Here is a 72,089-nt window from a genome sequence, read left to right as displayed (position 1 = left end):
ATGCTATTGTTACTTCTGACTGAAATCAACAACCCATTGTTTCAAAACTGGTGAAGAATTGAGAGCGGTAAATCTGCCACTGTTTGTACTGTGTACTATTCCTTGTAGTTAAAGGAAGATTGGGATTTTTTTCTTTGGCTTGTAGAAATTTGTAATATGGTATATTGATTCCTGCAGTATTTCTGGCAGGAAAGCAAGGACTAGTTGAAGATTCTTGGCATGTCTCTCCTACACGAGCCTTCCTCTGGAACCTGCTATTTTCACAGATGTGAAAATATCATTTAGCCAGAACACCCATGCTGGAAAATGCACTGTTTATGGGTAAATTTAATAAATCAGTGATAGACTGGATGATATCCTCATTAAATGTTGGCAGCAGCTTAAAAAAATCCCTGAAACTAATGAGTACACAAAACTACACACAGACATGCCCACTCCATAGACTTAGATGTGTACATCATGACAGCTACCCAAAAGTGAAGCTGAAACATCTTGATGGCTGACAGGTGGGTGGCTGCAGTACAGGTCATAAATCCCACCCCCTCCATGTCGGCAGATGGGACATGAGCCGAAATAAAAAATCAAAATACTGATGACATAGGAAATCTCATGACCTTTCTAATACCCACTGGTTGCGGACATTTCTGGACATTTCTTACATGGAACTATCCTCAGCAAGAATAAATAATGCTCAGCCACACACTGTATTGCAATGGGAGAATGTAATATCCAAATTGAAGGACCTATTGTTGACATAGATCTGATCTGTCAATCTTTTCCAATGCCATGAGGGTGGTGGTGTGTAGGGGGAGTACTGGGAGGGGGATGGAGGGGTGGAGGGGTGGAGGTGAGGGGCTAGGGGTACATACATAAACAGTGTGGTTATGTTTGTCTATGTTTCTGGCACATCAATAAAAAATTAATGAGAAAAAAAAAAAACTTTCCCAAAGATGGTTTCTGTCATTTTAGGTCATTATTTTTGTCTCATTTTTTTCTTAAGTTTGTTTTTAATTAGTTATATGAAGATTAAAAAAAAAATAAATAAAATAAAAAAAAAGGTGGTGTGACATCATGATTGACAGCTGTGACAGTCGTTCTCAAACCTCTGTCAGAGGTTGTCCAACTCACATGTGCAGACTCTGGCTCCAAGTGACATCACACAAGCAAAACGGCAGTTCCAAGCAAGGAAATATTTTGGCTTTACTTTTGCATAGTGGCATGAAGTGGCGACACATTGTCCATATAAATATACAGTCAATGGTCCACTGACAAAGATACACACAAGCTCCTGGGTCGAAGATGTTAATATACTTCTAAATGTATTATATGCTGCCAACACACACACATACACACACACACACACACACACACACACACACACACACACACACACACACACACACACACATACACACACACACGCACACACACACACGTACCCATTATCTCACAGTTAAAAATGGAAAGATAGGTGGGCTTTCATTAGCATCAGTTTCATCTCCTACCTTTAATCACATAATTTTAAGAAGTTACCAGATAATCCCTTTACCACTTCATAGTCAAACATGGATGCAGCAGAGATTTATTGTTTCAGACACTTAAAAGCAGTCTGAGGAAATGTCATGTGGTAATTTAGTCCCTATATTCACTATTTCCATCGTTCTCTTTCTCCCTCCCTGCTTCCTCTATCCATCTGTCAGAGAAGCCCTTGACTCTGGTCATATTTGTGTGTGTGTGTGTGTGTGTGTGTGTGTGTGTGTGTGTGTGTGTGTGTGTGTGTGTGTGTGTGTGTGTGTGTGTGTGTTTGTGTGTGTGTGTGTGTGTGTGTGTGTGTGTGTGTGTGTGTGTGTGTGTGTGTGTGTGTGTGTGTGTGTGTGTGTTTGTGTAGGTATGGCTGGTGACGCAAAATAAGGCTTTATTTCACTTTCTCTGCCCTCGACATTTTAACCCTGTGTTGTATAGCTGCTGTCCCAGAGAGAGAGACAGGTGTTGACAGCCATGAGGGCCTGCTTCTCTGTCCCTTGTGTGTGCATGTGTGTGTGTTTCACATATGTACAGCGTGCTTAGTTTGTGTGTGTGTGCGGGTGCGTGTGTGTGTGTGTGTACGCACGGATATTAGTTGAAGGCAGTTCATCTCTCTCTTGAGCCAGGTCCTGCAGAGCTAGCATGCTGCGTTCACAGTCAGCCAGCATTTTACCAGCAGTCTCCATTTACACCGTCTGCCACTCGACTGTCCATGACTGAAACATATACAGACTCTGTGCCTTATAACAGGTGAAGATGAGAGCAGCACACTGCAAGATATATGCAATGTAGTATGTTTAATGTCCAGTCTTCTTACACACAGTGATCAATAGGACATTGACCGGTTGATCCGTGAATGTTTGCAGAATAGGTTGAGTAAACAACTGATCCCCATATAATTCATACTTCATTGTAGTACACAAGGCTCTGACCTTTGTTATACAAGCAACCCAACTTGTAGATAATATAAACAGTTGAAGGAGTAGACTGAGAGTGAGTGCATGAGACTAGGGACTGGTGTTCCAAAACTTTAATTAAGTCTCTAATTCATAGGGTCAGCTAACCGACTGGTACATTTTAATTCAAAGAAAAGGAACCAACATTTATCTCAACAGCCAGTTTTTCTCCAGAGTTACTCAACATTGATAATGCAGCAAAAGAATAGAAAACTTTGGCTAGTGGCAAATAAATATTGCATTAACAGGAGCTCTATGACAACGCCCTATGACTTTCAGATTAGATATTGCACCCTCTCCTATTAAAACTTACAGTTACATTTTGTGCACTTTCAAAGAATGACATAAATTGGTCAAAACTCAACTTAACATCACTCCCCACTGCACCAGTGTATACTGTATATATAGTCATGAATGTGCTGTATACAAAACATAAAATGAAATGATTAGAAATAGAAATTAAAACAGTTATATTAGAAGAGAATATAAATATTCTTTTTTTATGACTGGCCAGCTCAAAACATAAATTAGGTCTTCAGTTACCAATTTTCTGCCATTATTATTGGGTCTTTGGTTGTCGGAAAGCTAAAAAGCGATTTGAAATACAACTGCTGAATAAGAACTGGGTCAACAGAGAAAAAAGATATCAAAGGCAAACTTGACATAAGGGTCAAGTAATTATATTTTATGAAATCCTTTTATAGAGGAAACTGCTGCTGATCCCAATGAAACACCAGGAGGTAGTGCAGGAGAAAGAGAGACTAATCTTCCTAAAAAAATAACTGTTTTAAAATGTTCTCTAAGCTTGTTTCTAAAGTAGTATTTTTTACACTAGACCCTATATCACTTTAAAGTTGGCCATTAACCACTGAGAATATGCTTCAATCAAATAGTAAAGGATCTTGTGACACTGTCAAAAAATACACAAAATTCAAGAGGATACAAAATAATGAATACTGGTCGTATATAATTTAGATATTTTTGAGTATTTGTATTAATCTTGTGTGGGTTAAAGTCTAATAAAAAATACCTTTGTCTAGGACTGACACTGTATCCCTGTAGATAGGGGTTACTCCATCATGGCAAAATCATAAATCATGATTGTTGTGGTCAATATTGAGATCGTGATTGGTTAATAAATAAAAATGAATTAGACCAAAATAAATAGTGTACTTCCACAACCTACTGAAAACTCCTAATGTTTGATAACATTAAAAGTAAAGTTAGACTTTCTTGTTGGCTTCCTGATTTGTTTTAAAAAGGGCAAGAGAAAAAGAGAGAAAGACGATGCAAACAGAGCGGAAAGATAGACAGGGGGAGCAGCAGTGGTCGAGCGAGCTAGAGAGTAAATGACGTAAGGGAGCAGCGGCAAGAACAAAGCCAGTAAATGAGGGTGATAAAACATTATATTCTGATTGTTTTGTGGCAAACAAAGAGAAATTCCCTCGTCCTAAACTCCTAAGTCGATACTAAAGCACTCCCTTGCTTTGTGAATGAAGCAGATACACAAGACAAAACAAGAGCATGATTACAAAGCAGAATGAGTCACAATAATCATTTTATCTTTATTATTTTGTTTTCATAATCACTAGAAACCAATCACCAGAATCAAAAACAATAATAAAATTTGATTAACACGCCAGGCCTACCTTTAGACTTTTACTTTATTTGGAACCAGATTGCAGACTCATTAAAGTTCTAAAGATGAGCAAGAGCATAGACTTGGCATCCACAGAAAGATTTCGATTTTCAGCTTAATCTTGTGTGTGACTTTTCAGCCCTGAAGATGGCTTGAGCTGACTGTTTTCCAGCTCTCTGTCTCTCCCTCTTTCTCTATCTCTCTTTTTACTCCATCCAATCGCTCAGAGCACATAGGAAGTTCAAAGGACGAATACAAAAACAGACGGTAGTCCTCAAACAGTTTCTGATCTGCTGCCAAGCAACAGGGTTCTCATCTCACACTGACGTAGGGCAGCTAGTGGAAGTCCTAAAATTACTCAAATCTCTCTGTGTTCAGGTTAGAGAGCTCTTTAATGTTGTCCAACTTATGAAAAGAGATACAAACTTAATATTTGTTTTGCAGTGTCTTACAATGTTTTTTGTTTTGTTTTGTTTTTTGTCATTGCATAACTAATAAAATGTGATGAATTCCAAATGTGTGCCCATAGAAGTGAGCAATAAGATGAGTGTGTTTAAACATTTTTGAATATCACTCTCCAGGGAGATTCACCATCTCGATCAAATCCATGCAACATTTCTTAAAACACAATGTCATGGAAAAGAACAAAAAAAGACAGTATCAGTCCAATCTCATTGAAAACAGCTGTTTACTCAAAGACAAAAAATGCTGAACACAGGAACAAAATCTTGCTCCTTGATTTCATCTTGTGACAATCTATTAATCACCAATTTATTTTCATGTCATGAACTAACAAATGTTGAAGGGCAGCTCTTTTAAAGATGTCTCAACATGCTGGTTGCAAAATTATATAACTGAAAAAGCTGTTCTTTGAATATCAGAGGGTTTCAAAAGGATTATTTTCAAATTTAAAATGAATACATGGACATGATGTTGGCACATGTTTTGTAGTCATGTATACTCACACCTCTCTCTCTGCATTAGACACACACATCTTCCAGTATTGCAGTGACCACAATTAATCCAGTTGCTGGAACTGCAGCCAGCCACTGAGTCATTAGCATAATTATAACATGTTGAGATTTTTGGGAATGAGCGTGTGATTCTTTCCGAAAGCATTGTCACAATGCCTCAGTTGTGGGATTCATCATCAGTCACACTCAAGTTGCCTCCCATCTGCTCTCTGAATAATACAAAATGTATAAGAAGGATAAATTCTCATCATCATCTTGATGAAATGCCTCAACAGATTTCTTAAGAGCTCTCGTCTTTGTTGGCCTTTTCAACAGCCAGTTTGTTATAGTTTCTACAACACACTTACATAATAGTAGGAACAATTCACATCCTGCGGTCAGAGCTGTTTCAAAATGTACCTGGGCATAGTGACCTTCAGGTCCTGGAGTAATTGGATTTCATGGGTTAGAACTGAAAACAAGGGATTGTTTGATCTAGAGCCGATTACTTCCACAAGTTTGGCTCTCATCCCTGCATTTCTGAATGAGTCCACAATAGATAGGTGGTATTACAACACTATACAATAATAAGTTGTTATGTCTCATGCAGTGTTCATATGTGGTAGGAAGTATTGAGTGAAAAGACTATTTAATGAATGACTTGTGACATAGAACTAGTTAGTTATGGCAGCTATTAGTTACGAACAAACATGAACAAGCACATATTAGGAGTATCTGAACATTTCAAGGTATGATTATATGTGTAAATATGCATATATATGCTTCATTTTCTCTGAAGAAGTTTGTGCAAATACCTCTTCAACAGTTTTTTTTTTTACAATTTCATTGTTTTTATGTTGTTATGTTAAATACTCAATGGCAACCCCGTACTGATTGCATTTTTGCCACTCACAGGAGTAGTGACATCACATGTGGAACACAAATGTATGTAATGATGGATGTAGTGAGGTGTGATGTCACTGAATAGACGAAGAGTTGCTGCTTATAAGTTAAAAGTCTTCAAATCTTATTAACAGAGCAATAATTTCTAAAATGACCACAAGCAAATTTATTAGAGGGCCCGACTTTAGCAATCTAGACCATAATGATGTAAAGTTGATGCTTTTTGAATGGGAGTCAATTTGAGCCAGGGATTTCTTGATCCTGAGGGTACTTCCACAATGGCTTCAGCATCAAGCCAAGGTAGTTGCCACTTTAATATTTGAGAACAAAACCAATGCAACATGCACATACCACAATGTCCATTAAAAAAAGTAATGGATTAAAATGAGATATGACAGTTCAAAAGCAGTGCAGTAAAAATATTGCTTTTTCTTCCAAAATATACTCAGTTTCTGTGAAAATGTTGCATGGTACCACTCCCACAAGTACAGTTTATTCCAAAAGTTAATGGTGTAGATGTAACCACCTCGCAAGCTGAACAGAACCCCCTACTTTAATGTCACAGTGGCCCTTCTACAAAAGTCATGGACAGACCATAATGGCCTTCAAGGGCTCTCGATAATGGATGTTTCTCTACTTTAGATAGCACCAGGATGGGTATGACTGCATAGGTGTATGCAGTTAGTTGTGAGGTGTGGGAGGCCTACAGCTATGCATCTTTTGTAATGCATGTGAATTCAGAAGACCAACAATGTGAAAACAAGGATATCTTGCAAAAGTGCTTGCTAAATAAATGTTTGCTTCAATTATAAACTGCACTTTTCCTGCTATGAGACATCTGCTTAGTAAAAAAAAAAACAATTTTAAAAAGAAGGGGAAAAATTGTTAATCATCAATGCACTCAGTTTAGCTGCAACATATGAATGATCTAATCTAATGTAATTGTTTCTCAATTGAGGCCAATTTCCATCAGGATTTAAAGTCCACGCATTCCATCAGTGAGAGAGATTTTCCCCAGCCAGTGAACAGACATTTATAATGCATTCCCTAAATGAAGAGCCCAATCAGCAGATCCCCCCAGCCTGATGCCTCAATCTCATTTCTAATTTATCTCTCTCTGCCCCAACAAACCCGATGCCGTGAAGTGCAGTTTGACATTAGTCCTTTGAATCTGCTGTGGGCGATGAAGCAGGGGAAGAGTGGTTTGGCATGAATCCCATTCCCAATTCAATCCCCAAAACTCCATAAAGTGCCCTTCATTTGTCTTCGATTCAAGTTCATCTGCACTTTATGAATGAGCTTAAAAATGCGTGAGTTTCTGATCTCCAGGGAAATGTAAGAAATCTTAATGCGTTCCTGCTGTAGCCTTGGCTGTACATGGAGAAAGTTAGGGAGAATCAGCTTCAGCCATTATCATTCACAATTTCTATCCAATGCATTTGCAGTTGTTGGATGTCTTACTTTAATACCTCTTTATCTTCTGTGTCCAATTAATGTTGTCCATATTGATAATGATTACTAAAAGACGGTTTTGGATTATGTTCTTGTTCTTGTCATTTGGAGTCTTATGAATAACACTTTGAAGCCACTATGAGATGACATTTAACACTGTTAAGAGGTGTATGCATGTGTTTGTGTGTCTGTGCAATTTTTCTTGACATTTTGTAGCAAAAGGTCACAGCACTTTTGTGTTTTGTGTTTGTTGATTCTGTTTGAAAAATCAAAGCACACTGTTGTGGTGAAACTGTTTTTACAAATTTTACAATAGCTCTGGATGTTCAGATCAGAGAGGTGTGTCTAAGGCAGATGACATTTGGTATTGCTACTGTTGAAGCTGGCTGAAGGGCATCATTCTGCAGCATCCTGTTATGAAAGCCAACCAAAGTGACAAATTCAACCAGTTTCAAGCCATCACTGTCAACTGGTTTCATTTAAGGTCAATGCAGCATTGATATTTGACAATCTCTCAGTCAGTACAGTGTGATGTCATCCATTGGTTGCTGCTCATGGTCTGGGCAATCTTTTCTGTTCAGTGCCAGGACCTTCCAAATAAGGAGTGCGGGGTGTGGCCTTTCACACTCTGGAAATACACCCTGCTACTACAATCTTCCTCAACCAAGTAGGTTTAGTTGCTAACCAACTATCCCCATAGAGTTGGTTAAGAAGGCACTGACAAACAATGTCAACGATAGTGACCCCAGATCAGATATGAGGAACCACATATTTTGTCATTTCATTAAAACTTGTTGGAATTTTCCAAGCAATTTTGAAACACAAGTAGCAAGAACGTTGTAATAATATTCTAACCAGATATTTATTTTATTTCAATACTCTGAGCTACTGATCATTCAAAATTCATTCTTGGAAAAATTTGACCATGAAAATTTTACTGTACTATGAATATTGCTTTTTCAGCAGACAAATGCCCAAAATATCAAAGAGAGTATCCAACAATTTTCACACTGTGAGTTGGATATATGTCATAGATTTATGGCATAATATATGGAACACAGCAGCATTTGAATATTAACATCAAGGTAATACCTCTCTGCATATATTTGAGTGCTTGCGGGACTGATGAACAAAGGCGTGTTCTCACTGAATTGCAGAAGAAAAGAGGAATCTATAATGTAAAATAAGATAGCGTGGAAGCAGTTTGATGTGTGACCTCAGAGAGTCATTCTCCCACAGATTTTAGACAGCACCTGTCAGAGGAGCTTGAACTTCTCTGACTGTGAAGATAAGATCTTAAGAATCGAGAGACAGCTTCTTTAATGTGTCTGATGGAGCTGTAATGTACACTTAACACAGGTAACACAGATAAATCTGAGAAACTCAAACACACATACACGGATACCCATAGACACACTAACGCACTTACACAATCTTGTGTCCAAGCACTGATCAAATTGTCCTTTGTTGACTCTGTGGTATTATCATCAGGACACATGGCGAGTGTATGACTGTTTGCTGAGGCCCAGGGTGACTGGAATCCTGATCCAACATTGTCATAGCTTCTGTAGCCCTGCAGGTGTTATAAAAGCAACTAGAATATGGATGAGTGGGAGACTGCTGTGATTGAAATGTGCTAAAGCAAGCCGGTGCCTTTGACCTATCCTCCAAGGTGTAGGAAAGGAGACGGAAGAGAGAAAGTAGGGCATAGAAGAGTAAAGTAGACAGCAAGGTGGAGCTGCTTGCTGATACTTTGCTGGCCTGAGCCTGCACACAAGTTGCCCTCAAGCACTGGCTCTCAATCAGATTATTTTAGCCCAATTCGCAATGCTGCATGGCAAAGCCTTATCCCCAGCTCTGTGTGTGACTGTGTATGTGTTCGTGTTTGTCCATGTGGATGTGTGTCCGTAGCAAAATATGTTCAGGTTTTCTTGTTGGTTAACAAGTAAAGCATTGACACGGTTGTACGGTTTCATAAAACATAAACACTGACACAGTTTTCACCATATCTTTTTCAGGAAACTTCCTTCTGCCCAGATTGAGGCTTCTGAGAAATGAGCTGCCAATGTAAGTCCTTTGCTTGACCTCAGCACTAAAACTTGTAATGTTTTTAAATTAATTAAACTGACTGAGAGGTATAATTGAGTACACAAACACTCATGCACGTGCAAAGCAGTAGCCTTGAACCCCTAACCTTTAACTCCCCTCTCCTCACTAACCATCAGGGATGGGATCCACCACTGACCACCATTTATTTGTAGCTAATTGCCATTCCCTGCAAACACACTGATGGGACTTCAAAGGAGGGTTCACTGCGGAACAAGTCAGTGAAATTCAGCGTTCAAACACATCCCTTCCCTCAGTGTTCTGCTACAGAGTTGCATCTTCAGGTTTTAGTTCGTCATCTCAAGCACAAGGAAGGCTTAAGGCACTATCAATAATGAATGATGATGTGAGACTTTGCAGCCAGTTTTCCAGAAGCTTCAGTACTCACTCTCTGTACACCTGGAATCCGGTGTGTTAGCTTTCAAGCACTTCTTGAGACATGTAGTCATGCAGTCAGTGCTGCTTACAGCAACGAGAAGAAAATCACGTTGGATAAGAATGTGACATGTTAGGTATATATAAATGTTTTTGTTCACTCAATAGTAGATAAATGTAAATTGTTAGCTCCAACCCAGATTAAGGGGTTTCTTTCTATCATTTTATAGTCTTTTTTCCTGTTTAAAGTTGATTCCTTAGAGTCTTCTTTTTGTAAAACCTCACCACTTGAATATTTTCTCAAATCAGTTACATTTTCTTGATTCGGGTATATCAACCTATCGTATTCTTTCTTGTTTCAAGTTATACTAATTTATAGATACATAATTGTTTTTTTGTTTTTTTTAATTTGGAAAATGTTGCAATATATGAATAATATGTAAACAAGATTTATAGGCCTCAATTATAGACAGACAGGTCTTTTTCAGTCCTGCTGTAGAGTAGTCATATTTTGTAATAGTATGATTACAGTGTTAAAACAGGAGAAGCACAAATGTAATATTTCACACATCATTGCACATCACGTCTGCTAGATTGTGTTGGTTAGGTTATGAACCTTAGCTAAATTGCAAAATATCAGTGAGCACAAGTTGTACAAATAACAGCCATAAACATGTGGATCTGCCTCTTGAAAGTAGCTTTTGAAGGCTTTCATACGGCTTGTTCTCCTGGTGCCATGCAGCACATTCAATTTTTTCCTACAAACATGACCTCTTCTCATATTTTGCCACATCAATGTCAAGCCACTGCTCTTCATTATTTCACAGTCATCCATGTGCACACGTGAAAGATTCTGTCTTTGTAGTTGCTCTCTAATATTTTCACCCACTCTTCCTATATCACACACACACACACACATGCACTCACAGAGACATGCATTTGCATACAAATATGGTTCTTGACATTCACACACACATTGGCACACATGCACATGCAGACACCTCTGCAGACCTTCACATGTGCACACAGATTGCCAGTTTCCTGTAGAAACAGGGATCCTGCCAGCTGTGTTGCTGTGGTGAGGAGATAAAAGGAGGCTCCAATCACAGGTCTCTTTTCAATCCTTCCCATAAGGCCCCTGAAGGGAGCCTCCCCGGGGTTGGAGGATGAGAGGGTGTAACTGACATCACACTCACAATAGGCCATGCAAGAGGTGTTAGAATTGGATCTAGAGGTTTCATGAGACACTGCTTTTGTACAGTAACCGCTCATGAAAGGTTGCTCTGCCTTATGATATGACTTTCACTGTGGCAGATTAATTCATGCTTTCCATTTTGGGTCTAAGTGAGACATGCAGCATTTGCCAGGCAATAATCAGATCAGTGATAGCTTCACAGAAGAAAGGCAGAAAGGATACAACCACAATATTGAAACATTATGATCAAAGTGGTGTGCACCCTGTGAATAAGAATGAATGGATGAGAGCAGGGCTGTAAAGGACAGCTGTGATTGATGCATTACTCTCTCCTAGCTGTCTGCACACAAAGAGAGGGAGACTGTTGCAATTTCCCTGATTTACAAGGCATAACTTCTTCTGTCCCTCTTCTCTCCTCTCTTTGCACACTTGCATTATAAAGTGCTCATCCTGTGGTATTAAAAAGCCTCTTATATATTCACTGAGTTGGTCTGACTTTGACAATGCATAAAGTTCTCTTGCTGTCCTTAACTGAGAATGTCAACTTGGTATCATTTCTATACAATATGACATTATTTCATCCCATTGACTGCTGCCCAAGACTTTTTTTAAAAAATTGAACACAAACAGATTGAAAATGTGACATAAACCAAACTATTTTTCTTGTTGTTGCCTGAAAAGCAAAGAAGAAGCGTTGATATCCCCCCAGAGATGAAATGCGCCGCAACCTCTGAAAACCTGTGTATTTTTAGATGAGTCACGAGCCAGATAAAACATTTGTTAAATTGATATGTTTAATATACCAGATCGAACTCACTCGCAAACACACAGCCCACTCACGCAGTGAATACAAAATGTAGAAAAATTAATTAATGTCACTCCGTGTCAAGTCTGCCAAGGTCAACATCCTCTGTGACTCAGAAATCATATCACCAAAGATCCACATTACCTGCTTCACTGCAGTTGAACAAGGTAATGAGTCCCAGCGGTAATACTCATACCGCAGTGGGAAGGAACCTCATGAGAGCCTGTAGAATAAGAAGATTGCAGTCAAAAAATGCCTGTAAATCACACATTGGAACAACACAAAAGAACAATGGAACATCATTTTTTATTGCTTACAACTTTTAAATGTATTAATCCAATTATCAACTTTGGTTGCAATTTAAATATTGTTGAGCATCTTTGTCATCTTACTGTTTTCAACTGTCTCTTTACATTAAAGGCCTCAGAGGGAGTGTGTTAACAAGTAATCTTGAAGCCCATTTAATGCCATCTTAGAAGTGAAGTACATTGTGAGGTCAGAAGATTGTCTGAACATTAAGATGTAATGTAGGTGTACAACGCAAGGACAAAAGTGTAAATTTAAAGTTACAAATATTCATGTCTCCCTCAGCGTTAATTGTAGTAACTTTGGTCCTCTCCCTCTCACACTCTTCCTAGATGGTCAGTTTTCTTCACCAGCCACTAGATTACTTTGTCTCTCTGCACCTTCATGTTGGACAAGTAGAATATGTTCCACTTGTCTAGGCACATTTTCTGGTGCAAGTCAAAGGACTCCCAACATGTGTGGCCAGAAAATCTAATTAAAAATAGCTGTTAATGGAGTTTAAATAAAGTATTATGTATGATTTGCTAATCCATGTTGTATAAATACAGTCTGTACAAATATATATATGTGAAGTCACATGTGGTATAATACATCCATGTGACTTTTGGCAACAGCTATACAAGCTGAAGGCAATAGCTCATGTCTCCTAAATGTCAGACCTCTGTGTCATATAAAACCATACGAACCAACTCTGCCTGTCCTGCTGGCTTTATGACTGTTGTCATGGTAACAGCTCATCCCTGCCCTGACGATGGGTTGATAGGTTGACAGACGGCCATTAGGGTATTATTGTGACGTCACGTGGGGATTGTGAGGCATAACACAAGGTTGACCCACTTGGCGTCAAGAGAGGACCCCTGTCCTCCGTCTACTGTCACATGGTCACCCTTCACATCTAGACAGGAAGTGACTTTACACCCTTTGTTTTCACAGCAGGGAATCTCATTGCACTGCTGCTTCCTCTGATGGGGGGTCCAGGCTGTATGGATCTGTTAGACTGAACTATGGCTTCTAGTGTGTCAGGCCAAGGGCATTTTGAAGTGGGTGAGGTTTAAGGCTTATCCTGGTGGGATTTATGGTGGTGCTGTGGCTGTTCATAACAGGCTGCGGGTGACTGCTCGTAGCTCATACACATGCGATGCCGTTTCTCACAGACCGCAGTGGACCTCACCAGGCTGAAGCTCTGGAATAAGATTTGAAAGCTTTCATTAGAGCTTTCAGATCTTACAACATTCAACTATGCTTTGCAGTTTGGAGGTCAAACTCAGTTTTAAGTTGGACTCCATGAAAACATAAAAGACTGGTTGAATACTGAACAAAACTGCAAGTTCTTAGTGCTTTGTTGTTTTCCATAGAATATCATTAGAGAGAGACTTGACTGTGCTAGTTTGATGTGATAGTTTGATATCAAAGAACAGCTGTGGTTTATAGTTTTAAGGCATGTAATGCCTTCAGTATAATGGATAATGCCTGGATCTTTTTGCCTTTGAAGCTGATCCTCACTGTCTGTGGAAGATGGTGTGTGAGAGAGAGCTTTTTTTTAAGTCTGTGTCTAAATGGTGTCTTCGCATTCAAGCATTGTAATATATGTGCATTCATAAAAATATGCTAGTGTCTGTGTGTTTGTGCATGCGTGCATGCATATGTGCACATTTTCATGTCTGCTTGCATTAGTCCTTCTGATTTGCCCTGGATCTAGAGATGGAGGCCACAGCTGTAACCCACAACCTTCGCCTCCCTCTGTGCTTCGCCGTGTGTAACACCCAGCAAGAGACGCCCATGTCTGTGTTATTCCCAAATATAAAAATGCACTCTCAAATACTGTAGCACTTGGTCAAGTCTGGTCACCATGTCTTCGTCTTAGAATTAGGTTCAGATTGGTTAGTCCTTTTGAATGTGAGGTTAATTCAAGAAGCTAAATTTAAGAAACTACCTGCTCCCTGCTTTTTGTAGGATATTAGAATAGAATTGTCCCCTAGGGGAAATTTGTCATGGACTCAAAGTGCGTAGTGAATAGTAGTAGCTGCTCTTACAGACGATAAATACACATAAAATACATATAACAGCTAAAGACGTACACATAGGCTACATACACACTCATGACACATCCAATGAAAGATTAAAGCAAATTAAAAACAAAACAAACAGAAAACCAAGTTCTGCACACTTCCCAGGCCTCAGTGTACAGATCTATTTAACATTTGTTAGCATTAGTCATGTTAATGTAGATTTAATACAACAGAAAAGGTTCAGGAACAATTTTTCATGTCTGTCCTTGGCAATACTCTCATGTCCATATGTGCACTAAATGAGTTATTAGTCACTGTAATCCTGGTCATACTGGCTGTGAAGAAATCCCCTCCAAGAACTACTCCAATGTAAAAGAAGGGGGGCCAGATTCCACAGTCAGTTTCGTGTAGTCTAACTTTGCCAAATCAAGTGGATATCTTCCAAAATTTGGTACAAAACTCTATCTTTGTGTTACTACCCCTACACTGCTGTCCAATTAGAAGTTAACAAGGTCTGACAAAACCCCAAGAGCTAACTTTGGAAGACTCTTAAATGCAATTTTGCACGGAACAAGAATTATGCACTTTGTCCCCATCACTCACACAGGGAGAACGCTAGAAGAGCTAACGTTATTGCCAGAATGGACAGCAGGAACAATTAATGAGAATAAATCTTTGAATACACATATGGGCATCTAAGTACTCAATTAGTTAGACTTCATTCGAGTCCAAAAAATTCTTAAATTATCTTTAAATGTTATATCACATCTCTTTTGAAAGAAAGGAATCTCTGTCTGTCTGTCTGTCTGTCTGTCTGTCTGTCTGTCTGTCTGTCTGTCTGTCTGTCTGTCTGTCTGTCTGCCTGCCTGCCTGCCTGTCTGTCTGCCTGCCTGCCTGCCTGTCTGTCTGCCTGCCTGCCTGCCTGCCTGTACATATGTATTTATGTATGTCTGTATGACATACATACATACTTTGGTCTCCCAAGTTTTTGAAGTGCTCAGCTCTGAATACTCAATAACTGTAGTTACATGCATAAAACGAAGGAAATACTTCCACGGGCAGATCAAAACTGTTCAAAATTGTCTCATATGCTCCAAGACTGTGGTGATTATGAAGCAACACAACACACAAAGCACACATCTTTAGAGCAAACAGACTCACTCAAATCCAAGCTGAAGGCACAGAAAATAGGAACAATCTAAGAACCCAATATGATTGAGCAACTTTATTTATGCACTTTATTTTATTTTTAAATGCAGCCCTTATTGTACTTGAAATGAGAAAAGAAAATGTATTTTCCATTAGACGGCATATTTATAACATCTGTCTTATAATCAGCCCATTCCCGACAGAAAAGTTTTGAACAGGTACTGCAATAGTTGTTATGAAACTGCCATGACTAAACAGTTACGGATAAAGTTGTTCATGGGCATTATATACACTAGTCCACACATGAATTGTTGTTTGAATCTCTGCCTGCTGATTTGCTCAGTGGAGTTTCCATGCAGTTGCCTTCACACCTACAGGTAGGCTGTCCCAACATCCCTGCAAAGCGAAATCAGCAAGGTCAAATGGGTGGGAGTGGATGGTTTATGTTGGAACTTGGCCAAGATAACTGCTGCCACACAGATGAGAGGTCAAAGTAAACATTTAAAAAAAAAAAAAAAAAAAAAAGTTCCATATTTTATATCATCACACAATTTGATGGTTTAATATTTTCACTTTCCCTTGTTTTACTTTCAAATTTGCAGTATTTTTGGTTTACACAGACATATTTTGTGCTGATTTGCAGTCAGAATTGGCTTTGGACTTAAACCAGAGTGCATACATTTAGAAAGCATTTCTGCATTTGTTTGAATTATAGAAAAGATAAGAAATAACTTTTTTTAAATATAATAAATAATTTTTAGTCTACCTATGCAAAATATGAGTGGTTAACATGTTGTAGCTGTTAGACTCAAGGAAAAAAAGGAAGATCTATTTTAATAAATGTAAAGCATTCACAACACTCTTGAGATCTCTACATGGCATGTTCAGCTCCATTGAATTCACTGTATTTTTTTATTATTATTGTAAGATTTCCTCATCCTGAAAAATAAATATGGTCACAACACCACATCATACACTTTGAGTGCACTAACTTCAAAAACAGAAACAGTTTTTAGGGCATGGAAAGTTCCATCGCCATCATAAGTAGTGAAGTGGTGCCACTGTCTTTTACTGGCTTCCTTTCTGGCTCACAGTCTTCAGAGATAGGCTAAAATGAGTGGGTCATCTATCACAACAGAGGGGAGAGTGGTAAATTTATAGCTGTGAAAATAGGCCAGAGCACAGCACTGATGGAACAGATAGAGTGTAATTAGGACAAGGTCAGGCTGCTTAACACACACACACACACACATGCCGACATACACACTATTTATTATTAATCACGCACATACATGCAAGTGACAGTTTGTGCACTCACTCACAAACACATGGTAACTCAGAGGCATTCAGTGACTAACAAATTATTCTGTTACTTCTCACTTGAACGCATGAAGCCTCATAACTTAGCAAAAAGCTACGAAAATTCAAATTTCTCAAGCAGTCATAGGCAATTATTGTCTTGCGCAAACATATGCTGCACATATTCACACTAATTTACACCCTCACACCTTTTTCTGGGATAAACGCATGCATCAAACATTCTGCTAACTGACACACATCTCCTCCTCCGGTATCATCGGGTTTCTTCTCCTCAACTAAAAACTTGGGCTTTTCCGATTAACGTATGCAAAAATTCAACTTATAACTCTTCTGACACCAACCTTTCTCTTTCTTCCTCATCCTTGCTATCTTCCTTCCCACATGCTGCTTTCTGTCTCTCATCTCCCCCTGCTTCTTGATATTTCTTCACCTTTCCCCGGTGAACAGTTGACAACACATTTACTCATTTTCACACCTTCTCATTCCCTTTAGATTGCTTTCATTTTCACTGCCGTCAAAACCCACACCTTTCTCCCCACAGCTTTTCCCTCACCTCCTTCTGTCCCTTCCTCCTCACCAGCAGTCTGTAAGCATTTGCCTCCCTTGTCACATGTAACTCACATTGCCTTTCCGCACAGCACACAAACACACACACAGAGCTGCCCCCTGTGTTCCAGGGCAGTGCTGTAAGCCTATGGAGCAGATGGGCTCAGGGCTGACTAACTGAGCTCTGCTCTGACAAACTACCTCTCTGTACAGTGTTGATGTCCTTTGCACAGCCTCTCATTTAAATCTGGCTGCCTACAGACTTGCCAATCCAGAAACTGGCAACTGGTCTAAAAGGCTACAAAACAGACAGCCCAGAGGCTTTTTGATCTTGAATATAGCAATCAGTTTCAATATTTCCATGATGGTAAAGGTTTGTGAATGAAGAAGCTGGAAATGAGCATTCTCACTTTATCTTAACTGAGGACACCATTTGGATTTGGAAATATTCACAAATATATGAATTCAGTGCTAATCAGGAAGGATTAAATCTTCATATAGTAATTTATCATGTCAAATATTGACAGGAGTTTTATTTAAAGCAAATATTATTTTACAAATAAGTATTTTACATCTTTATCAGTCGTTTTTATTCATTTTCATCCCAAAACAAATTAGCATCAACTTTTCAGAAATTTAGGCTGAATACTGTCACTCCCTGACAATATAGACACAGAAAGTATCAGTTGCCTCAGAGACAATGTTGCTCTATGAGTTTTTGCTTTTCATCATTTTTGTGTAAACTGATTTGTTCCAAGATGAAAAAGGATCTGTATCAGTGACACCCACACACAGCTTTTCATAAGCATCTCTAATGCTCTCTGTCAGTTCCTGTGACTGACATATGATTTTCTTCACTCTGACTTGAACAAGAAAATCCCCATAAGGAGTACACCCAAATGTGTGTGTATGAGAGAGAGAGAGAACTTGCCTACACACTGTATAAAAACATCAGACAGTGATGGAACTTGGCAGACCCACAGTCCAGCTTGTATTGAGTGTGATCGCCCTCTTCTGGTAAGTCATGTGAACTGCCTGCAGCTTTGAGGATGTGGTGGCTGAGAGAATGAGTCAGGTCATGAATTGGACATGATGCCAAATGCCCCTTTTCCCCCCTGAAGGAACAGATTGTAGCTCCCCAGTGCACAAGGCAGGGAGATGCTGCCACCAGACGCTCCAAGCAGGGTGTAAAAACACACACAAACACAGACACATTAACATTGTTGTCCACACGCATTTGTGAGCACACTATTCTCTGTAAGCACTGGACACTCACATACACACAAACCTAGATACACACACACTCATCTGTCCAGCACCAAGCTAATGAATTAAGGAGCTTGACATGAACTCTTTTATTTCTCTTGTCTAAGGGTCAGAAATGTCACTTGACTTCTTTTATTCGTTGATAGTGTAGCAGAGTTTTGTCATTTCTAGTCAGCAGTTGCACATGATGCATAAATATTAGCTGCCAGGCTGGAATTTTCATACAGCTCAATTTGCCTTGCTTAATAAAAACCAGACTAACCTGCAAGACCTCCAAGCACTTTGAGTCATTCTGGTGAGCTTAAGCCACCATATTTTTCAGCATTTTTATTGAGAGGCCAAAGGATCGAAAAGATCCCAAAACTTGAGAGTTAAATAGATGCTGTTGCTTATTTGGCAGACATGCACTGTCAGGAAAAATGTTATTAACGAACCCTATGTTTTGACATTCTGATTAATCTCAAACATTGTTCTGTATGTTCTATAAACGTTTTTATAAACGTTTTTTTAAAGTAGCACATACTCTACAAGTAACATGATTTGTGTTTTTTTTTTTTTTATTAATAATGGCATACATTTATCACTTTACTCTACTCCACCAATAAACTGTAGCCTAAATGTTTGTACATAAAGATATCCCACTTTGATTTCCCCTGATTTTCTACCACATTATTGTTGATGTTGAGTTTCAAAACATCCACAGAAATTAAGTGGACTTAGGAGCATGTGTGGGCACTCTAACAACATCAGGGAGTATATCGTTAACAGCCCTACAGTCCCATTATGCATCCACATAGATGTTTTTCAAGATACAAGTTTATTTTATTTATATAGCAAACAGATTTGTTTCTTTACAAGTGCTTTACAAAGGCAGGTATATGTAGGTACATACAAACATACAATATTTTACATATTTTGCCTCATTAAACTTTGTTTGAGGGCTGTGTGGTACAGACTGTTCTTCCAGTTCCATCCAGTTAGCATTGTTGCACCTGTTTGGGGGTGTTACACAATTTCAGCTGGTGTGTTGGAATGGTCACCCACTTAAAACATATCGAAAATGTCAATTAGATCTATAAACAATTTTACAGTGTGTTTTCTGTTAGAACTCCTTAATTGGAGAGAATAATAAAAGTCACTCACATCAGTGTTTTCATTTGTGTCTGTACCTGAAGACTGTTTTCTCAGTTTGCAGTATAATTATCTACAACTACTGAGCATTGACAAAAAAGCTAAAATGTTCCAAATGTGCTCAAAACTTTTGACTGGCAGTGTACAGTTTACAATCCTGCCTCCATTAATAATGCGACTATCACTGTCATTTCAAGCCATACTGGTTGACACATTGAGGAGGGTATGCTAAGCTTAGCTGAGTTGCGTGTCACAACGGGATATGAGGCAGTTAGCTAATGTGGTGTAAAAGGATTTAGAGGATTTGACCCTATCAGCGGAGATGGCTCTCAGAGAGGCTCTTGTAATGACACTAAATGAGTCTGTGCCTGCAGCATGCTAATAATGGTGGCATGAAAGCTGGGTCTATAATTTATATGGAGATTATTTTTGCAAACAGCTAATTGCCAGGTGTGTGTAAAGGAAATGTTGTGTGTGCACACACTTTATGTAAAGACTTTTACCACACCTGCGATGCAAACATTTCAGTATCTTAACAGTGAATGACAATCCATTCACATTACACCATGAATTAAGTGTAATCTTGCCAGTGAGCTGCTCTCTCATGTCCCATTACTTATTGTCTGTCTAGCAGTACACTGCAACATGCAATTATCTCATTTTTTCCAGGTTTTTTTTCTCTAAAGGTGAGTGCAGTGCTTTACTGCAAAGTAGTCACTCTGCTTCGTAGATTCAAATTGCCCTTTGACAGGAGTACAAGCATGTGTTTCCTCAATGTTTTTTGCTCCTGTCTGCTGTTTCCTGCAGATATGACTAGTCTGAGATATTAATTAATTTTCATCTTTTAAGAATGGTCTTCAGTGGCCTGAAGTCTTAAAAAACACATCAATTGACTTCAAATAACCTGCCTCAATAAGGAATATGTGAGTGGGGAAAATGTCAGTAACAGTTCCTGTTGTTTTGTTGCACTTTTACTGCAGGAATACATGCAACAACTGACTTCCTTAGCATACATTAAGAATACATTTACCATTTAAAACTGTAAATTTTGTAGTAAAACTGGTGAACACAAGTTTTCTTCAGATCTGCTGGAACATTATTTATATTATTCATCTTGTGTAACTCCCATTTAACTCAACTACTTTTTGCCTTCATACATTACACCTACTCTCTCTGATAGAAAAGTGTAGTATAACTATATTGAATATCAACCAAAACACATGAATAATAATCGTAATAGTAGTCATTTTTAATTAATGACATTGATGTGAAATGTGTAATGTCAGCACTAGTATCCAACAGCAAATGATGAATGATGAATGCAGGAAACAAAACATTAGCAATAGCCACCCCAAAATTACATTCCTCACAATGTCTCCCTTTGTCAAGGACGAGTGCAGACCAGGTAGTGCTGGTTGAATTGTAGATCCCCAGCACTTTTTCACAAACAAATTAGATTTTATGTTGATGATTATTACATATCTACACCGGTTAATTAGCCATTTATACCATTATTACATGCCTACACTGGTTTATTAGCCACATAAACCAGTTAGTGCATAGATATCAGAAGTCTCTGTCACCTTCACTTTGCTTTTACATAATATCACTCATCCATTACCATCCATCATTTTCCATGACAAGAAGTACCATATCTGCAGCCTTGCCAGGAAGGGCATTTGCGCAGCTTGACTAGGAGGACAAGGCAGTGTAGCTGCCAGCTCCTGCTGCCCACCACCCGCTGGTCAATTCCTCTTTACTGGTTTCACTATAACAGTCTGACCGCCATCCTTGGCTCATCATGCAAAAATAGGACAGGAGCTTGGTGACCACTGCCAGGGATACAGACTGGAGATGGAAAGAGGGGAGAAAAGGAACAGTGGAGGAAGGGGAAAAAGGGAAACAGATGGAATAATGGGCAGACAGAGAGTGCTACAGGCTGAAAGAAAGGGCTCTCCTAGAGATTTGGCTGTTGTGTATCAAAACTAACCTGTAGTACACAGAGAGGCAGCAGGTAGTGCCATCAGTGTTGTTATTTAGGTGTTTTCATCTGTAATTACATTTTGTTTGTTTTTAATGAAGGGGAACATGATTCAATATCCAATGCTACCCCACTGATGCAGAGTTTGATTTGTTGATTGTGATTAGACAGAAAAGAGGCAGTGTTTGTTTACTAGTCGCTGATGTGTATTGTACATAGCTGATGGGTGCCAGCAACTGTACTTTTTTTTTTTTTTTTTAATCATTTATGCTGTGACCCACCAGCTACAGCTAGTCATTGTTCCACATATTGTTGATCCATCCACTTCCAGCATTTTAACACAGATGTTCACTGTGGGAGGCAGTGGAAAACTGGCTCATTCACCACACAGTCCCCTTGCAGCCCTACAGCTGCTTGTTTGTTGTCGGGTTTGGCTCATGAGTGGGCTTGTTTGTGTGGCTGAGCTGATAGGCGCTTCTTGAGTTTGAATGTGTATGACTGTGTCTCTGTGTTTTGTACAGTACTATATTAACCAATTCTAAACTTCTTTCTTCTTTCTTGTGCTGTGTTTTTTTTTCCTTTTTGTCTTTTTTCTAGGAGTCACCATCAAGATCATCAGTCATCTTACCTTGGCCTGGGGGTCTTCTAGAGGGTTGGGCCTCCCTGCTATCATGAAAGGGTTGGGGACCAACCATAATAGACACCTGTCTGACTCCTGTGACCCATCTTCAGGCCATCCAGAGGCCCTCTACCCTCAGAAGACCAGCACCCTGCCACGCAGTCCTTACCTGCTGAACCCCACAATGGAGCACTATGGCACCATGGACCCCCACCTCTACCCCTCAGCCAACCCAGGATCCCTTCCACCAGAATACATGCTGCCCCTCAACAACCAGCTGACAAACAGCAGCACCTTCCCCAGGATTCACTACAACTCCTATGACCAATCTGATTTCTCTCCACCCGGGGACAGCATTGGTGGAATAAGTACAGGGACCATGGGTACATCCATGTCTGTGGGCATGGGAACAGGCATGGGAACAGGCATGGGCATGGCAGGGCTGAGTGGACGAACACCTATGATTACAAGTGGCTCAGCAACTATATCACATCATATGACCAAGAACCAGGCACCACCCAATCTTCTGGAACAGTTTGAGAAACAGCTACCTGGTGGCCGGGATGGATTCAGCACATTACAGTTCCATCGAACGTCTGCAGTAGCTGCTGCCAAGCAGCGCACAGACAGTCCTGGTCGCATTCGTTATATGCTGCACTCAGTGCAGAAGCTCTTTGCGAAATCCCAGTCACTGGAGAGCCAGAACATGAAAGGTAATATCAATGGACGCTCCACTGGCAGTGGTGGAGGCTCATCTAGTACCGAAGATGGAGGGAAGCAAAATCGCAGATCCAAAAGTAAGGATCGTGGTACAAAATCAGAGGCAACTTCCAAACGACGACCACGCTCTAACATGTCAGGTTACTGGAGCTCAGATGACTTAGACAGCAGTGATTTGAGCAGTTACCATAATACCATGGCCATGATGACTCTGGGGCGTCCAACTGGCCATGACAGTCAAGGGGGCCAGAGCAGATACATCCACAGTGGCTACAACACTATCAGCTCCTCCAAAAGCAGCAATGACATGAAGTATCAGACCCTCGCCGGGCCTGGGGGCGGAGGTGGACTTGGGGGACTTGGAGGAGCAGGAAGTATGTTAATGAATGACAGTGACTATATGAAAGGAGGGTCCTGGTCCACATTGACCATGGGCCAACCGAGACAGGTGATCCAGAAGGGCTCAGCCACTCTGGACAGGTCCATGCTCAAGTCCAAATCTTGCCAACAGGAGCTAACCTGCAACTACCTGCAGGTTGGAAGACGGGTGAGTAGGCCTGAGTTGAATGTAGGGCTCGATAAAAGTCATGTACATTTGCAGAGTATTTACTGTATATTTACAGACCCTTAAATATCTGTGTAGATAAATAAAATTATCAGTGTCTTTAGCAACTTACTAGGAAGCCTTAGCAACAGGATCATCAGTGCATTGATACAGGAATGGCATATGTAGATATTTAAAAAACTAAAGACTAATTTTGCCATTTAATGCTGCCTGTAGGGGGATTGGAGTAGCACATTAGGCCGCAGCGGGGGTGCCAATGAAATCCCATGTCGACGGATGCGCAGTGGTAGCTATGTGAAGGCCATGGGAGACATGGAAGACAGCGACGACTCGGAGGGGAGCCCCAAACCTTCACCAAAAACCGCTGCTCGTCGCCAGAGCTACCTCAGGGCTACACAGCAGTCTCTGAGCGACCAGCTACCCCCACGCAAGTAAGAGAACAGACTGAGACACAAAGCTTCATTATGCAGGCCTTATTTCCAGTCATGATCCCTTTAGGAATACTCAAATTCTTTATTTTTTATGAGTAACTTAACAGAGTTGTGAAGTGGGAGGAACTATTTAAGCTATTCTGCATAGCATTGGTGGCTACGGTTCTTGGTATATGATCATTTTATTATGTGGGAGAGTGCCGTGTTTCTGTATTATATAAGTTTCATTTAGGATATAGTTTAAAGAGTTTAAAATGGGAATACAGAATGGGATAAAACATTTCGTAAACAAGCACACCACCAACTTGCAACTCTATACCCTGTATGTGAACATACTTGGATGAAAAGTTACTGATTGGGCCTTGAAAATGTGTGGCTATATGAAGTGTTCATTTTCAGAGAACCCCCATACACTCATATAAGAGCACACAATCACAAACACTGATTGGTGCAAGCTCTCAACAGTCTTTCTGGGTGTACAGGAATGAAACCATCATGTCCAGCCTAACCATGCCAGTATGCACAAAAATACAAATGTATACAACATGCAGACACACATACACACACACACACAGTGAGACACTGTCCACGCTGCGCTTACTCACGCATATAATTAAGTGGTGTGAGACTCCCTGTTGTCGTCCACATGCCAGCCTTACTGCTATACCTCAGCTGTGATTGACCTTCTTTTTGTTAGGCCTACAAAGCATCAGTCTAGCTAAGATGATGCAGACAGCATTAGTGTAGTTTACACAACTTGACATTTACTTTTGTTATCACCCAGTAAATAACCACAAATCAGCTTCATCTCTCTGATTGACTGGCTTTGCACCTTACTTGTCTATAAAGGAGACCAGTGTGTAAGATATTTGGGAATCTGCTGGCAGAAATGGAATATAATATTCATAAGTATGTTTCATTAGTGTATAATCACCTTAAACTAAGAATCGTGTTTTCGTTAGCATTAGAATGAGCCTTTGACATATACAGAGGGAGTGGGTCCTCTTCCGCAGAGTCATGTTGCACTACCATGTTTCTACTGTAGCCCAGAATGGAAAAACCAAACAATGGATCTAGAGAGGACCTGTCACTTTTTTTGTGACACATTGCATTACATATAACAGTCTTTGGCAGCAGTTACATCTGCTGTTTAAGATCAAATAGTTTCCATGTGCTATGTAAGTATACTTTGTGAAAATGCTTTGTGAAATTACAAATTTGGTGTAGTTAAATGGGTTTGTATTTCAAAACAATACATTTGACCTTGAAAATGTTTTACCTCATTTGGTTTGCTGTGTCTAGAATGAACTCACTGAATGTGGATGACGCTTGTATAAACAAACCGCATCAAGAGAAAAACAAGTGAAGTGATGGCTTGAAGAATGTGAAGATGGACTTAGCCCCTGCTGTGTGTTAGAATTGTCCTCAAGTTTTGGAGGTCTCAGTGTCAAAATGCTAGTGTGACACTATGTGCAGACAGTGGGTGAAAGAAGGAGCATTATTTTGAAAAAACATATACACAGGCCTACCAGATATAAATACCTGCACATATCGCAAGAAGAAAAGATTTAATTCCTTTTAAGTCTTTGTTTAGAACTTTAAGAATCTATTCTTCCCTTAAGCGTGTTTGAATGACTAACCCTACTCACCCTGCCAATCCCTAATCATTCAACACAACTCTCTTCTGGTCTGCTCCACCTTGATTGGCGTGAGCAGCAGAACCCTGGATTACACCTTGTTGCAAGGGGAGCTGGATGCCCTGTGGTCTCCACTCCACAGTGTGTCCTCTCTGCACCAGCTGGGCAGGTCAATGAGCAGGTCAGTGATAGGTCTGTAAGCCACGTCTCAGGGGTGTGGTGCAAAACACTTATGTTTGATTGGGTGATCTACAATCAACGACTGTGCACTGCCCCCCTCAGACATTTGTAAAGTCAGTGGCAACTCCAAATGCCAAATTCATACCGGGCTGTCAACAACTGCCAACCTCCCTTAAGCTTGTAAATACCATCTGCCCAGTGCTTTTGGGTGAAAAGTAGCTGATTTTGACACTTAAATAGGGGAATGGGGAAACATCTGTGTCCATAGACTATGGCATGGCAGCTTACTGTCATGTTACTATCACTGTGTGCCAACAAAGAATGTGTAAAAACATGGTTAGCGTGTTCCTTGAATAAATCTAAACCTGTTCTTTGGCTTTGGCACCATGATGGCACAGAGACATGCGTCACCTGACATCACCGGCTTTGCATGCTCAGAAATTGTAATAATTGATGGGAAAATTAGTTAAAATCAGAACAGAGGCTAGATTTTGATTCATAATGACTCATCAATGAACATGGAAATGAAAGGAAAGACTTGAATAAAAACCTTATCTATCCTCTGTTTATCTCTCTTTCAATTCCCGTTTTGCTGATTGCTCATTTTCTCTCCCAATTCATGTTTATTTCTGCCTCCCTGTCATCATATGTTAACATCAACGGTTTTCCATATTTTCCCTGAATATTACCTCTTGTACTCCTGACATTGCCTTAAACTTTCCTATATTCTCAATGCATCTCTTTTATTTTGTCTTTCCTGTCAACTTACTCCCCTTTCCAGCTGTCTTCCGTCTCTCAGAGAGCTCTCCAATAACCGCAGCCTGGACAACCTAGACTGTATTGGGGGTCCTGGCTCATCTTTGCCACAGTGGGATGATGATGACTTCAGCCAAGCCTGCAGCACCTTGGGCAGACGTAGCTGCATGGGACAGGTCAGTGCTTGTGTGGATAAGACAGACAGGGATTGACTTAAATGTGGTGTTTGTGAACTGTGTTAGCCCAAATGTTGCATTCCCATGTCTGTTTCTATTTCTCTATTTTTTTCGCTCCTTAGCTTGGAAGATATTTTTGTAATGATTTAAGAAACGAACATTTTCATTACTTAGCTTCAAGCAAACTTTCCTCTCCTAAATCACCAGTTATTTTCAAAGACCCCTTTGTCTGCTTTGAGCCACTAACACTAATTTCTGTCGTATAATTTGCATTTTCACAGATACAGCTTGAATGACATTAATGAAATGACATTAAAATGAACAAAGAATCCCCATTTTTCAACCGTATCTCACATTAATTGTTACGAACCTCAAAGCCAAATGAGTGACATTGGTACTTTTAAGTCTAATTCATCTACTTACATAAGAGCTATTAACTTCTCAGTGACAAGGTCACTGAGATGATGAACAACTACACGAATTGACTCTGATCTTTTTCAATGAACTAGTTAAATGAGGCAGTGCAAGCTATTAGTACAGGATTTACACCCAATCTCTGACAAGTAACTGCATGACAACAAATTTGTCCATGTATAAATGTATTGCTTTCATTAAAATGTATACTGTAGCAGCATACAAAATGTGATAGTTATTAGAATTTAAACTAATTTCAGCTCTTTCCTACGTAAAATGAATGCAAAGTGGGACAAGTGAAAATCACATATACCCAAAACTTCACCATGGCTACAAAATGTGTACAGTATGCTTCATTTTCTTTTCTGGTATCTCTCCTGCACTTGCCTTGTTACTTCCCTCTATTACCACTCAGTGAACCATCAAAATAACTTCTCTAAAAACACATTTATAACTCCTACTGGCTCTTTCTGTCAGCCACCAGAATATGAAATCCATCATCTGCGAGGCTGCTTCTTACTCTTCAAAGGAAATCTCCCCAACAACTGACTTTTCTAGCATGCAGTTGTCGTATAAATCACAGTAAAAACTTTTGAGAGTGATTCCTCTTTCTTTGATGTTTCCTTTGTTTTTTGTAAGTTGACGAGTCTTATATAGTAGGCCATGTAAGAAATGTCAAAAAATTAAAGAGCATTTTACAGATGAAATGACAGCCTATCCAGGCACTCTGCTCAAAGGGAAATAAGAGGGGCAGCACTACTTCTACTGAGGTAATGATATTTTTAGTGAATCCTACCAAATGTGTCTCAGAGTTGAAGAGTGCCATACAGACAGAGTCAGCAGGGCAGTTAGTGGTCACCTCCAGTGCTCGAATGTGAATGGTCAAAAAAATGTTCTCCAATCTTTCTTTTTCCTCCGTCCAGCTACGGGACCTGGATATGAGTCATCATTATGAGGACCGCAGCTCCGAGTCCACATACAGAGGTTCCCGTTCCCATTCTCAGGACAACTCAGAGCCTCCAGACTTGCCCATGCCTACATGCTTCCGATCCCGCAGCCACAGCTACCTAAGAGCAATCCAGGCTGGCTGTTCCCAAGATGACGACACAGCATCCATAGACTCAGGCTCACCTCCTCCAATTGACACCACTGTTCACACCTACAGCACCAGCACTGGTGAGTCACTGGCCACAATGCAATGCAATGCATCTTGGCTGAAAAACAGATTATAAATTTGCTGCAAATGAATTAATTTAACCTGATAACCCAAATAAATAGGGTAAATGAAGAGTTCAATTCATTCACAATAGTGTTTTAATATCAATAAAACAAAATAATATTCATATAAACAGTGTGAGTACTAACTTTTTTTAAGACAAACGTCACACATTAAACCTTGGTAACTATTTTCTAATCACAATTTTAATCTAAAGTTACTCTGACGCAGAGAGCAAATTCTTGTTTTGATTTATATTTTCTAAAACTTTTTTTTTGATGTCATAACTTTGACATAATACCAGTCCTAGTGCGGGATACTAGTCCTCTGACATGCACGCACCAGAATTTTTAGCTCAAATGCAGCCTCTTTTGCCCATGCTAGACGGCCTTTCTACACAGTGGAAGACATGGAAAGAACAGTTTGGCTCTTACCTGATAGCCACTGGCTTGGACAAAGCCCCAAAGGAGAAACAACTTGCAATTTTTCTTCAACGTTTGGGGACAGACAGACCACGCATCCTACCCACACACACAGGTAACAATTTAAAACTACTTTCATCTACCCCTCACAAGCTCCTTATTTGCTTGCTGCTGCAAAGAATCACTATCAGACAAACTTTAGTGAAAAGAGCCACTGGGCTGGTGACATGCACGCAACTGTAATTTAGGTAATCAAACCCCTGCCTTGTCAGTTATTTGACAGCCAGGTATGGGATACATTGCTGCTCCCAAAGCAGATGAAGCATCACTGCATCACTGTGGACTGTGGTTATCACTATTATGACTGCAAGATATATGCAGACAATCTTTATCTGTAAAAGGGAGAATTCACATGTCAAAATAGCACAAGAATGCACTGGGCTGTTTGCTTACTCGCTTAATTTTGAATTTGCAGTAGTAGGGGAATGGTGCATGATGAGACATAATAAGTAGAGAAGCGTTTGACAAGCAGTTGCTGACAACTGAATGCGCCGCGAGTTCAGAATTAGAGCGTGGGGTCATGTGCAGCATCTGCCTGGGTTATTATCATAAAGCACCCACAGAGTGGCGCTATTCATCACAGTCTTCAAAATAAACCATAGAGCACGTGCTGCTTTCAGTGTGCTGTTAAAATGTTTCATTTTTAACTTTGTTCCAAAATAGTGCAAAGCATGCCAGCCATGAATGTTAGTTGTTATGATATAAAGACAAGTCATTCGCGTTTAAACAGATGGGAAGTAAGCGTTTTGACAAATATGCCTGTGCAACATTACCAGTCCATTTTGGGTGTATGTTGTTTGACAGCCTTAAATCCTTTAGATAATCTAATGTCTTTTAGAGTTGTTTTTCAGTGACCACGGGGATAAAAAAAACGTCAGTAATAGAAGTGGGTCACAAAGAAATGATCTCTAATACAGCATACATATTTTTATTAATACCTTTCAAACTCACCTTAATATGCGACAAAAAATATATTTACCGTCACCACACTTGAGAGTGAAGTATCCGAGGCGCCCTTGAAGGCACCAGTAGACCCACCACCACGCCTCCCTGGAGCTCAGAGAGACGCCTAAAGGCAACCAAACCCGGCTTTTCTTCTCCACACAACCGTGACAGTCAAAGTCGACTCTGATTACTGCTGCCCTTAAAATTTTTCAGTTACGTTCACTCTAGACACCGCTGTGCTGTGTTTTTGACTGCATCTGACAGCAGGGTAAGTATTTTGACGGGCTGTTATTGTTGAAGTACTATGTAAATGCTCAGTGAAGTTTATGTTTGTATAGTTAGTGGTCCTTAGCTCGTTTCTTTGGTTATAACGTTATTGGACGTTTTTTAACAACTTGAACTGTAACGTTAGCTAATTTACTCTCGGTCCGTGCCTTCACTCCCTCTCTGAGCATCCAAACAAGGCTAACTTTAAAGGTGATGCTTTTACATCACGGTGTATTGTTGATCATTAAGTTAACATAATATCATCAGAGGCACTGACACTAACGTTGTCTCCAGCCGCTCATGTCATCTTTTCTCCACTACTGTAGTCTAGCTGAATGTAGAGAGCGTGGCTAATTTGTGAAAATGGGTCAATTTAGGAAGAGTGAGAAGCAAACTGATTTAATGTTGAATTAAGCAAACATTAGTTACAAAACAAAACAAGTGGATCAAATAATCTGAAACAGCTCTACCACCATCATACTTATAAACTCTGACATATATAACATTTTCCCTCTGCTCACCTATAGTCTGTATGTTTGTTTGTTTGATTTTTAAGTCTAGAAACATTTTATGGTCTATCATGCTTTGGTGCACACTTTAATGAGTATTTCCTACTATGTGTTAAGTTCAAAGTACTCAGTTACTGTCCACACTGTGTGTGCTCTCATGGCTGTGATGCTCCACTATAGGTAGGGTCAGTGAAAGTGGGGTGCTGTTAAAACTGCATGAGGACAAATTGTATGTATTTGTCTTTATGGCCCTTCAGCTACCTGCAAATTCATGGTTTGTTATGTACCTGGGTTTTTTGGGTCACAGTTCGATGCTATCTCAGTAAAGCAGTAAAACAAATAAAGGTAGAAAATAACATTTTGGTCTGTTATTTTGAAAAATGTAAACGTCAAACAATGGCTCATTGGCCAAAACTATTACTGAAACAGCTGAATTGTGCTGCAGTAGAAAAAGAAAAAAAAACATTCTGTTTGTTGCAAGGCATCAGGACACCTGCTGACAGCTGTTTAATGCTGATTTATGGTCCGACTGTATATAAAGCAGCTGAAACTGACTTCACCTCCAGCTGCTACAACAGTAACATGCTGCTTACACACTAATGCTTCAGTATTAATAATCTAATGATGTCATATATAATAATCTGTCAGGGTGACCAAACCACGTCACTTTCCACAACCTTTTTCCCCATCACAGGCTTTTTATGTTGTATTTTGGAACACTTAAATATATAAATATTAATATTTTTCCAATGTAAATAATTTGAAAATTGAAAAAAAGGAGGGGGTGTGTTTTATATCATATGTTGTTTTATTGTAAATGTAAATGACACTGTACAAAGTGTAGTTAGCTGTAGCATAACTTCCTCACTTCCCACTCGAACAAGTAAATGCACAAAATGTTGTTTCCCTTTTTTAAAATATATTAGTTTTGCATCAAATGAAGAGCATGTTCACAACCATACACTTGAATCGTTTTTCTCTATCGGCCAGTACCCTCGCATCTGGTTTTAACAAAGCAGTGTCAGGAGAACCTACCCTTTAAAACTAAAAACCCAAATTAATGAAAAAATTGAATATAATTATAAAAAATGACTGAACCTCAGATAAAACCAATACTTGATCAAAGGTAACATTACAATTTGACAGTCATTTAAAGGGTAATTTACAAAAGGCCCCTGATATCGTTTCACTGCTGTGATAACGGCACATATTTTTATGATAGTGCTGCACTCCGTCAGTGTTATGAGTCTCTAGTTTGTCATTCTGACAGCAGTGACACTACAGGTTACCAGGCTACCTTGGCTACGCTGTTTAGCATACATCCATAAGCATGGTACAGCTAAGTGGCACGCTGCTAAAATGTTCGGTAATGGTTTGGATCATGGCGCATACCGTACCGAGGTGTCACGTATTGAACATCCTGTATAAAAAGGGTTATAAACGTATACACGTGCCGTTACACCCCAAGTATTCACTTATCTTAATAAAAGCTGCTGGTTTTTGGGAGCTGAGATGGAAAATTGGCCTTCAAAGGGAATTATTTAAGGGCTGCCCCACTTTTCTCCCACATGGTGGCCTGTGTATCGCAACATGGATTAAATCCCATTTTGAGGTCACATTTAATAAAAAAAGACCTCACACTTTTGTCACTGTCCTTTTTATTGAAAGCTTCTGATGTGATAATTCATTGGGATAATGGTTGTGGTGACAGTTTCAGGCGAGGTTGTCCATGTCTTGTGGCCGTTATTGGATTAAACAATCCAGATGGGTCAACTGGCAAGCAGCAGGCAACTTGGCAAGCACCGCTAAACTGTTAAACAGAGCAGCACAATCCACTTTTTTTTTGGCCTTTCATTGTTCCTGTATCGTGTTCAGTTCCAACTGAAACAGGACATCATCACTTCAGACAGTGAGCTTACAATTTATATTGATACTGGTCAAAAAGTTCAGTAGGCTTCATAAGACTAAAGAAAGTGGAAGCAAATTGTCATCCTTAGTATTTATTGATGAAATAAGCAAGATGGGAGTCATGATATTATGTGCCCAATGAAGGGATTCAAATTTACACAATAAACATTTGAGACCCAAGTCTGTTCACTGAATTACGGCTAATGTGATGTCACACCAAGTACCATAGTTTACTTTCACATAATCTATATTACTATCTATTGTATATGAATTTTAATACGATTAGGTCGCTCTGACTGTGGGTCAATAAATTATATTTCTGTGTCTCAGCTGGCTACAACAAAACATCTCGATCTGACATTCAAGTGTAAAAGAAATGCTTAACGTTTAAATATAAAGGGAAGTATATTTTAAGCCATATCTTGTGTTTTGGAAACTAAAATATATGTGTGCTACTAGCAGCACTGATGTCATTGTGGGAAGTGTGGTTGGTTAATTATCTCTTCACAGCCTTGCAATGATAAACAGTAAAATGTTATTAACAGGGAGGAGACCACTGTGTGGGTTCTAGCGCATTGAAGTTTTTATAATGGATTTTCCTGTTTTCATGGTTTTCTTTCACGCACATATATCATAATCAGCTATTTTAATATAGCTGAGATATACTAGATAGTGATGCATTACTTTGCTGATGCATCACTATCTGTGGGATGCTATTACAAAGCGATGATAAACCTTAGATTTTGCACTGGTGAGAAAGTGAGGTTAGAGCAGTCATGGGTTTGTTGGAAACTGTTTTCAGCTGCTGCAGCTTTTCTCAGCTAATTGTTTTCCTGCCTTGGAAATCACATCTTGAACCAGGCCTCGCTGTGGACAACAGCACCACTGTCCATATGGCACGAAAACAGCAGTGCTCAGTGCCCACTCCAGATTCCACTCCAACATTTTGGCACAAAACGTCTGGTTGTTTGTGTTGATAAATTCCCTTCTGAAGAGCAACTAGTCGTTTCTACTGAGTGCTTCTTGTTCACAGGTTCAGCTTAATTGAGAAGCAACAGTATTTGGCTTCGTGACCATTTATTCATCTCTGTTCTGTGGCACTGATTAGTGTTAAGATTTGTCTTTGTCAGCATTGGTACTATTGTCAGTAAGTAGTACACATTCAGGACGGGGTTTTATGCTTGCACAGCTGTGGTTGTGTGTTGCTGAGTTGTGTAGAATAAGCAAATACAGGATACCATCTGAATTAGAGCATGTGCCACTTACTGTCTGTCTGTTTGTGGGAAGTTTCTGCCGTGGGTGCATTTTCTAGTGTTTTGTGGACATTTATAATGAATAAGCTAGATCCTGTTTTCTATACTGTAGTCACCTTGCTGCACTATGAAATCCAGTTTTTACGCATCACTTTCATCACTGAGATCTGAGATGTGGTAAAAAAAAAAACAGTAGCCACTGCCAGAGTGTGAACAGTAGACACTGTGATTGAAGTCCAGAATTGTTTACAATCTGTCTGATCACTAATGTGGTTTTCGTTTAACCTGTATCTAGCATAATCACTGCCTCTCATAGCTCAGATATACTGTATGTAGACACAGCAACATGGAAAATATCTGAGTACTATATTTAGTGGATATGTTTTAAGGGAACCATCATATGTGGTGAGGAGGTTGTTTTTGTTGAAAAATAAACTTGACAATGATCTCAAACTCTATATTATCTTTTGCACCTCTGTACTGCGATTTCCTTTTAATTATCTGCTACCATATTTTTCATTATGGATATATTTGTGATAACATAAAGCTGATAATATCGGCCTGGCCAATGAATTGTATCAGGCTCCTCTACTTTATCTCGTGTCCAATCTCAGAGGCAGATGTCAGTTATGATTTATGGCTTGTTTTTTTTGTGGGTAAAGCAGATTCTGTGGTATTAAGACTTAAGGGTGAATTTTGCTCAGAATGATGAAATCATGATGTGACACTTGGAGAGCTGTAGTGCAAGTATCCAAATGCAGGGACACACACACACACACACACACACGAATGCCCCCTCACACCCAGGGCACTGTGACAATAACCCTGCCGACTGTGCGTGCAGGAGCAGAGCCATGACAGTGATGACCCTGTTCTGTCCAGTATGTATCTCTGTCAACAGGGACAACATGTACAGTGAAAAGCTGTCTCAGCAGATTTTCTGAATGCAAGGATGGTGGTCATAGGCTAGTGGATAAATCATGGGTAGTGGTTTGTGTAGCTGAGATGGATGCTCACCAGCAGGTTTCTTTATAATAAAATTTGAATACTAGATTTACTGTCTTGCAAAATGCCACGAGTGGACAAGATCTGCTCAGAAATTGTGACAGCTCCAGATATCGCGATCTTCTTTCTCACCATCTAGTGGATGTCAGACCTGACTGTGAATGTTCATATTTAAATAAGGACCTGAGGATGTGTTTTAGCTGTCAAGGATCACACTTCATAGCTTCCCTGGTAAAGTCCAGGCCAGAGTGATGTTTGTGTCACCCGCTAATTATTATTTAATTATTAGTTGTTCCAATTACTTTTCTTTCAGTCGACTAATTGTTGCAGCGCTAGAGCAAACCCTAACTCATGCAAAGTTGACTTGTGCTTTTGTTGGGAGGCAAAGGCTAATCTTTTGGTAAGTTTAAGTGCAGTCAATAAACCAAATATGTGAGCAATTCCACAAAAGTTGTTCGTTACTTTTTAACAAAGAGGACTGTGAATCCATTCAGTGTAGTTTAAACTAGTATGAATCACTGGAATTGTTGAGTGACAACTCTAAGAAAAAACACCAGCCTAACAGAGAGACATGTAGAAGGTCACATGAGTTTCGTTTTAGGTGAGGTTGCATACACATCAGAGATAAAGCTAAGACGGGGATTACAATTACAAACAACCCTTTTGTTTGAGTGTTTTCCCAGCAGCTCACATGTTTGCTGCAAGGCTTTCTTTCAAAATCCTTGATGACTTCTCAAGTTTTTTTAACCACACACGTTTCAGTGAAGCAACATGATAAATAATGTTTGCCTCATGCAGTGCACTAAAGGGTTTGGCATGCATGTTTTCTCAAGATCATTTCCTCTCATCTCTGAGGGAAACACTTAGGTTGTAAACGCAGTAAATGTTCAGGAGGTTATGACTCTTGTATTCTCATTTCTGTTGTACAGTACAGAATGGCTACGCTTGACAGAAAGATATTGGTCCACTTATCTTAGTCCAGTAGACTGCAAACACCTTGAAACAGACTCTAAAATGACGTATGTGTCATTTATACAAGATTTGATAGATTCACCCTATCAAGACATTAAGCATATCATTTCATGGGGAAATAATTTAATTAATGTCTGTTATTTGATGGTACAACAAGGAGTCATAGCTGCAGTCAATACTAGGCTATACTAAACCTACTTCACCAAGCACCAAGCAAAACCATCAAAAGGCACAAATGCAGACTGTGTATCCACAAGTGACCAGAAGAATTAACGGTTCTTTAAGTAAATAAAATAATACTGTTAATATACTTTGCCATTTGTAATGAAACATGCACACATCATATCAGGTTATAGAAGCAGCATTTCTTTAAACTTGATTTGTTTAGCCTCAATATGCTGCCTGTCCGTCGTTCTCTACCAACTCTCATCTATGATATTGTACAGGGTCCGTGAGCTGTGTTTTTCCATCGTGGTGTCAAATAAAGCTTCTGTTTAAGGGATTTTATAGCAGCCACAGGGTTCATAATGTTACAGTAAAATTCCCTGTTTAGACTGGTGGTTTCAGCTGTCAGGCATTACACTTTGCTTTTACTGTGTATGTAGTATGGGGGGATTTCTGTGGCCTCTTGATAGAAGGCACCACAGAGACTGAATGTTCCTGTGGGCCACAGATTAGTTTTTTGAGTCTTTATGTGATCTCTCTGCGTGGGAATTCTGTTACTTTTGGTTTGCATTTGTAATCATCTTGATGAATTAACTACACACCATTGTTGATCTCTTCTGATATCCTGTTTATGTCACAGGCTGAATGCTTCTTCGTATGCCATTTCTTTATTTTCTGTATCCATTGAGCTCATCACAGCCAGTTGATTTGCTTGACAAGTGAATTACTGGCAGATCTGGTAGTGAAATAATTTATCTCAACAGGCAGAGGAACGAGCAACAAGTGGAGATGTTTCACTGAGCCTTTTTTTCACATTAAAATCAGCTTTATATGTTGTGTGCTGAACTTAAGCTGTGTGGATTTCATGTTAGCCTACATAATAGTTCCTAATATAAGGAATGATGAGACTGAGCAGTGTAAAATAGTTTTACATTAGCAAAGCTTAGCGTCCACTGGCTTTTTTAAAATATTTTTGGGCTCAATGGTAGAAGACCTAATTTCTAAGAGGAAGACACAAAAAAGCCAGACTGGACGTTGCCAAAATGGATGTTGACAAGCCACAGTCCTTCTGCAGAAAACAATGAAATCAAAAGACATCAAGGCATTCTGGAGCCAACATACAGCCTAGTTTCAGAAACCTGTGTTTTAAGTCATAGGTCCTCCAGCAGGATAATGACCCCAAACATACATCAAAAACCAGAGTAGATGAGAAGAAAATGTTGGACTATTCTGAAGCGGCCTGCTATGAGTCCTGATCTGAATCCTATTGAACATCTGTGGAAAGAGCTAAAAACCTGCTGTTGGGAGACGACACCCATCAAACCTGAGAGAACTGGAGCAGTTTGCTAATGAAGAGTGGGTCAAACTACCTTTGAAGAAGTGTAGAAACTTTATTCAGAGTTACAGAAAGAGCCTGACCGCTGTTATGGCCTCCAAAGGCTGTGCTACAACATATCAAGTTAAGGGTGCCAATGTTTTTGGCCATGACATTTTCATTTCTTTTATTGTATTTAAAAATATGTTAAGTTATAAATCAAAAGCAAAGTTTCAGTTATATTCAATATGAAATAAAAATAATGGATGCCATATACTTCTGTCAGTTTCAACCAAATACAGAGAAAGTTTTGTTTTTTGTTTTGTTTTTTTAAATGTGGAGGAGTACCAATATTTTCGGCCATATCTGTATCTCTCTCTTATCCCCTTCATCACTAGAGGCATGTATGTTCTGGTCTTAGGGAGTGGTGCAGTTACCAGCAAATGCTTCTTTCAAATTTTCAGATGGTCAACAAATTTCCTCACTGAGTGTATCACCTATCTCATGATCAAGTATTCTGAAGCATGACATGCAAGATTTAATTTAGTCACCTGCGTGGAACGGTATGTTTGCTCAGTGTTCTGCCTGATTAAATTTTCCACTTTACGGGATGCTTCCCTGATTCTGCTGGTATTCCAGTTTTCTTGCAACAGTGTCCCTGTGTAGTTATGTAAAGCATGAAGAGTGCTGCTCATTCTGAGAAAGCTTAGAATGATGATAAGCAATTATGGGGGTTTTCAGCTCAGTACGGACGTATTCTTTTTGTACATTCCTGTTTTGAGTTCACTGTGCCAAGATATGACCAAGCCACAACGATTTGCTGAAACTAACATCACCACTGGTGTCGTTTGTCATCCTTTACCCCTTATTTCTCTTTGTTCTCATGTGTTCTCATCTTTTGTCTCCCTTCCACTCTTTTCTCTTTCAGTCTCTACATGCATAACCACCTGTAAGAAGGCTGCTCCTCCACCAGTGCCGCCCCGTACAACCTCCAAGCCCTACATCTCTGTGACGGTACAGAGCAGCACGGAGTCAGCCCAGGACAACTACCTGGATCAGCAGGACCGTAGGTCAGAGGTCAACAGCCAGTCAAGCCACGCACATAGCAACTCATCTGACAGCCTTGACAGCACCCGTGCCAACAGCCTGGCCCGCGGAATACCCCGCCCTCCACACATCATCCCCACTCCCATCGCCACCCCAAGAGAGCCACTCGCCCCCGCCACTGCCAATGCAGCCACTGAGACAAATGACTCAGTAGTCCAACATGATTCCCTGAAATCACTATTAAATAAAGTGAATCTAGTGGCAGAGGAGCCCCTAGTGGCCCCAGTACCCAGGCGGAAACTGTCCTCCATTGGCATACAGGTAAAAACATACTAACACAGTCCATGTAGTGCTGTTGTCATTTTCAGATTTTTCTCCCTGTTGAGCTTGAATCCAGGGGAAAAAAATCATTTTAACATTAATCCTCTGTGGTATATGGGAATGTCCGAGTGTGTCACATCAAGCCCAAAAATGTGCACGCAAGCTAAAGGTCTCATTAGGGTGAATCTCCCCCTATCATTAGAGCTGGCTGTATACTGTGGTATAGGAAGCGGAGAATGCATATTCGTCGTTTCCCTCAACCATTCTGTTCTGTATGTGCTAAAATAACAGTCTTCCTCTCCCTTTTCCAGCCCCTGCACATTGCAAAACTCAGTCAGGGTAACCATTAAGCTTGACATTTTATTGAAGAACAAGCACAAAACTATGTGGATTTTTCTGTTTTTTCTTCCGAGGTTTTTTGGTTTATCATTTGGAAAATTAAACAAACCTCGCAACTGTAATTACGCAAGTAGTTTGGAGTCATTAATTAGGGGTCTATGAAATCATTCATGCCATGATGTTAATTTCTAAGTTGATATTTATATTTTAAACTCTTCAATTGTACTTTGAATTGATTTGCTTCAAATTGTCTGTTTATTCTAAGGTTGACTGTATTCAGGAAGTTCCACGAGAAGAGACCCCACCACTGGCCAAATTTCAGTCAATTGGAGTACAGGTGGAGGACGGGTGGCAGTAAGTCCTCTTCCTGTCCTTGTAACAACGTGAGGAATTCATATTATAGCTGACTATTTATTCTCTTCACAGGAGCTACTTTGTGTGTCGTGTTGGTGTTGTTGAGCAGATTCCTGGCATGTGGATTTACTGTTTAAACTTTTCTCTGCATACTGTATATTTGAGACCCATTTCTTGGCTACTGCAGTGTGGTTTGCATTCTGTGCTTGTGATGTTTTGAATGCTAGGAAGCTCTGGGAGGCACACACGCCTTCCTCCTCTATTTTCTTACTTTTGCATGTTGCATTTGGAGTTTGGTGTGTAACAGCTACTCTGAGTCCTGACTCATATTTGATAAACATAACAAGCTGAACCAGATTATTGCTATCGATTCTTCAGTTAAGCCCTCATTTACATTATCTGACTGAGTGTTGACAGGAAAAGGGAATAATGTTAAGTTAGACAGCATGTATGCCCTGCTAATTATTTCAATGACTTAACAAAGCTTTTTCTCTCTGTGAAAACTAGAATCTGGGATAAGTGATCTGATGCCATCATTTACACAGATCCCAGTCTCTGATGGATCCTGTTTATTTATACCTATATTGACCAGTAGAAGTGACTCAGTGTTGTGACTCTCAGATGACCAGTGCTTGTTTGTTCCTTTAATTGAGAGACCATGCTTGAATCATTTATTGTTGTGTTTGTCCACATGAGTTGTTGGGCCAAAATTTGAATGCTTGTTCTGTTGAAAAAAAAGACCATTTGTCACAGTGAGTCTCGCCCTGTTTGTTTCAGGCTCAGTCGCTCCAGTAGCATGGCCTCAAAACAAGAAACAGACTCAGACACACAAGAAATTTCTGCCATTTCCCATATCAATAATACCAAACCCACTCAGAAGAAAGTCATGGTCAATAGTGCCAGCCAATCCATGAGCTCCCCCCCTGGACAGAACTCATTAGACAACGGAGGCACTACTGGTGACACCTCCTCACCTCCACCTCCAAGGCAGATCCTCAACCGCTCCACCACACGAAGTAGCTCTTCCTCTTTCTCAGAAAGTCTGGACCCAGCGCTGGACCCCTCATCACTACCACCTCCAGACCCCTGGCTGGAGAGTGGGAATGGGAGTAACAGCGGCGCCCCCCAAACTGTAAGCGGGGGAACCCTTTGTCGGAGAGATGGCCACTGGTTCCTAAAGCTGCTGCAGGCCGAAACAGGACGCATGGAAGGATGGTGCCAGCAGATGGATCAGGAGACCAAAGACAACCAGCTCTCAGAGGAGGGTAAGGTTGGCAGTATACTGCAAAGGAAAACCACATTTGGACTGTTTTCATAGGTCATGCTACTTCAGAATATTACAAATAAATGCCAATACACTTATAAAATGAGGTGTGTTTGTTTACTTGCTTCCACACCAGCTGGAGGAGATGGCAAGTCAGGAAAGGGGCAGATCCTCCTCAAAATAGTTTGTAAACTGAAAACAACCAGCTAAAAGGGTCCTTTTTATATCGTGGAAGAGTGAGCATGGCTACATGAATATTTTTACAAATTAATCTGGTTAGCATAGACAGTGGCTTGTGTATTCATAGATTTTACATGTGTAGAATAAGATTCTTTGACGTTCGAGAAAAGGATATAGTTATACAGCATTAGCAGCTAGAGATATAAAAATGGTAATGGCATGACCCATTTCTGTTCCAGTGATAATATCCAATTACACTTGTAAAGGTCTACTCTCTGGGTAGCATAATGAATGTACATCTATTACATGAAGCCACATCAAGAGTTATTTGACACAGTAAAAGCAGAACAAAGCCAAAATGTAAAATCAAATCACTCTGAAGTCAGACATGTACGGTGCTTCTGAATGAACCCTAAATCTTGAACCTCCTTACAGAGGTCTGTTGCTGTTTAACCTCAGTACCGGGTTCAGAACTCCGCTATAGGGTTCTGCCTCAGACTGTACAATCACTCTATCAGACATACACAGCATGGAGGGGATGATGCAGTAATACCTGGGGTTACCACACACGAGCAGGCCTGTAATCCCCAGAATTACACAAATCTCCTCTGGAACTGATTAAACCTCCAGATTAAATTAGTGCTTCAACATCAGCCTGACAAGCCATACAGCACACACACAAATGCACACTTTATACACAAATAAATAGAAGGCTTTGGATGCTTAGTTTTTATCAGAAGCACTGGATCAATTTATGAACAAAGCACCGTGTGTCTGTGACTCCATGTGTTTTTTACATTTTTTCAAAAATGAATTTCCATGTGTGAGTGTGACCTTTTTTTGTGGTAAAGTAGTCAGTGTTAAATCTGATGCAAATCTGTAGTCCTGAGCTCAGTCTCACCACACTATAATCACATTGCCATAACTTCAAAATCCAATGATCAGATAGGAGTCCCAATTTTGTCAGGGCAGATGTTTGCCCTAGTTTTTGACACATCAACAGACTAGCATAGTGAATACTAACGGACAGAAGGCTGGAGTATCTATATAAGCTTAGATGCCTTTAAAGAGGATAATATTGTCCAATACACTGTAATCCTCTTCGTGCCACCCTGTGGAGTAGATTTCGGCAATGCATTGCAGGGCACACCTAAATGTCTACATTTGGTTTTGGTTTGCATGGTTATCAACAAGAGAACATGTGACGCAGGTGATGCTGTTGCTGTACATGCAATACATGCAGCTGTTGGTGTGTTTATTATCATGTTTCCTATTTTAAAGTTAAAACATGATGCATCTCAGACTTTCATTAACATATGTGTATTGATCTTTCTTTTTGTGTTCCTCTCTGAAGTGCTGGGCAAGGTCCGCAGTGCAGTTGGAAGCGCCCAGCTCTTAATGTCCCAGAAGTTCCAGCAGTTCCGAGGACTGTGCGAACAAAACTTGGTAGGTATCGGCCCGTTGTGACATTTCCTCTCTGCAGGCCTGCAAAGGAGACCCAAACCCAGGAACTCATACGCATGACAAGTCTGAAACAAAGCTAGTGTTCGATGTTAGTTCTTTTTCTGCAAGATATCACTCAACTCACAAAAAAGCTTTCTCACAATTAAAAACTGACTAATCTGGGAACAACCATGATACCCAGTATATTACACGTGGTGAGCCACCAGCACAATATACAAGGAGCTTATAATAAGCCAATAAGCCATTCCTCTTGAGTGACGTGTTTAACTGGCAATGGCATATGAATTGAAGCCAATTACTGGCACATGACACTCTATAACACAATAGCATCTCAAATTTATAAAGCATCTGTTTTACCTGTTTCTGCATATCGGGTTCAACTTCCATAATATTGGCCAGATGAAACTCAGTGCAGGCAGAACATTTAACCTAACATGTAACCTGTACAGGTACAATCAAGTGTTATACAAGGTAATAATGGTCTAGAATTCATTGTGGGAAGATAAAGAGAAATTGTTAGATAGATGATAGAAGATAGAAAGTAAGAAAATCAAGCCCAAAGCTGTAACAGCAAAAAAAGACACAATCCAGGCTTGGAGCCTGATACTTTGTCTAGGCCAAACAGGCTCAGGCCAGGTACCATGAAGCCCACCACACCACTCATCACAAGAGCATTCAAAAAACACAATAACATGGCCACATCAATAGTCTATTTTAGGCTACTGTTAATTGTTGCCATTATTACTGTTTCACAGTTAATGCTTCACATTCATTGACGTCACTGCATTGTGTCCTGTGGTGACTACGCAGTCTCATCTGCATCAGTGTGTAATTCCCTTCACTGCTGTAGCAATGACTAAACATCTTGTATTACGTATTTTGCTGAAAATGCAAATCGAGCAGCTCTCCCGTAAAGCTGCTTAGTATATCTTCATCTGTAGATCGACTCAATTGGGAATGTAACCATAAGCAATAATTCCTCTCCTGTTTCATGAACTTTACAGGTCAGTTATTATGATAAAAAATAGCTCACATGCTGTGATCTGTGCCCCCAAAGTGTGGGGGCACAGATCACAACAGTGAGTGCAGCTGCTTCAGTATAAAGAAAAGAGCGGAGGCTGCACAAACAAAAGATAGAATGTCTGGAGTGTTACAAACAGTGGCTGTGTCAAGGAAAAGAGAAGTCAGAGCAGGATTTACTGTCTGCCAATCTGTTCCTGCTTTGCACAAACAAACACTGAAGCAGCTGTTTGTAAGAAACTGAAAGGTCAGTCTTTTGTTACCCTCAGTGTTAACTTGAAAGGGGACACTGAATTATTTAATTTCCTTATCTTATTAAAATGTCAAAAATGTTTCTTTGTGTCTATGTGGCTCAACATACAGGCTTATTTTTTGGCTATAATGACGCATTTTTAGTATTTTCAGTATTTGTTTAGTTGCTGAAAAGCATTAAGCCCTATTGATGCTCTTTATTTTGGTGTGGAGTTAAGTTTGACAAAAGAATTAAGCTGTAATGGCTCCCTCTAGTGATACTTATTGAAAGAGCAGCACTTGCTTGTGTGTGTGTGATGACATAGTAACACAGTGCTGTGATTCTTAACAACTAGACTAAACTGCTTAAATCACAGCCTTTTTTTTTTTTTTTTTTTTTTTAAAAGTAAGATGCCATTTCACCAGCTCTACCATCCATCAAATTACACATGAAACAAACAAACCACCCTCTCCTAGACATGCCCATAATGTCATTTCTGTCACTTTTAGGTCAAACATAAGTCAAGCATGCTTTTTTTATTTTATTGTTTGTTTGTTTGTTTATTTTGGGGGAAGGATTGCTTTCAGAAACTACAACTCAAAACCAGAACAATATGTGAACTGGAATATAAGCAACATGCCGTCCCCCATAACATTCAGATAGACAGTGTAGTGGTATAATGGGCTCCGACTAGTTGATTTCACTGCTGGTTGTAACTGCTGGACAAACAGGACAGCCTACACCAACAGATAAAATAAATGTTAATGGGTATTTTTCCACTAAGTTAAAGAGGTGTGGCATTAGTTTGTGAATTAAATTTGATCAGGTATTATAAAATAAACGCAAACTTCTTCTCATCCTGTGATGATGTTTGTTCTCTAACATATTTTTATATTCCACACTATAGCATTCACCACGTCCTCAATCCTCATCATCCATTCATTGTTCATTCATTTTCATTCCCTTCTTTTGGTTAGAATGTGAATGCCAATCCGAGGCCCACAGCCCAGGACCTGGCTGGTTTCTGGGACCTGCTGCAGCTCTCCATCGAAGACATCAGCCTCAAGTTCGATGAGCTCTACCATCTCAAGTCCAATGACTGGCAGTCTGTGCCATCTGCGGCTGCCCAGTCGCCCCCTGAGCGGAAGGTACTTCCCACCCCTGCTGCCCAGTGCCCTGGCTGGGGTAGGAAAGCCGCCGAAACCGGCCTCTCTCCTCCCACCACCACCACCACCATTTCTCCCACTCTTTTTTACCCCCACTTCAATTTACCCTCCTGTCCCTGTGTGGGATGAACACTAACAGGGTCCTCCCTGTCCAGTACAAAGGGACAAGAGAGATCCCTTTAGACATGCATGGGAAAAAAAATCATCTCAAAGAGGGCTGTCGTCAGTGTGTTTTTAAGTGTAAAGCCCCGATTTGAGCATGCACGTGTCGCTTAGTGATGTGCTTGTTGCAGTGGAGCATGGCTGAGATGCACTGGCTCATGTGACAGAATACAGTCTTACTTTTGCTCCTTCTGTTAAAATGTCTATGCTTGTGTTTGTGTGTCCTTTGTTGGTACTGTTTGTAACTCTTTGTCTTGTGTGTGTGTGTGTGTGTGTGTGTGTGTGTGTGTGTGTGTGTGTGTGTGTGTGTTGTTCGTGCATCCTTTAACTGTTGAACAGCTCTTGCTTTATGTTGCTTTGCATAGCAAATGCATTGGCTTTCTGTCTTGTGATCCTTTTTATTGTGCTTTAATTTTGATCCAGTGTGTCCATCAATTCATGTTACCATTTCATGTCTTTGAAAATTGTCATACAAATGACTGTTTTTCTCAATGTTGCCTATTTTTTACCAGTTGTCTGTTTTTTTTCTGTTTTTCACCTGAAATCACAGAATATTATTTGAAGCTTTAACAAAAACAATCAGCACTGGCATACTGTCTTTGTCAAAGTCCTTGTCTGCCAAATCTGCCTGAGGAAGTAGCTCTTGAGAACAGTTTTCATATTACATTCTCTCACTGTTTTGTATCTGTCTTTTCTCCTTTCTCATCCCTTCACACATCACTCTGTCCCTCTTTCCTCTGTCTGTCATGTTTCACTGATGCGACAGGACGAGGAGAAGGTGGCCGCTACGGCATCAAAGAAGCCTGGTAAGGGAAGACCATCGCTGGGCAGGGAGAAGAGCGCTGACTCCTCTTCCACTTCTTCTTCGGCCTCTGCAGAGAAGCAGAGACAGGAGGCTCGCAAGCGTCTGCTGGCTGCTAAGAAGGCTGCCTCATTTCGCCAGAACTCCGCCACGGAGAGCGCAGACAGCATTGAAATCTATGTCCCTGAGGCCCAGACACGCCTCTGAGAGACAGAGAGAGAAGGATGTAAGGTCGGATCAAAGGACAGATAAGTGTCACTTATATACCTGGAGAAAGGAGAGGAAAACTTTTGCCATGCAAATGAGCTACTCTGAGTGAACATGGATGGAGGTGGGGGGAAGGAGATCAAATTCAGGGTGGGGGTCGATTTGGGCATGTTTGATTCACTCATGCAGTTATAGGCTGGTCCTGGTGGCATCAAACACTTATTTATCAAAACACAACATGACAAATTGAACTTTTGCGGACTTGACAGACTACGAAGCAGGAGACTCCTCATTTGAGGCTGCCATTGAAAACCTCAGCTAATGAACTTTCGACATTTCTTGTTACTACTCTTGATATCATAACAATTGTTATGAAGATATTGTTATTATGATGATTATATCTTAAAGAATCTAAATGAAGACTGTTTTAAACGTTCCTCTATCTTGGCTATAAGATCTATTAAGTGGACAGAAGTTGAGCATCTATGCTTTTCTGTCTCCCATCGTCCTCCTCTCTTCCCAGATCATTGGCCATCTTGTAGCTTTGCACAACACCGCCTTGTGGCCATCACACAAACTACATCCACTGCGCGCACACTACAAACTCAAACCTATGTATGTCTTCCTTGTATTTATTTGTTTACTTTCTTTGTCCTTTGTTTTGTAAAAAAAAAAAAAAACTCAGTTTAGATCAGGTTATTATGAATATTTTGGACTACAGTATAATGAAATTGAAAGTCAGGTTTGAAGGGGTATTTATATAGTTCCTAGCAATTAACATGTGTATGTTTCCTTCAAAATGTTTTTGTGTCAAAGATTTTAAACACTGGTGAGATGATGAATGAAAGCAGATCCCAATATTAACAGCCATCGAGGATGAAGATCTAAGTAATTTCAGTCAGAATGATAATGGCCACAATACTTATTTTCTTTGTAGGGAAAACATATGTACCTCCCTTTTAATCTCTTTTGCTTCTCTGTTTCATGAACAATGATTTTAATTTTTTGCTGTAGCTGCAGCTAATGTGAATACTTCAGTCAGGATTTTTATTCCATCTGTCTGTTTAATGCTTCTTTAAGTGCTTTAATTAACCTCACTTAGCATTCAACTCATACATCTGGAATGAATCTAGGGACTTTTATTGAAGCAGGCTGAGTGTGCAGGATAATATTGTGTCATTGGCTGTGGGGACACATCAATTCATGGTGTTCTTCCTATTATTTTTATACTACATTCTCCAAAAGCATTTTTCTTTATTTTGCTTTCCATCACTCGAAACTAAATCAATCTTAGTTCTTTGCTACCATTATTGTTATCCCCCCATTGAACAGCATCCAAAGTACCTGCACTTTTTTATTCTAAGAAAGAATATTTAATTAAAGCATTGCATACATTCATCATTGTGTTTTTCATCATTTATTAAATGCTGCTGTTTTTTTTTCTTTCTTTCATGGAAGACTGCATAAGCCAAAGATGAATTCATCTCATATTCATCTCATGTATTTAAATGTCATCAGCAGGAATCACAACAGTGATGATTACTTTGAAAACAGATGGACATGATAGTAACCACAAAACTGCACATATAACAGGTTTATGATTTTAAGATGAACATGCCAACAAGATTGACCACAACTGTCCATCACTAGCACAGTAGCCTTGGTGTTTTTAGAAAGTTGGAAAGTTAAAACAGAACTTCGACTTTTCAAAACATTGAACAGAGTGTATGTGTTATCCTTTTAATGCTGTCCCCTACTTGGCCTGGTCACTAGTTTAAAAGTTTCCCTTCTGACCTCTAGAGGGCAGCTGTGCTTAATTCTCAATCCAAAACACAGTACATTGTAGTAAATGCATACAATGTGAAGGCATTCTCATCATCAAAGAACATTCAAGTTACTGCTCTCTCCTGTTTTTCATGAATGGGACACATTGTGTGGATTACACATATTTACAGACTCTATCTTATTGAAAGCCAATTCCCAAAACCAAGAGCTCAACCCTGGGATCTCTTACTTTACGGTATAGCTCTATATAATTTTACAGTAGAAATACAGTGCATAGCCAACCATAAAGTTAAACCTGACCTGCCTTCAAGTACAGCTGTTTACCTGTCTTCCGCTCATGTTTGGTTTCTACCAAATGGTAAGCAAACAAAACTCAAGTTCCACATCCTAATTAGTTAATCTATTGCAGTGACACTTTGTTGCTTTGGCTGTTCAAATGCCTCTTTTCTCACCCACTGTGACCTGAAAATGCAGCCAGGGGCTTTGAATCGGAAAAGCCAGGATGACCACCATTCTTTCTCTATCTTGGCCAACGCTTTCTCTTGATGGCAAGCCTTTTGTTTGCTGTTGTGTTTGCCTGCTGGGGATTACTCTCAGCTAGGAAAAATGGCTCAGGGGTGTCAATAGCCTGTCCCCTGGCTTCTGTCAATTCCCCCTTTCCATTTGACCGCGGTGGATAGCATCGTTAGCACCTGGTTGTCTTGTGTCTTTGATTTCTGAACACCTGGAAAAAAATTGTCTGACAAGTTGTTTTTCCTGAAAAAGCAAAGTGGCTGTCCCCTGCTTAGCCACATATTTTAGATTGATTGGTCACATTTTTTAAAGATATGTGTTGATTGTATATTGAATATGCATCTTAAGAATGAAAACATTCTAAGAAGAAAGTCTTAAAATATATTTCAACAGCTAGATTTTAAATCTCATTACCAGATGTACCCACTGCCATCTTTAAAATAATCAACATGACTTCATAACATATCATTTTGCTTTTTTTTCTCCATTTGCCATAACCCCTGCTGTCACCCTGACTTGAACTCAGATCAAACACAGTGTGGCATCTCAAATACGCTGAGGGAAGGAGGGCAAGAACACAGAGCAAGTTATACTGTCATCGAACCATCACAAAGTGAAAGGCAATACTTTTCCAGCTTGGATGTGTAAAATGTCAAGAGATGCCAGTTTACGAAAGAAGTGCGTTCTCAGCTCATGCATTTAAACAAGACTTCTTTCCAATACACATTGCTGTAAACCGCAGATATCACTGGAGACACACCTTGGTCTATTTCCTGAGTATGGTTATCCATGATCCAAACAGCTGCACAGTGGGGGGTTTTGCTTCTGTAAAGCCATTGATTTGGAGGTGATAATGGCCCCATATACGTCTGATGGATGTGGGCTTTAAAGTCAAAACTGCCACACTAACAACATATGTTTAAGCAGCAGCCTGTTTTGGTAAAACAGCAGTAAAGCATTTGTATTCAGGCACCTTTTTTTTAGCTTTCTTCAAGCATATTAAACTGTAGTAAAGTTGGAGAAATGTATTATCATCCATATGCAGGAAAAAGCAATAGTCTAAATGTTAAGCAAGATTATTAAAAAATGTCATTTTAAGTGTGTTTATGGTCAGAATTGTGCCATCTCTTCTGTGATTCATTTTTCACTTCTAAAAATAGGTTGTGCCAGCATCACACATTATAGAAACTTAAGCTACCCATAAGAGTGTTTGTATTTGCTACTCTTTCTGTATTCCTGGACTAAGAAAAAAAGTTAAAAAAAAAAAAAAAAAAAAAAAAGTGACTGGTAGAGGCTAGAAAAGACAGACAAAGAGAAACTGGTTAATCCCAGGAAGAGATACCTCAGCTGGGATACCAGTGGATCCACTCCACATACTGTAATCCAAAGGCCTGCTTGCAAAAAAAACAAGCTCATTAGCATCTACTTTGTTCCACTGGCATAAAACTGGGAAAGGGGTGAGGGGCAGAACTCTATGTTCTTACCACAAGAGATATATGATGTAGCAAAAAGTGTCTGTAATATACTAGAACAAATATTTTATGAAGCAAGCACATATTTTAAAGTCTAAGATCTGTTCAGTATTATACTCTATAGGCTGTGTGTGTGCGTGTGTGCTTCAGGGTTTGTGGGGTTTTCATGTTAAAGGGTTGTTAATGTATGAGACAAAAGTTGTGAGTGAGTGGGTGTGTCATTCATAAAATGAGATTTACCTAGATTCTTGTCACTATACTCTGGTAACATTTAAAGTACATGTGCAATACTGAGTAAAAAGGGTTATTTGATACTAAAATGAAACTAATAATCTTGCACCCCCCATGTGCTTCTTAAAGTTGCCCCTCTGTAAATAAGAACAAAAAAACAGACTGAAGATCTTCACCTTTTACAATGCTGTAGATTTATTTATACTATTTCAAGGTTGTTCAAATGTATAATGGAGAGACCTAACATTCAATAAAATGCACACAATACTTTCTCTAAAGGTTCATCATGGCTGTATTTGCTTACTGCTTTATGGATGTTTGACTTTGATGAATATCCGTTTGTGGCTAATCATTTTCTTTCAAGAACAATAATGCACATTATTATTTATTCTTTTCAAATCATGCCAGAGTTTAAACATTGCAAGTCTCGTTTTTCAATAATATGCATATGGTTTGCTTTGATTACTCCTTTCCAGCTACTGAAGAAGACAGGCAGTGATAGAAGATATTACCTTCAAAACACTGCCTGTCTGCTTGGTCCAGTGGACCTAAGACGTCCAATGACAAAGCCGTGAGACGTAGTAAAGGTCTGAATTCAGATTTCAACAGGTAGATCACAGTTTTGTGTGTGGTGCATTTGCCAGTCACTCCCTCCCGCTTTGAGGAATCAAAGCATCCCACTTCTGAATCACTGCTGCAGTACTTATCAGCCTCACAATCCTGGAGACAAACAAACCGTGTAATAAATGTCAAAACATAACAGCAGACGTGACTCCAGGCTACTTTGAGTCGAAATATAACGACCATTAACATAATGAACCAGTCAACCGCGGTCGCCAGTCGACGTTTATGATTTATGTAACGAGAGCATTTTGCTCAATGTTACGTAAAGCCTTTTTCTCACTTATGTGGCTGTCTACTGTAGACAGGAATAAAAATGAGCACAGTGGTTAAAAAGATTACTATGTTGCAACACAAGAACTGGCTTGTGTCGATGTGACTGTTTGATTCTAACCATGTCGAGAAAACAACATTGTTTCAATGACTGCGTTACATTTTGAATGAAATGTTCTCCCGTCAGTCATGATGACACGGTGTCTCTCTGCTGTCCGAAGGAGCGCTCCCATTGGCTAAAAACTGCCAAGGAGGCGTAACGGAGGGTTGTGATTGGCTGACAGCTGTCGATAAGGCGGGATCACTTCAGTTGCGACTGTCAAGATTGGCAAAAAGCTGGCGCTGCTGCGTGCAGGTAAAAGGAACAAGCGACACAAAAACAGAAAACATTTATCCTGGCTGAAAGCGAGAAGTGCAATGGAAACGGACTGTCCGGTGAAACGTTTTCGCGCAGAGGAACCTAAAAAGCGAGCTGTTTAAGTTGGTGAAAAAAAGAGCAACACCTTTCAGCGCCTTGGAAGAAAGTGCTGTTGTGTCAACCATCGCTTGGCTTTGTACAGCAGGCAACTCGGACAGCTGCGTGTTTTCAAGCAAGCCATCAACAAAGAATGAAAGCATTCAAACGAGGTGAGCGCCACTCGCGTCGTGGTTTTAATCACGGCCACGCACGTTTATCACGCTCAAAGTGTCTGCCTGCGAGCCCGCCGTGTCTTGGCTGTTGGTTTTGCCTGGTATGCGGGCTTTTTGTTGCGAGTAAATGCAGCGTGTGTTTGTGTTTAAATTTGGAGGGACAGCTAGCCAGCTAGTTATCTCTGGAGGCAGGCATGGTGTCCATCTGGCGGAGCGACATGCGGGAGGCTGTGCGTTCCTGCCTGCCTCCTTTGTGCGCTCCAGATGGCCAATTTAGCAAGCTGTCCCCTCGGTTTGTGCTATTCGAATCTGACGATATGTATTGTTTCGATCGGCTGTATTGGTGCGTATTATTTCCCCGTGTGTATGTGTGTGTGTGTGTGTGTGTGGTTATCTCTCCGACAAAAGCGAGCTGCCCTGAAAAGTTGGATGTGTGGTAGACTGGTGTTACTAACGGTCACATTCAAACCCTCACTGAGACTCTCAGTGGGTTGTTAAGTTAAGTGGACTGTTTAGCCTTCAAACTTTGCCCCGAAGATCATTTGGATTAACTTTTAAAAGAATTTTCACAATAGCAAGATCACATTGACAGGGCACAGATTTATCAGAGGCGATGCATGTAAAAGGGAACATTTTGTAAACAAAAAGTTGGGTCACTTTGACAGCCTGAGATGGCCTAAAATAATGTATCTGATGCTGATGTGACAAACTAACATCTGTCCAAAATCTGTTTTGGGTTGTTCTATTAACTAAATTAAACCCACATTGAGTGTTTGGGGATATCGTGACAAATCAAATGTCAATCCAACGATCCAGTTTAGTTTAAGGGAATGCAACTTGTGGCCTACATCATTTCTCTCACAAAGACTGTAATCAGAAATGAGATGTCTGTCAAACACGAATGACTTCAGTATTTTAGACTACATCTGATTAGACCTGATGTGTTTTTAACTGATAATTTATTTAACAAATGATTGAAATGTTACACGAAGAGATGAAACATGGCTGGAGTTCATATCAAAATATTGACGTTTTTAAAATGGCAAATATATGCAAAATAACTTAAATCAATGTACCTTTTTTTTAAATGCTACACACCATGTGCTAATGTTATGTATTATATTAGACACAACTTTTCACACAGGAAAGAAAGATCCATAACTCATTGTTTTTACTTGCAGTTTAGTGTAAAGGAACATGATAAAACATTCAGAGCTGTACTTATTGATTGATTAGTTGCTAACTATTTTTGACAGTTAATCGTTTTGAGTCATTTTTAATTAGAAAATTCCCAAATTCTTGTATTCCAGCCTCTCAAATTTGATTATTTTCTGGTTTCTTTAGTCTTCCGTGACAGTAAACTCTTTGGGTTGTGGGATATTGATCAGGACAAAACAAGACATTAGAGGACATCATCTTGGGCTTCAGGATCCAGTTATCTGCTTTTTTCCCACCATTTTCTGGACCAAACAACTAATTGATTATTCAAGAAAACAATCATCAGACTAATCAATAATTAAAATAATTATTACTTGCAGCCCTAAACACTATATCAATTCCTCTGAATATTAAAAGGTACAGTTGATTCATCATCCAGCCCTACTGTAACATCATGAATTAACATGGTAGGGAATTTAACTAGTGTAAAGAAGTTGGGTAGGAAATGCACTAAAGTCGTATTTACAATACCTGGATGTTTTTAGATTTTCCCCCCATTTTTCCAACTTGGTCTAGCACATCCCTCGTTATAAAGGAATGCAGAATTTCAAAAGATTTGTCAACTGCTCCAGCACTCTTGAGCCAAACTGGCATGAGGTGAAAACGGCCTCCTTTGCATGGTCAATAGATTCCTGGGCCACTGGCTACTGTGATGTTGATATGCACACAATCTCCTTTGTGAAGACAGGCGCTGCCCTGGGGGTCAGGTTTCACTCAGCCCCAGAGAAAGACATTTACTGCATTCTGTGGCCCACCCCTGGGATCAGGCATGCTCCATTTTGAAGGAAGATTCCCTCCAGTGGCCAACCTAAGATTTTTTTTTAAAAATCCCAAAACAAAGTAAAAACCACAAAGCTATTGTTTAGACATGTTCAACCTGCAAAGTTATACCTCACTCTAAATTGGATAAAAAGTGGAAGATAAATTAACTGTAAATGTGTGCACTTGCCCTAGATCATGGCAGATCATTTCTTGATTGCTTTTTCTTTCCAGACTAGTCTCTCGTCACATGGCATTCATAAAAAAAATTACAATTATCTTCCGCCTTAAGCACGTTTTGTGCTGCATTTTAATGATGCATGAAAAGACATGTTAAACAACAAACTGCCGTGAATAGGATAAATGACACAGTTGGAGCAGTAATGGCGAACGTGACTGACAGCTCTCCTCCCCTTCCTCAGCTCTGGAAGAAGAGCGTCACCCGGAGCAGGAGCACTCCTCTGCTGTGTCGGACAGCGATGACGGCTCCCCCCTCGACCTGTCAGGAAGAGGGCTCTTTGGGAAGCGCCGTCGCCGCGGCAACCTGCCCAAGGAGGCGGTGCAGATTCTGCGGAGCTGGCTGTACGAGCACCGCTTCAACGCCTACCCGTCGGAGCAGGAGAAGCTCAGTCTATCGGGCCAGACCAACCTCTCTGTGCTGCAGGTGAGGAGTGGAATTTTTTTTATTCGGTTGTCGTATTTCTGTTTTCCCCCCGAAGCACTTGGTACTCACTGGAGGAAATGACACTCGTGTTACACACTGTTTCTGCATTCTGGTGGGTTTTCTTACTTTCCTAAAGTAGATATGGATCTATTTTCATTTGTCATGAGCACTATTTTCATTGTTATGGTTTATGACATATATAAATCAAATTTTACAAACCTGACAACATTTTCATGCTTTGGTTACTCTGTTAGCTTTTGATACTGAACAAATTTACCTGTTCCCATCTACAGCAATATCAATAATTAAATCAATATTCTTGTGGTACAAAAGATTGACTATGACCTAGTTTATTACTTTAAACTTTGTAGTTCTCACTCTTTCTTCATTTGTAGCACCTTTTCCAGATGCTTACATTCTTGTGATACATTTTACAAGCTAACAGCGTTATGATTTTTATCACTGTTTATCACCCACCTTTCAGTCAGCACAGTGTACTAGTGAAAGCAAAACAGGACTTAGATGTTGTTGTGGTACTGTGCTGCTGAAAATGACACTTTCCCAGCCTTCCCTTTTCACTTCACTGCATCAACAGTAGACATTTCCTCTTTCCCTCTCAACACACAGGCACGCACAAACAGACAAGCTGCATTAGATTAGGCATTACAGATCAGCATGAGGCAGCAGCAGAGTTTCTTGTTATGTAGTCAGTTCAGTGGAATGCCTCTGGCTGGCTTCTCTGTGGCTCAGCATATTTGAGCTCAGACCTTCATTATTGCCAGCTGTCTGAGGGCTCTCATCTCTGCCGGTCTCTCTCTCTCTCCCTCTCTCTCTGTCTCTCTTTCCTCTTTGTGTGGAAGGTGGTACCACTAGGGGGGGTGAGACATTGTCCACACATGCAGATAAAAATGATGTGTAGGTGGTGCTTCAAATCATAGGGTTCGGATTAATTTTAGTTTTTGATTATGATTCAGAGGGTGAGTTATAGATCTGACTAATTGTGTGGAGCTGTCAGGATAAAGAAATTAATGTTTCATTGAAATGTTGCCGTAATTAACACAGGCCTTCATGGGAAATTGTAAAAGAGCATAACTTGTTCTTTTGTAAAGGTGAATCATCCATGTAAGCAGTTGTATTAATGTTAGAAATCCCTCATCTTTTCCCAGATATGTAACTGGTTCATAAACGCACGGCGCCGCCTCCTTCCTGACCTGCTTCGGAAGGATGGGAAAGACCCCACCAAGTTCACCATCTCCCGCAAGGTTGGTGTTAAGAGTGAAGGCCACTCATCCACTGGAGGTGGAGCCAGCTCCCCAGAGAGCCACACTTCTACCAACTCATCTCAACAGCGTCCATCTGTCATCCGCTCTGCCCCTACGCTGGACCTCAGTCTTCTTGGGAACACCGCAACAGCCATTCTGACGGGAGCAGGCTATCCTGGAAAGGAAGGTTCGGTCCAGGCGCTGATGAAGCTGGATACACAAAGTCTACTGAGGGAGGCAGAGGAGCAGGGGGCTTGCCTCACCAGCACAACAGCAGTGGCTAGCCCCACAGGTGGCCTCTTTAACACACCTCCACCAACACCCCCCGAGCTGTTCCCCACCCAGGACTTCAGTGACTTGAGGCTTCTGGTCGACGCTGCTCTGCAGAGGGCAGCAGAGCAGGAGAACCTGAAGAGACTCCAGGAGAGCCAGAACAAACTCGCAGAGGCTGTAAAGACTGAAATGGTGGAGGCACAGTGCAGTGCTCACAGCACTGATATGGGCCCCACACCGCCTCCAGAGGACAGCCAGCAAGTCATGGATCCCTGCAGGGTGCAGAGTTTGATGGAGAAGGCTATGGCGGTTCCGGTGTCAGCTGTCACCTCAGTGAAGGCTCCAGTGCCTCTGTCTTCTGCAGCCTCTGGACGAGCTCCAGCTCCAGTCTTGGTCTCAGCCCCGAGGCTATCTCCTCTGCCGATGACTAAAGTCATCTGGAACCCGTTGGAGAAGGACACTGCCGAAACCTCCAACCCAAACCAGCCTCACCTCGTCCCAGCTCATCTGCCAACCACAGTGCCAGTGTCGGCCCAAGTTTTAGGACAGCCGATTTCTCAGAAGCCAGCTGCTGCTTTGGCCCCATCATCAGCTTCAAGCTCACTGGTTTCACTGCCCACTACTTCTCCTTCATCAGTGCCGGCTACAAAGCCAGTCCTCATCCCAGCTATGAGTTCCACCTCTGCTCCTGCTCCTGCTCCAAGCCAGGCTTCACCACCAACTGTAGCTCTTGTTCAAGCAGCTCCTTCTCAAAACTCCTCTTTCACTGCCCCCAGAGGAATCCCACTTTACTTGCCATTCCATAAATCCCCATTGCTCCCAGTCACAGTTCCATGCCCGTCACCTGTTTCAACCACAGCGTTGTCTCCGGCCCCTGTTCCCTGCCCAACCTCTGCCTCCACCCAAGCTTCAAATCCTCTCCCCGCTCCAGCCCCGACGTCCTCATCAAAGCCAACGATCACACCTCTCCTCGGCCTCGCTTCCCACCTCACTCCTCCTCCTCTTCCTCCTCCTCTTCAGTCCTTGCCCTCCTCACCAAACAGCACCAGCAGTAGCAGTATTATCAGTACAGTGCCAAGGAATTCAGCGGTGGTGCCCAGCGTTTGGAGCATGGTACATGCTGACACCAGGCAACCCAGTTCCCTTCAAGTGGTAAAGACCCCCATCACCACAGTGTGGGGCCCACAACACAGCCTGCACACAGTGAGTGAAACTGTCAACTAGGAGCGTTTCTTTTTTGTTTGTGGGGTTTTTTTTTGTTTTTTTTTAAATCTGTGTGCATATAGAAGGCAGGAGGCTGGACATAATTGTATATAGCAGAATGTATCTTCATCACCGGGTCCCTTTTTGACATGTGCCTGCAGAATAAATGGCTAAGATTCGGATGTGCGAACTGGGACAAAGTAAAGTAACAGACATGAGGTGTTTTAGAGACGTGCTGTTTTCAAGCAACTTTTTATTGTTTAAAATGCTGCTCTGGATCAGCTGCTAGCGAGAACACTTTGACACCATTTCTCAGAATGAACATTCCACAGTGCAGAGTGATCGTAGTGTACAGTTTTTGCTGCCGTTTTCGAATCCCTTTCTATGTTTCCGGAGTTAGGGGTGAGGAGGAACATATCGCTTAATTGTATAAAGTTCAACCGGTGTCATTTTCAGCACCAGCAGAGTTAGCCTCTTCAGTAGCAGTACTGGACTTTCTTGAATGTACAAAAGGCATACATGTGATTGGCTTGGTTGCCTATCATCCATTCCTCTCCAGGATAAAAAAGGAGGACGTGAGTTTGGTTTTTTGTTTTGTTTTTTTCCTTCTCAACATCATAGTCCTCAATGGTTGTGCAATTCAGAAGAATTTTAATTTAATTTAGTCTGTTCTCCCTTCTCCGCCACATTTCCCCGCTTCTCACTTTTTGGAGTGGAGATGAGCAGACGGGGAATTGATTGTACTGCAGCGAGCCTGACTGCACGACTCGCTTCAATGTGTCTGTCTCCATCTTGCTCACACGTCTCGCCATCTTCCTGTCTTTTTATAGCTGAAGGGATTCACTGACCCTCATGAATTGTCATCTCAGCTACTCAACGCATGCTCTTAAGTAGCATGTGTCTTTGTTTGCCTTTTTCCAATTTATAAACCTATCCAAACAAAACAACTGTATTTTATGTGTATCTGTTAAACTTAGCTTTTTTTTTTAATGCAAGCTTTATCGGTTGTGTACAAGTGGATGCTGTTGTTGACGGGGGAGGTCTGTGGATGTAGGATGAAGGAGGAGAAGGTCACATTGGATCAGTTACTGAAATCAATTTGATGACATCAAGCCCTTACAGCTCTTGATGTGAAACATTACACTTGCTGTAACACATGGCGTCTTTATCTTTTGTGGTGCAAAATGAAATGTTTGATCCTCTTATTTGGAGGGAAGATTATTTATCCAGAATCAGGATTTGGTCAGTGTTCATTTCAAACCAGAATGTCTTACAAGTGAAGAGGTTAATTAATGCATACCATGTGTCGACAAAGCAAATGTAGCAGATACTTTGAAACTTACTTTTTTTTTTCGTTTTTTCAAAGGCACAACAGCATATAAATCATGTTTTTCCTCATCTGTGCTTTAGAAATGGGTTCTGTAGAATTTTCTAATCATTCATAAAGCTGTAGTTTCCATGAAACTGTTTTAGTATAAACCACAATACACAACTAAATGCCAGGAGGACATCTATTGTTAGGTCATGTGGAAAGGTTGGGTTCCTATTGGAATAATGCTGTAGCACAAATGTGAGGTGAATCTTAATACTGCGGTCAGTTCAAACTGTTATATTTTGCATGTGCAAGTTTGAGGAAATCTGATGTTAGGTCAGAATACCGCTGAGCACTGACCCCAGACAATCTACAATCTCTCTTTATTCTTGTTCATAGCAGATATAAAATCCCCAAACCCTCTTCTAATATTTCCACTTCATTTTTTGTGTGTGCCTCCTTACTGCTACTTGATTTCTGTGCATGTCAGCAGAGTTGGGTTTTTTTTGTTACAGGTACACCGTAGACTGATGTGCAGTTATACCTCATTTTACACAGGTCATGTCAGGCTTGGATCATATGTAGAGTACTAAGTATTAAAGTGATATTTTTATTATTCATTCAACATCATGCCACTGTGATAACACCTCAAGGTTTGTGATTCTGGAAACGGCTGGCTAAGTGTTAGGCAGGCAGGTTTTATACATAGCAAGGTTTATATCGGGTTTTAGATGCAAAATGACGCTTCAATCAGAGACGACAATGTGACGATGCATGTAAATATTTTCACGGTCAATTTTGTTGTTTTTCTTTGTTTTGTAATGGCATTTTCTCAAAATGTAGTTTCTTTACAGCCAAATGAATTCAGAAATGTTCATGTTGTGAATCATGACTGACCATGAGCAGTATGACTGGCTGCTGTGCCTTAAACCTACGACTGAGGGATGATGTCCCTTTTTTTTTTATATAAAAACTTCTCAATAGTCTGTGCAATATATGCCTTAAACTTTAAATGTGTTTTTGTATAAACATTTCAAAGAAATAAAAGTTCAGTTTTTCATAAATTCTATTTCTTCTCAGTTTGTTTGCTACCAATAAACACCTCACTTTTTGTGGAAATATCCAAATTGTACCATCAATGGATGTTAAAGGCCCTGAAGATGTGTTCTCTATTATCTATGAGCAATAGACATTCTGAAATATCACAGTAGGTAAAACAGGTGCCAATAATTAAATGAATGATGGCTGAGTTTTATCAAGCTGCTTCAGTATTGTTCATGTTGGCTCACTGTCACACTGTCATGATTTTTAGGGACGTGGATAGAATGGAGCCACCATCAATCTTATTAGTAAAAGCAGTTTTTTTTTTTTTTAACGTTAGCCAAAATGTGCTGTGAAAAATGTCTGAGATACTTTATGAACAACAGACTGTCGGTCTAAACAGATTAGTTTATTATATTTTTACTTTAAATGATCATGTAATCTAATAATGGAATGTATTTGTTTCCTTGAATAGAAAACATTTAAGGAACAGGGACTTTTTCTTTACCTTTCATAAAATATAAAAAGCTGCTGTGGACTCAAAAAATGTCACTGAGCCTGTTAATATAATTGCATGTTTTAGCCCACTGACTACAAATTGTGCACACATTACTCAATATTTTTTAAATTCAAAATTATAAATTCATTTTTTCCAGGCAGCCACTTCACTTCATGTTAGTGAAAGTAGAAAAGAAACTTTCATTATTGTTAAAATAGAATACATTTCTTTTATTTCAATGTCAGTTATGTTATATTGTGTTGTGATGTCCTTGAAACTAAATATTTGAGAAATATCAGTTTGGTGCAATCATACTTGCAATGCAACTACAGTGTTCACTGGAAAATGTTTATTGTCAAGTACACTGGCTTTGTAGGACAAAGGACTACAACATCTGAAGACTGATGGTGCTGTAGGAATATTAAATGTGAAGAGACACCTCTTTAAAACAGTCTGGGACATACATGATACAATGACTTACACACAACCCAAACAAATCTACACTTTTTGCGGTCAATGGCATGAATAAACTTACTTTATTTGCCTGAGCAATTTCCACCCTGAAATCCTCACAGACATACCTGATCTTCCAACAAATACACACAACCAGCTGTTGGGAGGAGGTGCTCTCTACTTTTGATTGTCAAAAACCAATAAACACAACCATAATAATTCATTTCTTTATCTATCTCCATGATACAGGGTTACAAATATTACAGAGGAGGGAGACTTGTTGCAGTGCTTATGCAGATGTGGTAGCTAATTGGCAGGAAGAGGTAAACATGGCTGGCATGTAGCACTGACTCTGGCAGTCCAAACACTTCCCCACACACACACACACATTGGTGTTCGGTGCATCTCTAAAGTCAAACTGGGTTTCCTGCAATGATCTACAAATGTCAGAACAACTGCTGTCAAAGTAGCTGAAGCCTAAAAGAGTAGGAAGCCGCATTAGACTTGTAGCGATGAGATGCAGATACTGTGATACACCTCTCTTCATGATAACTTTCAATGATGATACAGTTGAAAAGTAGTGTATTGCAGAATATTTCTGTGGATAACAAATCAATCCCAAGATCCTAACTTTTATAAAATGTGCAGATCTAAATAAATGTAACACAGCGACCACTGCTGCCCTTTTATAAAAGACTAATATATTTCTACATGTATCAATTTCTGTCAAACATACAGGGTCCATAAAGGTAGGAACCAGGGATCAATTTGTGGTGCAGTATGCCTGTGGGGACCCGAGGCAGTCGTTTTCTCCCTCTACTCGTCATCTTTGTCTTTGGCGCCGTGTTTGAGGATGCGGGTGAACTCCGCGTAGTTGAAGTTGCCCTTCTTGTCAATGGGCGCCTCACGGAACAGCTCGTCCACCTCTTCATCTGTGAAGCGATCGCCCATGGTGGTCAGCAGCTCTCTCAGATGGTCCTCGTGGATCACACCTGGGACACAGGTAACATCCATTAAAACGTGCCAAGATAACACAGAAAGGACCAGCTACACAATACTGTCATGTTTACCAGTGCCGTTGAGATCAATTCAAATGTTTATATCTTGCATGTACAAGGAGTTGTACAAGGAGACTGATTGATGTGGGGTCACTGTATGTCTCGGTTTGTTCAGACTGACTCACCAGATCCCTCCTCATCAAAGCAGGCAAAGGCGTTGCGGATGACATCCTCAGGGTCTGTTCCGTTGAGCCTCTCTCCAAACATGGTGAGGAACATGGTGAAGTTGATGGGCCCTGGTGCTTCACTCATCATCCCCTCCAGATATTCATCAGAGGGGTTCTTACCTATAGGGTAACAGAAAACACTTGACATCTAAAAATTTGGGGGGGTCTAAAACAGTGTTCAGCATATTATAGATTTTTTTTTGGTCTGGGCTCTATGAGATCTATGTTTATTGTTATGCTAGCTATTAAAACAGAAGAAAAGTCTGGTCATGAAAATTTTAAGAGGATGTTTTTTTCTAATGAATTCAATAATAATGAAACTAAATGAAATCCAAACTAGCAGCTTTGAAGGAACCTTTAAGAGTCACATATAATCAAATATTTGATTTCATTTACAAGGAAGAGTTCAATTTGACACAGCAGTCTATATATATGGAGATAAATATCTTTCAAGCTAACGGCACATTTCCGGTCCATCACCAGTTGTAGCCATACAAACTAAATTTAGTGAGAACAAGGTTGTTTACCCAAACTTGCCAGCATGTCGTGCAGATCCTCCTTGTCGATGAAACCATCTCTGTTCTGGTCGATCATGTTGAAGGCCTCCTTGAACTCCTGGATCTGAGACTGGTCGAACATGGCGAAGACATTGGAGGTGGCCCTCTGGGGGCGCTTCTTGGTGGTCTTTCCCTTGGCGCGCTTGCTTGACATGGTGGCAGCTGGATCTGGGCCTCTGCACATTCAGAATGCATGATTCATGGATTGGATCAGATTGTGCTTTGAATCAGCTTTAAATGAATCCTGATTTGAAAACATTTAGATGTTAAACCCCAGTGTTGCTCTGAACCTTCTATATTTTGCATTACAGTGCTTAAAGCTGGGATACTGCATCACAATTCTCTCTCTCTCTCTCTCTCTCTCTCTCTCTCTCTCTCTCTCTCTCTCTCTCTCTCTCTCTCGTCTCTCTCTCTCTCTCTCTCTCTCTCTCTCTCTCTCTCTCTCTCTCTCTCTCTCTCTCTCTCTCTCTCTCTCTCTCTCTCTCTCTCTCTCTCTCTCTCTCTCTCTCTCCCTCTCCCTCTCCCTCTCCTCTCCCTCTCCTCTCCCTCTCTCTCTCTCTCTCTCTCTCTCTCTCTCTCTCTCTCTCCCTCTCCTCTCCTCTCCTCTCTCTCTCCTCTCTCCCTCCCTCTCTCTCCCTCCCTCCCTCTCTCTCCCTCCCTCTCTCTCCCTCCCTCCCTCTCTCTCCCTCCCTCTCTCTCTCTCCCTCCCTCTCTCTCCCTCCCTCCCTCCCTCCCTCCCTAAATGACAGGTACAGTGATAGGTGTGAAAATGAGATGTCTCCACAGTGCACACTGCAGCTAACTTCAGATCCTTCCAGAATTAGACCTGTCACTCATGTTCAGGTCCACAAGGATTTGTCGTGTGTGTTTATGTGTGTTTGTCCTCTGTGGTTGTGTTAAATCCAGTAGGCAATAGCAGACAGAGGGCAGAGGGACAGGCTGGTTTGTGCAGGAGGAAACTGATCAATTGGGCTGCCACTTACTAAACCATTCAGTCTGGTGAACTGCAACAAGACTGCTTCCCTTTAATTAGCTGTTTCGCTTCCATCCATTTTCACTCTTTATTCTACACCTTGAATGTCAAAAAGTAAATTCTTAGTAAAAAGTATTCTATATTCTTAGTCCTACATCCTGGAGTGCCGTAACAAGAGATATTTCCAAAGCATTAATCATGTCCACACGTCATGTCTTCTCTTCTCAAACACTATCATTAAAGATGAAAAAACTCACAAAGTTAAATAAATACAGGCTGTGTTAAAGATAAGACAGATAGTACATCAAATTTAGACATCAAAATTACCCATTTCAAGACTGCTTATCATCAAAGGGGTCATGAATGGCGTTTGGATAGTTAATCAAGATGTGATTATTTGCAGGTATATAGTCTCATCAGACAAAGTTGCATCACATCAATTTTACTTTGAATTTACTTTAAATATGAAAATATATTTCCTAATTACTTAAATTTGCCAATTAATGTCTGTATTTCCGGTCTATATGTTTATCATTGATTTAAAAGTGTAAAGAAAATAGCATACTTTTTCTGTTTACCAGTCAAATTTGAACACAGTTGTGCATCTTGGCAACAAATTACACCTCTACATGATATTCATTTTATAGCACACTTCAGCAACAGCTGCACAGACATGTACTCACAACACTTTTAGAATAATAGCTCACTACTATCTCTCATCATGTTTAATGCAGCAGATTACATTTTTGTGTCTGGTCTCTGTTGCTTTTATGAGTCACTGAAGCCTCACAGAAAAGCCAGTGGAAGCAGAGTTTGATCAGCTTTGCCTATCTCATCTTCATCTGCTTATCTTTTTCTGTTGAGTGTATAAAAGCTTCTCCCTCTGTCTGGTGATCTCTATACAAATGAATGCTACTGTAGAGAAGAATTGTACATTTTATTGTCAATGCAAATCAGCATGACCAGGCTAGGCAAAATGTATGATCTTAATGAATAACTTGATAGTCCATGGTAGCATTTACATAAGGATCCAAAAATGGACATGTAAGTTTAAGTTCTCAGTATGAAAGGTTACAGGAAGGGAATTCATATTTTTGAGTGCCATAAGAAGCCTTACTCACAAAAACTACTTTGCACAGTTGTCACTCCTTCCTTTCTTTCACTAAAGACACACTGGATCTGCCATTCTTTTCATTTGATGACTACTGTTTGGCTGCTTTTGACCCTCCATATCCCAGAAAGGTGAAGAAATCTGGAAGGTGTACGTTGTTGGCCTGCTTCCCTCCCATTCTCCATCTCACGGTCACTGAGGAAGCTGGAAACAAAACAGCTTCTAGCTCCAATGTAAGGTTTCAGGAACCGAGTAACTCCTCGGTCTGATTACAGCGTCTCGCTCCCGCCTGTGTTTTCATTACCAGACAATTAGAGCAATTTAGGCTGCAACTGTGTGACTGTAAGACAATGTGCTGGTACTCAAATGAAGTGGCTCCAATGTAAACAGTACAGACTTTGAGTACCTGGAATTTAGTTATCTCTACTGTGCATTCTTGTTTGGCTTCAGGATACTGTCTCCTGACAGGCTGGTTGTTTTTGAGCCAGATCAATGAGCTCAGTTTCTAAATAGTTTTTTGATCACTTTCACAGCTTATTTTTTGTGTGGAAGGAAAGCAGATTTTCAGTCCTACTGAGCCTGGTGCTGTAGCAACTGCTAAAACCTTTTGCATTCTGCACAGACTGAATCAACAATGATTCACAAAGAGGCAGAGAACAACTATTTTTGACCCCAGCGACGTAAGCATTTGGCTGACGTGCCACAGCTTGGCTTGCAATGACAATTGCATTTGTTCTCTGCCCACCAAAGCTCCTCTGTGGACCCTCCGTATCCCTTTGGGATAACAAAGCTCCTCTGTCCCTCTGACCAGCATGAACACAAACACTTTGGTAACACCAAACAGTCAGCCTGTCATCCCTCACCCTAACTTCAGGTCCTGCAGGTCACTACTACTGAAGTGAAGATTAAAAGGCCAACTGTCAGGAATTTCAAAAACAAACAGAGCAAAGTGAGCTCTCATCACCTATATGAAGACAAAATTGCACATCAAAAGTGTGTATGAGAACACTGTGTGTTTCAGAGAGATCTAAATGTGTCAGTGGCAGTTAGAAATTCCTCTGTCTAATATGCCGTAGTGACAAGATGGAAGTACACACACACACACACACACACACACACACACACACACACACACACACACACACACACACACACACACACACACACACACACACACACACACACACACACACACACACACACACACACACACACACACACACACACACACACACACACACACACACACACAGTACAAATATTCTGGATAAGCACACAGGTCCAAGGTGAACATCCCCAACAGATTTCTCTTCACCTTGATCAAGACATGAAAAAGCTCTTTTGTATCTTATCTGGTAACTTTAATCAAATACCCACTTCAGACACTTTCTGTAACTCTATCTTTCCCTTTACTCTCAGCACTGACAGCTGAGCGTTGTGCCACTGAACCCAGAGAATTTACACTCACAGTACTCTTTAAATGTCTTAAATATGAGCTTTTTCACACTATGTATTTTATATTTATGTCATTTGGTAAAAACAGCTTGATTTCTCACCTTGGCTTCAGGTAGAAATACGTGGGAGTCCTTCAAACCCCTTTTGTCTGGTTCCGACACAGCAGTGGGAAGGGAAGCAGGCAGTCCCACTGAAAAGTTTGTTTAAAGAATCAGACTGCCAGTGGGTCCCTCCCCTTTCTGCCCCGGCCAATGGAGAGGCTGGCCTGTCCCATACAAAGACATCCCAGGCCAGGCCATTTCTCCATACAAGGCAAAAGAATGCACAGGCTGTGGCTTGCTACTGCCACAGACGCTGTTCGGGATGTTTGGGAAAAAAGGCAGAAATGACAGGAACTATGATAAGGCTGCCTTATTTAGAGAAAAGGGCCTAAACATTTAGAGGAGGCTCCGTGTGGAGTGTGGAAACATGGAGAGAGAGTTGTGAGCAGAGGCAGAGCAGTTTTGTTTCTGTTGCAAGGCCTTAAATAGGCAGTTTGGCTGGCCGTCACTAGGGCCTGAACATGCAGGGAACACCTTCAATTATGTCATGGATGCAGCATCTGTTTGTGGTTGCTCACATTTTCCAATCATGCTTTATTAAAGAAACAGGTAATACCTACTTGGCAATAATTTGATGTTATAACATTTTTTTGACAAAGCTGTTTTTCACTGCAAGTGTTGTCAAAAATATTTTGTCTGTTTTCCACAATTCCACAATATCTTATTATCTTTCTTTCCATTCAGATATAGATAGAATGATAGATAGATAGAATGAAAATAATGAAGGATAGTGGCTAGAAGTGCCAACCAGTTACTGGAACATTTCTGTACTGTATATGTGAGTGCACAGTGGTCAGAACATTGTGGGTTAAAGCTGGAGGAGTTGTAAGTGAATGGTCTGGTTTAGTAATTCCTCTGACACACAGTTTGTGTCTGTTGGGGGAGAGATCTCAAATGCCAAATGTGTCAAAGTGTGTATTCTCATTTGTAACGGTTGGCTTGGTCACAGCCTACAGGATTATTTTAAGACGCTGAAAATCAGTTAAAGCTCCTGCAGCAAAGTCCACTACTTTATTCATTCATTCTTATTATTATGGATATTTCACACTCACATGTATTCACATGTACAAAAATGTACAAAAAATATGTATCCTCCTCTCCTATAAATTGTGGTGTAGAAATAGTAGTTTATTTCTGTTGGGTTGGATATCTTTAAATGCTTCAAATCCAAATGTAATGCAACCCCAGCCCCTTCCACGTTTTGTCCAATACATGAGTATAATGGATCAGAAATATAAAGGTGTATTTTTTTATTGTAAAATAACAATTCACCTTTTCACTGATGTATTTAACATTTGATTCAGACATTACTATTCATTACATATCCTCATGTTTGGGTCTTTGATTTGTCATTATTTTTTATTATATACACTAAGTGTTTATTTTAGGAATGTCTAAAAAATCTCTACTTTATCATCAACAAAGAAAGTCGTGAGTCCCTGGTGAGTCCTTTGTTGAGATCAAATTATGGAGAGATTGATACAAAGCAAGAGTAGAAGTATAGAAAGGAGGCTCTTTTTAGTGAGGCTCTGTGCAGATGCAATGATGCCCTCTGCTGGACCAAACCGGCAACTATTCTGAATCAAAAAAATGGCATTAGTTATAGCTTGGTGTCTGTAATTTATTCCACAAATTGCTCACTTGCTCACTAGATAGCTCAATGTGGTGGGTACTTTGCCATTACACTATGGAAAGAGTTTCTGATCACAGACAAAAAACGTTGTCTATTTGCTATAACAGAAATCAAATATTACTAAAAACTAAAAAACCCTAATCACATCACATATAACTTTGTGAGATGTGCAGTTTCCAGTGGAATCTGGTCAAAACCCCTATTTATGATGGCTCCAACTACATTTATTTGGTCCTAGAGTACAGCTCTGAGTGTTTGTGTGCTGGAGTAGTTAATGCAGTGAATGTTCAGTACAGTGCCACTATTATGAACCATCTTCATGTGATGCATATATACGCAGCATGCATTTTCCATTTATCCATGGGGAATTTTACAATGTTGGTTATTTAGGCTGCTCATGTTTTACATAATTTCCTTAACAATACTGTGAAATCATTTTATCTGGGTGTGATTAACATTGACACCGCAACATGCTCTATAGCCTACTGAAATGTTTGAAATGACTCTGTGGTAACTTTAAAGTCTTCAAACCTGTACAGGGGTAGATCTTTAGTATGCTTTTGTGTGTGAGGAACTTTACTGAAACTTCAACAGAATTAACTGTTGAACAAACATGCTCCACGTCAATCAACAGCCAACACCCACATTTGTGAAAAAGCTAAAGTATGTGAAGGTCTTTATAGTTTCATTGACTCATACCTAACAGTCTTTAGTTGTACAGTGTCAAATTAAAAACAGGATTTGATGCATCGTTTCACGCTTTGTTTACATGTTAACGTTGGAGGCGGGTCTTCTTTTCGTTTACAGTTTGCTCATTGGCTAATATAGTGATTGACTTGTGTTTGGCGCAGGCGCAAGACACTAGGAAACGCGGATGGTTTGCACTGTTTTGTATGATGTTTTGTGAATAGCGACTCGAAAGGTAAGTCTCTTTTTACACTCTCATCACCAACCCAGAACGAATAAACTCATGTTAATAACATATTCAGCTGTAACGGAGATGTTAAGAGGTCGGAGCTAGGGGCCATGGCGTTCAAAGGTTATTAATTTGCCCTGCGACTTTTATAAACATTTGTGTCGTAACAATCGTGAAGACGTTTCTACACTGGACCCAACTCTTTCTCAAAGCTCTAAGCTCTTTCTCAATAAAGTTAAGCTCCTGTTGTCGTAGCTGTAGGACGTCTCTGTAGTTGTAAAGAGTTTGAGTTAACGGAATAGCAAACTCGTTTCTTTGCTAGTGTCTTGAAGCGTTGGAGCGTGACACTGCCTAGAAGTTAAAAAGTCTGCGGAAGTCGATAGTTTTCTATTTTAATCCAGCTGTATACAAATCAGTAAGTAGCAGTGTAACTTGTACTTGTAATGTCAGCTGTTTTCAATAACTCTGTGTTTAAAACCTTCTTGCCACTTTCATCGGATTTGAACGAAACTCGGTGTGAATGTTCAGGACGCAGCGCAGAGGACGTCTCTAGTGAGTTTAATCAGGATTAAATTACCTAAAGGCATCTTGAGATGTGAGCAAATATGTGATAGACCACACCCATTTTCACAGATCAGTATGGGGTTTCAGATTTCAGTTTTTGGTAAATACTTGCCTCCAGATCATATACACCAATTTTGGTGAAATTCTGTCCACCGGCTTTCCAGATGCACGTTTGTGGTATTTGTGGCGCCCCCTATGGGTCAGACTCAAAGTGCTTTCGTAGCCCTGTTCCCAATTATGGATTGAAGTGATGTACCAAGATTAGCCATGATTGGATAAACAATGACGATTAATGAGTTACTGCCAATATTCACTTAGCCCTGCTCTTTGCAAAGATATTTTGGTTTTGTCAACCGATTTTGCTCAATAGAAATGTGTATCTCGGTTCCCTAAGGCTGTATACCAAAATCAGTATTAATTGAGTCAAAATCCAAAATGTTCATATTAATGTTTTTCAGTTTAGAACTTTCATTACAGCACCACCATCTGGCTGATTTGTCTCATATTTCTTTTACAGCAAATTATGTATAGCAAGTTTCCAGTTACAGTTTTCCATGGTAATCACTCATTCCAGTTGTGAGTGAGTAGTGAGAAATTGTGGCAGAACAAATAATGATAATATGCTGGCACAAACCCAAAAGGGTTCAAACCCCAAAGGAGTGTGTACTTTACGCACATTTCCTCCTGGACAACTTTTCAGTTTCATTAACCTTTTCTTGCTTTAATCCCAGTGATTTATCCTTCACCTGGAAGGAATGAATTTCTGTCTGTCTGAACCAGCAATGATGGTGATGCATCATGCAATCTGTTGCAATAGTCTCCTTGGAGGCAAAGTTCAATAAAAGTCAAGCCTATATTGTCTCCAGTGTACTTTGTTGTTACTGAGCATTGGGAAACTGGAAATTTATGACATTTGACCTAGTGTGTAAATGATTCATGCGATCTACAGAAAATTAATCATCAGACATTTTTGTAATTGATAATCAGTCAAAAATGGCCAAATATTTATTGTCCCCAGCTATGAAAATTAGATTTCCACTTTTTCTTTATATCATTTTAAATTGAATATTTAATTTCACTTTTTTTCACATCACATGGACTAAATGATTATATGACTTATTGGGGAAAAAACAGCAGATTAATTGACAATAAAATAATCCCTCAATGAGGACAAGTGAGTTTAAAGACAACGTAGTTTGAAATCATGTCGATCTACAGTGTTGATTGATAACAGTAATGTGCAGTAACAGCATGCTGCCACAGTTGCAACATTTGATCCTTGTTTATTACTATTAACCTTTCATTTTTCCCTTTTGTCATCCCTCCACTGGCCTACATTTTGTCTGCTCTCACTACCATTGTCTACTGCAGGCTTTTGTTCTTTCAGTTTCCTAAATACAGCTGACCCGGCAGTTTCAGTCAAGTATCACTCAAAATCAAATACAGTCAGAAATGAGCCTGAGTGGGCACAGAAAGAGGTAACTCATTTGATCAGTCACATGATAGGCTAGAGTGGAGGCTCTTTTTTTTCTGACTCCACGGCGGGGCTAGTCAGCTACACCACATTTGTTAGAAATTGCTTTTCCACATAGGCCTACCTCTTTATCTTGTCTTCCCTCATAGGCAACATAGGCAATGATATCCATTGAAGTTTGCAAGTTATTTGCTTGAGTTCCTCCCAAGTTGGCATGGCCGTTTGAAGGATTTCTCACTGTTGGTGGATCATGACTGCTGGAGAGTCCCCTCATCTCTGATGGCCCAGAGAGCTGTGGTCAAGCCCAGAAACTGTCTGGTCGATCAGTTTGTGTGTGTGCGTTTTCATGCCAAGCGTGTTTGAATAGCCTGTCCAAGCCTTTCAGAAACTGCTGGTCTGGCTGTCATGTGCAGCGCAAGTGGGGAAGTATGAATTCGGTGTGACAGGAGGGTGTATGTGTGTAGTGTGTGCTTGTGAAATTGTGTGAGATAGAGGAAGCATTAGTGTTTGACTGAATATACCAGGACTCTCTCATAGATTGCTGTATTTCGCCTCTTAGCTAAGGACAGAGAGGACTAGAGCGCTGTCATCTTTGATGATTACTGATCAAGTGGAAAATCCGATTTAGCTCAGCAGCTAGGATAATCCACTGTAGAAACTTTTGTAGCTATGTCTCAGTTGTCTAATTTTTCAAAAATGTAGCCTTACATCCACAGAGAGACATGTCGCAATTTAAATGGCCTGAGACTTGAGAGGTGGCCAAGCATTCAGGGGAATGGAGGTGACAGGTTCCTCTGGTGGAAATGGAGATAAAGTTTCTTGAGACAGTTCTTGAGTTTCTGTGGTGGAGAAAGCCTGTATAAAAGTGACCTATGGCAGAAGGAAGGTCAAGGGAACACAGCCTGGTTGGGAAGGGACATCTGCATCCTTCAATGTGGGTAAGACATGAGACTAGTATGCAGGACTTTGACAGATAATGCTATGAAGAGGTTTGATTCATTGGGTGTGTCTAAGGTCACTCTTTATGTTTGAGCGCCTGCCCCAAATTCACCTTGAGGGTTGACGGTTGTTGTTTCTTTCTCACAAGAATATAAAAGTGGATTTATGATGATGATCAAACTCTCTAAATTAGGTGATTGGTGTGCTTGTTAAGTTTCAAGAAAAAAATCCCGTTTGAGGAAATTGTGAGGCTCAGTTGAGTCTGACAGATCCTGACACTTCTCGTTTGTTGTGATCAGTTTGGTTACTTTGGTTTTAAACATTCTGCATTTTATTATCTGCTTTATGAAATTGGAAATCCAGTGAAGGACGCCTCCACTGGCCTCTAGTTTGTAGTTAGTTTTTGTTGGTGAATGAAAATATTAACTTCAGAGGCATATTTTGAGTTTTAAAAGGTAAGAAGGTCAATTCTGCTCCTAAGGTCAGTTGTGGCACCTTACAAAAGCTATTTTGACAGCAGTTCACCAATGTTGATGCAAGTACAAACTTGGCTAAATGGGATGTTTTCAGTGGCCTTTGGTGAAGGTTTTTGCTTTCTTTTTTTTTTGTTGGGCATGTTCTGACCTGCTGAGAAGAAAATGATCCACAATGGGAATAATTGAGTTGAATCTTATTTTGACCTAACTGATGATTAACTACCCTTTTAAAAATAGCTAGAAAGTGTGTCCTAACTTGTCACTTGTGTGTAACTATGTGTACCTAATGAACATTTTTACGCAATCATTGTGAGTGGTCAAGAAAAGGGCATTAGCTGTTCCTGTTATCTTATAGTGACAAACATCAAGATAAGTGTCTTGCGTATATCTGCTTTTGCCTCCCAGCTGTTGCCCTTTAACTCATTACTCATGAACGGGACCTGATTCCAAAGGTCGATGTTCAGTCAAAACATTAGAAGTAAGTCACCTTGTTAGAGACGACTCTCTGTTTGCAGTTTAGTGGAAATATTTTAAGTTCCTTGGCCTAAAACTCGAAAGTCTTGTAATATTCAATTGTTTACTTGTGCTTGGTATGAAGTGGGTTATATCACACATTATCTTTCTTTTACTGATTTGCTATGTTAAGCATATTCAACATAGTTAATATAGTATATGTTTATTAGGCGTTCTTGCATATAATCTGTTTTTTAGATTTTTTTAAATTAGAAAATCGTTGAAATGAGATGT

At 40.2% G+C, this 72,089-nt stretch overlaps 3 protein-coding genes across 5 annotated transcripts in view; 2 read left to right on the top strand and 1 right to left on the bottom strand.

Annotated features, from left to right (window-relative positions):
- Positions 1 to 22,287: 22,287 nt before the first annotated feature.
- dlgap4b (discs, large (Drosophila) homolog-associated protein 4b) lies at positions 22,288 to 45,820 on the top strand. 2 transcript variants are annotated; one of them, XM_062415462.1, is made up of 12 exons: positions 22,288 to 23,502; positions 23,737 to 23,951; positions 25,668 to 25,769; positions 26,550 to 26,700; positions 28,038 to 28,290; positions 28,715 to 28,867; positions 38,080 to 38,519; positions 39,124 to 39,212; positions 39,990 to 40,477; positions 42,011 to 42,102; positions 44,350 to 44,520; positions 45,467 to 45,820. In XM_062415462.1, the coding sequence occupies exons 1-12, from the start codon at positions 22,288 to 22,290 to the stop codon at positions 45,707 to 45,709; spliced, it is 3,612 nt and encodes a 1,203-aa protein (XP_062271446.1). In that variant the 3' UTR covers positions 45,710 to 45,820. The 2 variants fall into 2 exon arrangements, with proteins under 2 accessions (XP_062271446.1, XP_062271447.1); XM_062415463.1 differs by lacking the exon at positions 28,715 to 28,867 and having other exon boundaries at positions 25,665 to 25,757.
- A 14,313-nt stretch (positions 45,821 to 60,133) lies between these two features.
- On the bottom strand, positions 60,134 to 65,427 carry myl9b (myosin, light chain 9b, regulatory). The gene is made up of 4 exons (XM_062442602.1): positions 65,341 to 65,427; positions 61,671 to 61,876; positions 61,102 to 61,263; positions 60,134 to 60,910 (listed from the first exon to the last, which is right to left on the bottom strand). The coding sequence occupies exons 2-4, from the start codon at positions 61,852 to 61,854 to the stop codon at positions 60,735 to 60,737; spliced, it is 522 nt and encodes a 173-aa protein (XP_062298586.1). The 5' UTR covers positions 61,855 to 61,876; positions 65,341 to 65,427; the 3' UTR covers positions 60,134 to 60,734.
- Positions 65,428 to 67,842: 2,415 nt separating this feature from the next.
- The window catches only part of LOC134003389 (phosphatidate phosphatase LPIN2-like), a 14,736-nt gene continuing 10,489 nt past the window's right edge, over positions 67,843 to 72,089 (top strand). Inside the window, exon 1 of one of the 2 annotated variants that reach the window (XM_062442580.1) lies at positions 67,843 to 67,895. The gene's annotated coding sequence lies outside the window, so the exon portion shown is untranslated. Of the gene's footprint in view, positions 67,896 to 71,739; positions 71,821 to 72,089 lie in introns of those variants that run through there. The other variant, XM_062442589.1, reaches the window with a different exon arrangement.

This window comes from Scomber scombrus, chromosome 3 (genome assembly GCF_963691925.1).
Source record: "Scomber scombrus chromosome 3, fScoSco1.1, whole genome shotgun sequence".
Lineage (NCBI taxonomy): Eukaryota > Metazoa > Chordata > Actinopteri > Scombriformes > Scombridae > Scomber > Scomber scombrus.
Note: the sequence above shows the minus strand (reverse complement) of the source record. Positions and strands in the feature narration are given on the sequence as shown.

Bases quoted from the DNA above. Each gene is read 5' to 3' on its own strand.
- dlgap4b (XM_062415462.1), top strand. From the start codon at position 22,288: ATGAAAGGGTTGGGGACCAACCATAATAGACACCTGTCTGACTCCTGT. The intron at 26,701-28,037 runs GTCAGTGCTTGT...TCCTCCGTCCAG, and splicing joins GACGTAGCTGCATGGGACAG to CTACGGGACCTGGATATGAG. The intron at 44,521-45,466 runs GTACTTCCCACC...CTGATGCGACAG, and splicing joins AGTCGCCCCCTGAGCGGAAG to GACGAGGAGAAGGTGGCCGC.
- myl9b (XM_062442602.1), bottom strand. From the start codon at position 61,854: ATGTCAAGCAAGCGCGCCAAGGGAAAGACCACCAAGAAGCGCCCCCAG. The intron at 61,264-61,670 runs GTAAACAACCTT...GTTACCCTATAG, and splicing joins CGACATGCTGGCAAGTTTGG to GTAAGAACCCCTCTGATGAA. The intron at 60,911-61,101 runs GTGAGTCAGTCT...CCTGTGTCCCAG, and splicing joins CTTTGATGAGGAGGGATCTG to GTGTGATCCACGAGGACCAT.